The sequence below is a fragment of the Misgurnus anguillicaudatus genome, chromosome 21, assembly GCF_027580225.2.
Source record: "Misgurnus anguillicaudatus chromosome 21, ASM2758022v2, whole genome shotgun sequence".
Lineage (NCBI taxonomy): Eukaryota > Metazoa > Chordata > Actinopteri > Cypriniformes > Cobitidae > Misgurnus > Misgurnus anguillicaudatus.
Genome location: NC_073357.2, coordinates 14645510 through 14717598, shown reverse-complemented (window position 1 = coordinate 14717598; position 72089 = coordinate 14645510). Strand labels below are relative to the sequence as shown.

The window sequence follows — 72089 nt, the reverse complement described above, 5'->3', positions numbered from 1 at the left end:
AAAATGGCTGTTACCATAGGCCATATGGAAGCTTTTGATGAAAGTGTCGAACCATGGACCACCTATATTGAGAGATTTGAGCACTTTATAGAAGCTAACAGCATTGATGTCGACAAGAAAGTACCTGTGCTACTAAGTGTAGTCGGAGGGAAAACATATGGATTACTCCAAAGCCTGATTGCGCCAGAAAAGCCGAGAGAGAATAGTTTTAAGCACATCACAGACACGCTACAGCAACATTTTTCCCCGAAGCCCCTGATCATCGCGGAACGTTTTCGTTTCCACTGGCGGAATCAAGAGGAGGGTGAGTCGGTGACACAATATGTTGCAGTGCTTAGAGGACTTTCAGAACACTGTGAATTTGGGGGACATTTGGATGATGCACTTCGCGATAGATTTGTGTGTGGTTTAAAGAGTGAGGCTACACAAAAGCGCTTGTTGACTGAAACTACACTGACGTTACAAAGAGCGGTGGAGCTGGCGGTCTCCATGGAAACAGCATCACGCGAAGCACACCAACTTAGCGGATCACTGACGGTAAATGCATTGTCTTTATTAAAGAATAAGACCGCAAACAAATGTAAACGATGTGGTAAGGACAACCATAGTGATGATGACTGTTGGTTTAAGGACAAAAATTGTAATACATGTGGAAAAAAAGGCCACATCAGTCGTGTTTGCAGGAAGAGTAACTATGACAGAAAAACAAAGAGTGGGAACAGAGCAAAAGCTGCACGACAAATAAAAAAATCTGGACAGAAAGGCTATGTAAAGAAAGAAAGAAAGTGTGCACCACGTTGATGCTGAGGCAGCATCCAGTGATGATGAAACAGACTCTGAGTTAGCTCTGTATAAACTGTCACAGCCAGGAGAAAAGTCCAGTATCATTGTGAAACCAGAAGTTGAAGGAATACCACTTGAAATGGAACTGGACACAGGTGCAGCAGTGTCTTTGATTTCAACAGAGACTTATAACAAAATATTGAAACACCTGCCCTTATGCTCAACTGACATTGTTCTTCGAACATACACAGGACAAGCATTAAACCCTGAAGGTGTAATTGATGTTCATGTAAAAATGGGCAAACAGACAGCTGTACTTCCTTTGTATGTCGTGCATGGCGATTATCCACCTGGAAAGAACTGGAAAGAAATAAAAACAGTTAAATTGAAGACGCTAGGAGCTGTTCTGGAGAAACATGCAGCTGTTTTCTCTAAACAACTGGGAGAAATGAAGAGCATTAAAGCTAAAATAACATTGAAGCCTGAGCACAAACCCAAGTTTTGTCAGACCAGAGTTGTTCCATATGCTCTGCGTCCAAAAGTCGAAGAGGAGCTAAACCGTCTCACTGAAATAGGTGTATTGTCACCTGTACAGTACAGCGAATGGGCTACCCCAATAGTCCCTGTGGTGAAGAAAAACGGAGCAGTGCGCATATGTGGTAATTTTAAAGTGACGATAAACCCCGTCCTTCTCATTGAACACTATCCGTTACCACGTATCGAAGACCTGTTCGCTTCTTTGGCGGAGGACAATGTTTTAGCAAACTGGATTTGTCACATGCTTACCTCCAGATGAGGGTGGAGGAGGAGTCAATGAAGTTCCTTACAATTTCCACACAGAAAGGGCTATTCCAGTATAAACGCCTTCCGTTCGGAATTGCTTCGGCTCCAGCTATATTCCAGAGAGCTATGGACCAAGTATTACTAGGTCTTTCCAATGTCCATTGCTATCTCGATGACATTCTTGTTACTGGGAGGACTGAACACCTGGAAAACCTGGATGCAGTCCTTGGACGCCTGGAAGAGTTTGGTTTGCATGTTGAAAAAGGGAAATGTGACTTCTTCAAGGACTCATTGGAATACTTGGGTCACATAATTGATGCTGAAGGTTTGCACAAGTCACCTGAAAAAGTAAGTGCAATTGTTAATGCTCCAACCCCATCAAACATCACACAGCTGAGATCATTCCTTGGCCTGCTGAACTATTATGGGAGATTCATACCTAATTTGGCAACCATAGCGAGTCCATTGAACGCCCTGCTGTGTAAGGGGAAACGTTGGCAGTGGTCTTCAGAGTGTGAGGGTGCATTCAAAAAGGCAAAAGAACAATTAGTGTCACAAAACGTCTTGACACATTATGACCCACAGAACGCAATTCGGCTCGCGTGTGATGCATCGGCATTGGTGCCGTTATCTCCCATATGTTACCCAGCGGTGAAGAAAAGCCAATAGCTTTCGCATCACGCACACTTAGCAAGGCAGAACAGAATTATGCGCAGATCGAGCGTGAGGCTCTGGCAATCGTGTTCGGAGTCAGAAAATTCCATCAGTATCTCTATGGACGGAAATTCACGCTTTTCACAGATCACCGCCCCCTAACTATGATCTTTGGACCACAGAATGGAATCCCATCTATGGCGGCGGCACGGATGCAAAGGTGGGCATTGCTTTTATCTGCACACAACTACACCATTGAGTACAAAAGAGGTGAACATCATGCAAATGCTGATGGTCTTTCCCGTCTGCCATTACAAGTGGAACACAGAGAGAAAAAGGATGCTGTTGAGCTGTTCTACCTCAGACAGGTAGAGAAGCTACCTGTCAGTGCCACTGATATCCGACATGAAACTATGAGTGACACTATCTTGTCTACAGTAGTCGAGATGGTTCTAAAAGGGACTCAAGCTGTCAGCCTGACAGATAACAATGCACTTTCGCCTTTCATCTCCAAGTGCAATGAACTGTCTGTCCAACAAGGGTGCTTAATGCGGGGGTTGAGAGTCGTCATTCCTCACAAGCTGCGGAAAAGAGTGCTGGAGGAATTGCACACGGGCCACCCAGGAATTGTCAGAATGAAGTCCATCGCTCGCAGTTATGTGTGGTGGCCGGGTATTGATGCTGACATTGAACTGCAAGTGAAAATGTGTCAGTCATGTCAACAAATACAGAAAATGCCACCCCAAGCGCCCCTCCACCCATGGGAGTGGCCAAGCGAACCATGGGAGCGCATACATGTTGATTTCGCTAGGCCGTGTGAGGGCTACATGTACCTAGTCGTGGTTGACGCACATTCAAAGTGGCCTGAGGTGCGGTTGATGACATCCACGACAGCGGGAAAAACAATTGATGTTTTAAGGAACCTGTTTAGTCATTATGGTCTTCCTGAAGTCCTTGTGAGCGACAACGGACCACAATTTGTCTCTAAGGAATTTGCAAATTTCCTGAAGGCCAACCATGTGAAACATATCCGTTCGGCTCCTTATCACCCGGCAACTAACGGGCAGGCTGAGAGGTTTGTCCAGTCATTGAAACAAGCACTGAAGGCTTCTAAGGGCTCTTCTACTCTTCAGAAACGTCTGGAAACTTTCTTGCTGACGTATCGCAACACGCCACATCCAACGACAAAAGAGTCTCCTTCCTTGTTGTTTTTGGGACGCCATTTGCGCACACGTCTTGATGCCCTGCGACCTAGTGTGGCTGCTGCAGTGCGTTTCTCACAGACCTCTCAGGTTCTCTGCCGGGCTGGTTGTTCAAAGCAGAGGCAATTGGGAGTAGGTGATGTTGTGCTGGCTCGTGATTATAGGGGGAGAGAGAGATGGACACCTGGAGTGGTGACGGCTCAAAGTGGTCCAGTATCTTATACTGTGGATGTTGGTGCTTCTGAGGAATGGAGGCGTCACACTGATCAACTTTTGTCCATTCCAAACCAAACAGCTGAAACTCAGTTGAAAGTATTACCTGATAATACGAATGTGCCTGTTCCAGTGCAGACCTCTGTAAATGCCTCTTCGTCTACGCCTCTAACTAAGACCAGAGATGGTATCGGTGATACATCAACAGAGTCTCAGATGCAGCATGGAAAACTCGACATACCACCTGCACAGGTCAGGCGTTATCCAGCCAGAGTGATTAAACCACCCAACCGTCTGACATTATAGCATTATGAAACCTGCTGGATTGAACTGTAATTAGTTATCTTAGTGAGTCCAGACCTGCCAACCTTTACGCATTTTGCGTAACAGATACGCATTTAGACATCAAACTACGCTGCTACGATTTGTCACTTCAAAATACGCGAAAAGCCTTTGGTGGCTTTGAGTTTTAAACTGTCTGTGCATTTGCGCACTAGGCAACTCATCTATCTGTGTAACCGCATTGGGCAGCAACCTGTTGGGAAAAGACGACGTCGACCAATCATAGCGCTAGTTTTAAACTCTTCAAAGCGGAGAGCGGGGAGCCGTCGAAGCGAATAACGAAAATAACGAAATTGTTTTTCATCCCGGTCTATCTTCATACTGTGACTTGTTTTACAAGGGAGGATGGTTCTAAACACCGTTTTTAAAGGTAAATGGGCAGGGTATGGGAATTGTGAATTGGATCCATTGTAATAAGCCTGCCAACCAGGGGCGTCTAGACGCCTTTTACTGTTGTACGTGCCCCAGTGTAAATCTGTTGTTCCCAGTGTCCTATGTTGTGCCTCAAGTTTAAGTTTTTACTTTATTTGCCAGTATATTCATTTACATTGTTAATCGCGCCCAAAAAAACTGAGCTATATGAACCGTAATTCACGCTTGTAAACACGTTGCAGTCCCACAAGACAAACTGGCGCGAGCGCGCAGAAATCGATGTGTTTACTTTTTGTAGCACTCTGCCGCCGCTCACTCAGAAGAGCATGTGAGGCACGCGAGAAAACATGACAAAACAAAAGTACGCTTCTGAATTTAAATCAATCTTATTCTTACTCGATTGTTACTGGCTCCTGTCGATGTACATCAGATTTTTTGTGCAGAGCAGGGAAATAGAAGCAGAAAGTATAGATAATGAGGGAAGTAAAACGAACTATATGCTCAGCCAGTCAAAACCAAGTATAGAGGTTTGCATTATTGCTGAGAAAATCAATGTTTGTGTACTGTTCTGTATTGTCAGATGTGTTTTACACAGGGTGCGTGTGAAGCGTCTAGTGCAGTAGTATGGAGGTGCTTGTAGTTAGTGCATGTTGTATGCTGCTTTCTGCTTGCAACTTCTGCTTTTAGCTACTGCCGCTGGCTAGCCCCCTCACAGGTGGTGAAAAGAGGAGCCGAGGGTGTAAGTCTCCTCCGCCAGTACACAGCCTCTCCACCACCAAGACTTTTGCAGTGCCTCCTTGCGGCCACACATGGTAACTGGGTACCTTGCAGTCCCAGGCTAAACTGCAAGGGATCTCGGAGCAGCAGTGGGCCCTAGAGATGTGGTGTGCAGGCCCACCACATGGTGGATATGCCCTGACTCCCGTCAACCACTGCCCCAGCTATGGGTAAATAGCCCCATTGCCTTATGGGCAGTCTCTTTGAGCCAAGGCTAAGGGAGCACACCCCAACAGAAAAGCAATGCGCTGGCGGTGCGCAATAGACGGGCCTAAATAGAACTAGGTCCCGGCAGCCTCCTGCAGCCAGGATGGGGAGCTGGTCGTCCTGGGCCCACCCATGCCACCAGACCTACCTCATCATGGTGAAGATAGTGCGACTGGGGAGAGCGCACCCCCTATAGCACTTTAAAAATCCTTGCGCAGGTATCCACCTCTGACCACGGTGAACATTACCTGGATCTACATCTGGTTGAAGTCTGGCGGCGATGGGGTGTCTGACGACGGGGGCAGGTTTGAATAGACTGGGAGCTCTTAGTCAGAGCCCTGCACGTCAGCGGCACAGGGAATTGGTCGCTAACAGCTGGGGCTGAGTGGCAGCTGTTCTCGGCAGCACCTTGTGTGACTGAGCAGCCCTATTCAGGGACCGCACTGCTCACCTCAAGCTGAGGAAGGGCCTAGAAAAGGTGGCCTAAAAAAATGCCCACTCAACATATACCTGGACAGGATACCGCGCCTGTCGGGTTATTCCACTTCTGCGGTCGAAACAGAAGAAACTAATCCTGCAACCTTAAACTGGCAACATGGAACATGAGAACCCTCCTGGACTCCAATGTCAGGTCTGAAAGACCCCATAGAATGACAGCCCTGGTTGCAGCCGAGTTGAGCCGATATGATATCGACATTGCTGCCCTGAGTGAAACCAGACTTCTTGATGAGGGGTCTCTAACAGAGGAGGGCATGGGCTACACCTTCTACTGGAAAGGCTATCCCCCAGGTGGACAACATCTGCATGGTGTGGGACTAGCTATTAAGAACACACTATTATCAAGACTCACTGAAACACCTGTCGGCATCAGTGAAAGACTGATGACCCTCCGTATCCCCCTGGTGAAGAATCGCTATGCCACACTGCTAAGTGTGTATGCTCCAACTCTACCATCTTACAGTGAGTCTAAAGACTCTTTCTATCAGACACTGGATGAAGTTCTCCACCAGATCCCCAAAAATGATAAGATTCTTTTGCTTGGGGACTTCAATGCCCGCGTTGGAAAAAATAGTGAAATATGGTAAGGAGTACTTGGCAGGCATGGAGTTGGTCAGGTCAACTCAAATGGCATGAGGTTACTTACCCTCTGCTCTGAGCACAACCTGACTATAACCAACACCATCTTCCAGCAAAAGACCAAATACAAAACATCATGGATGCACCCACATTCTAAACATTGGCACCTGATTGATTATGTCATTGTGAGACGTGGTGACATCAGAGACGTTCTCAAAACCCAGGCCATGAGAGGTGCAGAATGCTGGACAGATCACCGCATGATCATGACCAAGGTCCAAATGAATGTGCGACCCCTCATGCGAAAACGGGGACCCAGTAGGAGGCGTTTAGACTGTGTCCGCCTGGTAGACACTACTACAAGGAATGAGTTCCGTCACTCCCTGGCTGAGAAACTAGGAGAGCTAGAACTCCCCCTGCGGGGTGGAAATACCACAGAACAGCAGTGGACCTCTATCACTGTAGCCCTTCATGAAGCAGCAGCCCAGACAATCGGCTATAAGAGCAGGAACCATCAAGATTGGTTTGATAACAACTCAGAGTTCATCCATAACTTGTTAAGCAACATGCACAAAGCACATCAGGAAACCTTAAAAAAACCTTTATCCAAGACTGTCAGACAGCAATGGCAAAAAGCTCGTCAAGAAGTGCAGAGAACTCTGAGGACCTTACAGAACAAATGGTGGCTGGAGAAGGCTCATGAAATTCAGACGTTTGCTGACAGAAATGACATGCATAATTTTTACAATGCAGTCAAATCCATCTACGGCCCAAAAAGTCACTGTATCACTCCCCTGAGAACAGCAGATGAGTCCAAAATCTTGAAAGACCAGAATAGCATCCTGGAAAGGTGGGCTGAACATTTCAATACCTTACTAAATCAGAACTCTGATGTTGATTACACCATCCTGGATGAACTGCCCGAATTTCCACTTATTGACAACCTTAGCCAACCTCCAACCTTTCTGGAGGTTCTGTCAGCTATCCGCTCCCTGAGGCACAACAAGACTCCTGGCTCTGATAATATTCCTGCAGAACTGCTAAAACAGGGTGGGTATCTCTGTACAAGAGCATTACACCATTACATCACCCAGGTTTGGGATAATGAAAACATCCCACAGCAATGGAGAGATGCCAGTATTGTTACCATTTATAAAAGTAAAGGGGATAGGGCCATCTGTGGAAACCATAGGGGCATATCACTTCTTTCTGTGGCAGGCAAGGTCCTGGCCAAGGTGATGCTACAGAGACTGATCAATGACATTACAGAGTCCATGCTACCGGAGTCACAGTGCGGGTTTAGAAAGAACAGGAGCACAGTCGACATGGTCTTTGCAACCCGGCAACTTCAGGAAAAGTGCAGGGAGCAACATAAAGACCTGTTTATGGCGTTTGTGGACCTTTCCAAGGCCTTCGACACTGTGCAGAGAGATCTCTTGTGGGAAGTCCTCCACCGGTTTGGATGCCCCACTAAGTTTGTCAACATCCTTCGTCAGTTTCATGATGGAATGACTGCTAGGGTGACAATTGGAGGGCAACAGTCAAGTCCTTTTCCTGTGCCCACAGGGGTAAGGCAGGGATGCGTATTGGCTCCAGTGCTTTTTAATATCTTCCTCATATGCGTCACCAAGCTTCTCCACAAGGATATTGAAGAAAATAGTGGGGTGACAGTAGTGTACAGACTGGATGGTAACCTCTTTAATATCAGGAGGCTGCAGGCAACCACGAAACTTCACAGAATGAGGATACTTGAGCTGCAGTATGCAGATGATTGCGCTCTCATATCTCACTCTCCACAAGACCTTCAGTCTGTCCTAGATGCAGCGGTGAGGGCATACAGCAGGATGGGGTTGACCATCAACACCGCCAAAACAGTGGTAATCTGCCAATGGAGTACCAACATCCCATCTGTGCCACCCATCTTCACTATTGCAGATGAAAAACTGTCAGTTGTCCCATCATTTAAATACCTGGGGAGCATTGTCTCTGAAGACAATAGTATTGACAATGAGGTCCAAAACAGAATCAAGCAAGCATCAGCTGCCTTTGGGAGACTCCGACGGCGGGTTTTTCAGAACAAGAACCTTCATCTCAACACAAAAATCTGCATTTACCAAGCGGTCTGTATCACCACCCTCCTCTACAGCTGTGAATCGTGGGTTACTTACAGCCGCCACATTAAGTCCTTGGAACACTTCCATATCTGCTGTCTCCAGCGCATTCTGGGAATTACTTGGCGGGACAGAATGCCTCATACTGAGATCCTCAGGAGAACAGGCTGCAAAAGTATTGAGGCCACTATCACCCAGCACCAACTCCGTTGGTTGGGGCATGTGATAAGGATGCCCTACAATCGTTTGCCCCGCAGAGTGCTATATGGTCAGTTACAACAAGGCCAGCGCTCTGCTGGAGGCCAGAAGAAACGCTGGAAAGATCAACTAAAGACAGCGCTTAAGAGGTGCAAAATCAAACCAGGGGACTTGGAGAGCATAGCTGCTGACCGCAACATCTGGCGGCAGTTATGTCTAGATGGAACACAAGCACTGGAGGAGGAAAGGACAGTCAGGAGACAACAAAAGAGGCTCAGGAGGAACACACCCATGACTTCCAGTAGCACCAATACCATGTTTACATGCCCCATCTGCAATAGAACTTGTGGATCCAAGATAGGACTATTTAGTCATCAGAGAACTCACCGTTAACAGACAGAAGTGGACGTCATCATCGGATTCGATGGACAACCACAAGCAAGCAAGCAAGCATTGTCAGATATGACATTACTGTTTAGTTCACTAGATCTACTTTAGGACACTACATAAACAGTTGGCATCACTGCTGAAAAAAAAGCAGTATACCAGCAAGACCAGCATATGTTTTGTTTTGTTGCTGGTTTGCTGGTGACCAGCATAGACCAGCTTAATTCTCATGATGATTTGGTGCTGGTTTAGCTGGTGGTTATCATCAGCATACCAGCACCACCAAGACCATGTTGTGTTTTGGTGCTGTATGCTGGTGTCCACCAGCTAAACCAGCATGGGAATCATGCTGGTTTATGCTGTTTTTTCAGCAGGTTTAAACACTATGCTGATAAAATACACAAAAGTTTTTTATTGTAGTAGCAGCTAAGTAATGTTATTGTAAATTTGTGTAAAAGACTCATTATCATCAGTACTGTAGAATGCACATTTGCTAACATGGCATTTATGCATTAAAACATATTAATACTGTTCATGTTAGGTATGTTAAAGTAAAAGTAGTGGTAGGCCTGCTGTGCCCCATTAGAGGTTCATGTCAACGTGCCTGCTGGAATATAAAGCAAGGATATAGCATGCTATTTGTTGATTCTTTTTTTATTTATAATGTCCCATGTATTTAAGACATATGCCATAAGCATATTGTTTAATAGGAATATTTTTGGAGGTTGCCTTTTCATTAAATGAGTCCTTCATATCCTACTTGTATGTTGAAAGACTAGATATGGTTGTGAGTAGGAACAATTTGCTTAGTAATAAGTTGTAGTAATAAGTCATAAGTAAGCATGTGAACTCAATCACTACTGATCAGCAAATGTGCCTGACCTCGCGCCGCGCCGCTGCGGTAAGTTGCTACTCAAAAAAAAATTCCAAGGTTGGCAGGTCTGGTGAGTCTGTTCTGATATGGGGCAGAATAATCCCCGAACTGGCTCGAGGCAAGAGGCAGTCTACCCTCTACCTCTAGAGTAGAATAAATAATTGTATTATGTTTGTTGTTTTTCAAATGTTTTGAAGTCCTTCTTCATCTAAGAGGGGAGGAGATGTTATGTATGTGACACTGTCATTCTCTATAGTGCCTACAGGTGGCACCACTTTAGTATTATTATGTTGTTGTGTTCTTTTAAAATAAAGCTATTCAAGGATTAAAGTGCCTCCGCATGTGTTATTTATTCACAGTGCATTTCAGAGTGTTTTATATATATATGTTATGATAGTAAAAACATAACATATATATATATATGTATGTATGTATGTATGTATGTATGTATGTGTATATATATATATATATATATATTTTTTTTTTTTTTTGCTTTTTCAAAGACCTTTTTTATTACCCTTAAAGGTGACAAAAAACACTAGGAACACATGTACTCTTACTGTTACTTGGTGACCCTGCCTATCTGTTGCTGAGTTGGCTCATGAAGCCTTATTCTGACATGGAAGCCTAATAAGGGAGCAGAAATACTTTAACCAGAGGCTGAGCAAGGCCAGAGTATCTGTTGAGTGTGCCCAGGCACGGATTTATGCGTGGCACGTGCCCACCCAGATTGACCGGTGGCCAACCCAATCAGATTAATAAAAACAATTAATTTTTTTATTTTAAAATTAACAAATTAATAAATAATTTCATTTTAATAGTTTCCTGAGAACATTTATGTACAGTAGCTACGAAAAAATAGTTACAAAATAAAAATATTATGTCGGCACATCATGTGTCAGTCCAGTGATGCTATCACGCAACACAGCGGGCACGTTTTGGACCGAAAGTTTTCTGCAGCAACCTAGGAGAGCTATGGCTAAAATGATTATATACTTCTGGACCATGTCATAACGTTACCAGAGGAGGAGGAGGATGGTCGTGAGACACTTAACCCAAACGTGGGGGTAAAACAGATAAATAAACACGGAAGGTAAACACCACACCTGCAAACTTGTCGCTTTTCGGCGACAATCGCCGTTTTCTTGGTCAATTGGGCCATTTACGTGAATCGCGTAGAACCGGAGAGTTTTTTTTATGGGGGGGGGGGGGGGTTAGGCAGACCCTTCATCTAGAATTGCGAAACATTATTGGATAATTCTTATAATTGACATTTCTCTGGGCCAATCGGAATCTTAGAACTTGATTTTCTCTGGGCCAATCGAAATCTCAGCACTTGCTTCAGAATCTTGAAGCACACAGCGCGCGCAATCTGAGCTGCTAGACACTGGATGAGACACCTCCGGCTACCGCGAGTCTGATGGAAACCCGACGTGACCTTAACGACGAGAAGGAATCTTATGCTAAATTCGAGGTAAGTCAAAAGCTTTTTGTAGCAAACATAACAGCTATTTGTTTGCTATTTGATTTTTTTTTAACCATTTTATAATCTATTCAGACGGTCTCCAAATCATTGAATCTGATTAACGTTAGACCATTAGCATCTCGCCAGCTAGCATCACGCTTAAAAGTGACTAAGATTTACTAACAGAAAATGAAACGCTTTTATATGCTGATTTGACATTTTGGTGGTATCGTTACTGACTGTCAGCAATAGAAAATATTACAAGTAGAGAGATTCTGAGTACATAAATCACCAAACGTAAGAAACTCAACAAAACGGAGAAAATACCTTTCCACGATAACTTCAACAAAGATGCCAGGGACCATTATTTCGATAAACTGTCATCCATTCAGAACAACGAGCTTACTAAGTTACATTAAGTCGAACTGCTGCCTCCAACCTCATATTTGGTTATAGTAAACAATGTTATTTATGGTAGTGAACAATTTAAACACTATAAACCTGCTGAAGCCAATGCTGGGTACAAGATTTATTTAGATTTCGATTTAACTGTTACTTTCTGTATATGTTTGCACTAGTTAGACAAGGCTAAAACTTGTTATTTGCTAATACTAACTTAAATTACAGTGTTTATTTACATGTACAGTATATAAAATGTACTGTACGGCTTACTTACATGATTGCAAGGATGGTCAAGCATTAAAAAGTATTAGCATAAGGCCTATTCTACATTAAATAAAATGTATAATAACAATAATAATCATTACAACAACAATAATGATAATAATATAGTAGTTGTAACAGGCCACCTTTCGTCAAACTTTTATGGCCCCCTCCCCCACCCCTTGACAGGTCGTGTTTTATGACCCCCCCTGACAGGGGGCGGGTCCACCAATCAAAAGCTGTACAATCTGTCAACTTTAGACAGTGAATGTTTAATCGTTTTATGACATGTCATTTAGTGGTTTTGTTTTCCTGCGTGTGTGTTTTATGTCAAGCCTATGCTGTCATGTTTAATGCTGTCAAAAATAAGTTTAGAGTTTTACGCTGTCCAGTTTCTGGCAGGTTTTATGACCGGAGTTTCTCCGTCCTGTGTGCTCTCCTCTCCCGGGCGCGCTTCTCGAACCCCACTGCGTGTCTCACAGCGGGGTTGGTGTTCAGCGGACCTGTGTGGTTCTTTAGACGAAAACCTGTTTATTATAAACTAAATAAAAATTTAACCGCATCACGAGGTCCGTGAGTGTGTTCATCACCCGCTCTCTATGTTCACGCGCATTAGATCTCGCTCACCGGTGCACGCGCCAGGTGTATGGTCATATCTGCAGTTTTAAAATAAACTTAATAAATGTAATGCTGTCCACTCTGACAAAAAGTAAAGGTTTATTTTAGATTTAGGGATTTCTTTAATCAAGTCTCTGATTAAAACATGTGAATGCGCGCACCGACGGCGACCTTACGCTGACTCGCACTTATATCTGACCTTAATAAACTCAGAGGCGTCATGCCCATTCAAACTAAGGGGGCACGTGCCCCCTTGGTTTTTTTGAGCCAATGGATTTTGCATCCAACCTCAAAATCAAATAAGCGTCCATTAATCTGTTATTTGACTTTTAATCTATTTAATATGCACACTTTTATGCATTCTGTGCTGCATCCTTGTCACTTTTCGGAGATTTTCGCCGTTTTGATAGTGTTTTGATCATGTTACATTACTTTTATTCTGGCGGCAGCTGGCTGCAGCCAACGCAGTCGCAGACGTCATCAGCGTCTGGGCGCGCTCACGAGCTCTCTGCTGTTGCTGGGTTGCTGCTGCATTTGGCTATCTGAGGAATTAAAACGTGTTAGAAACGCTCACAACATTTCCAAACCCCAGTACGGTAATGTGCAGTTAACCTCCTCTGTGTAGAAAATGTATGGTTTTAAATGTGACCGTCTCAACGTTATATTAGTAGAGATTCATCTTCTTGGCACAACGCCAAAGTTCGCCAGAGTTCACGCGGGCGCGGAATCTCACATGCTCACATATGAGGTAAAATTTAATGCAAAAATCCGTTCCTCTAATAATTTTATCTAAACAGATATTTTTTAAATCATTTTTGACCATTAAAATTAATCACGTGGCTATAGCTTATGTCATTTTCGTTGTTTATATACTTTATGGATTTAAAATTACATTAATTTTATATAATGCAGTTGTTGTGCAAAATGCATTTATGACACAATTAAACAAGCCATTAAGACTTAAATAAATAAAACATGCCGTTTCAGATGTAAATATGATGCAAATGTGTCATTATTCCGATTGAATAGTATTTGATATTAAAGTTAGTCATCACTTTTATTTTGGAGGTTTTTGCATTAAAGCAGGGGTTTTCAGATTGTTAGAAATGTAAGTGCCATGGAAAAGACTGAAAGCTCTATAATATTTGGTTTGATGTCTGTGTATGCACAAATTTCTGTGAGCTGTTGACACTCTGCCCCCTTAAAAAAAATTGGTGCATGACGCCCCTGAATAAACTTGTAAATGTTTTAAGACGTTTTCATCCCATCTTCAGGGTTTTTTTATTATTGACTTCTTAAAACCATGTATGTATATTATTATACAACGAATCTTATCATGTATGCTCTGACAAAAGTATGATTTTAGATATTATGTGGAGCGGACACACATTTATGCCAAATACTGTTGAATATAAACGTTTGTTTTTAGAGTTTTACGCTGTCCAGTTTCTGGCAGGTTTTATGACCGGAGTTTCTCCGTCCTGTGTGCTCTCCTCTCCCGGGCGTGCTTCTCGAACCCCACTGCGTGTCTCACAGCGGGGCGGTGTTCAGCGGACCTGTGTGGTTCTTTAGACGAAAACCTGTTTATTATAAACTAAATAAAAATTTAACCGCATCACGAGGTCCGTGAGTGTGTTCATCACCCGCTCTCTATGTTCACGCGCATTAAAACTCGCTCACCGGTGTACGCGCCGGGTGTATGGTCATATCTGCAGTTTTAAAATAAACTTAATAAATGTAATGCTGTCCACTCTGACAAAAAGTAAAGGTTTATTTTAGATTTAGGGATTTCTTTAATCAAGTCTCTGATTAAAACATGTGAATGCGCGCACCGACGGCGACCTTACGCTGACTCGCACTTATATCTGACCTTAATAAACTTTTAAATGTTTTAAGACGTTTTCATCCCATCTTCAGGGTTTTTTTATTATTGACTTCTTAAAACCATGTATGTATATTATTATACAACGAATCTTATCATGTATGCTCTGACAAAAGTATGATTTTAGATTTTAGGTGGAGCGGACACACATTTATGCCAAATACTGTTGAATATAAACGTTTGTTTTGTCAAAAGTTTCTTTAAAGTCAATAAGTAATCAAACATTTTAGATGTATCTGGTTAAACTTAAATCTGATATTTTCTATCAATCTATTTCTTTAGTTTTCTGATCAGTCAACGTTCACAAGCTGCTCTCATGGCCGTGTGTGTGTGTGTGTGTGTGTGTGTGTCCGTGAGATAATTCACAGCAGGGGTGGATTGTAAAGTAGTTAGAGTCTTTTAAAACCATGGTGGTAATAATGTAATACTGTCCACTTTTGGCAAACTCTTAAAATTAGTGCTAGATGATTAAAACAACAACGCAAAGTATGTTTTAGATTTACTTACTAAATCTTTCACAACGAAACAACGATGATAGCATTATGTCTGAATCTGTAAACTTGTAACACCACCAATAGCTATTATTTTGCAGTCTTCGTTATGTACATCGAGCTATTGGTGGTGTTACAAGTTTACAGATTCAGACATAATGCTATCATCGTTGTTTCGTTGTGAAAGATTTAGTAAGTAAATCTAAAACATACTTTGCGTTGTTGTTTTAATCATCTAGCACTAATTTTAAGAGTTTGCCAAAATGTTGCATAAACTATATAAATGAAACAATCTGTATTCACAAAAACAATCACAGATATATGATGTCGCTTACAAAGAAAGCAAGACGCTTGATGAAAGCAAAACACTGTCTGAGCAGACAGAACCAAGAACAAGTCCGAAGACCGCCCAAGCCCGAAAAGCAAAAGTCCAAGAAAAACACACAACCGTGCACATGAGTTCACAAAAAAATCCCAAACAGGACCTGACACCAGCGAAGAAAAAACCCCGAACAAACGTATGAAGAGACAAAAGTCCGAAGACTGTCCAAGTCCGAAAAGCAAAAGTCCGTTCAAGAAAAACACACAAGTATGCACATGAGCCCACAAAATCCCAGACACGGGTTGACACTAGCGAAGAAAAACTTTGAACAAATGTATGAAGAGACAAAAGTCTGAAGACTGACTAAGTTTGAAAAGCAAAAGTTTAAGAAAAATACACAAGCGTGTACATGAGTTTACAAAAAAAAATCTCGAACACAATTTGACACTGGCGAGGAAAAACTTTGAACAAATGTATGCATAAGTATGAAGACTGACTAAGTTTGAAAAGCAAAAGTTTAAGAAAAATACACAAGCGTGTACATGAGCCTACAAAATCTCAAACAGGACTTGACACCAGCGAAGAAAAACCCCGAACAAATGCGTGAAGAGACAAAAGTCTGAAGACTGACCAAGTTCGAAAAGCAAAAGCCCAAGAAAAATACGCAAGCGTGTACATGAGCCCACAAAAAAAAATCTCAAACAGGACTTGGCCCTAGCGAAGAAAAACTCCGAACAAATGCGCGAAGAGACAAAAGTCTGAAGACCGACCAAGCCCGAAAAGCAAAAGTTCAAGAAAAACACACAAGCGTGTACATGAGCCCACAAAATCCCAAACAGGATTTGACACTAACGAAGAAAAACTTTGAACAAATGTATGAAGAGACAAAAGTATGAAGACTGACTAAGTTTGAAAAGCAAAAGTTTAAGAAAAATACACAAGCGTGTACATGAGTTTATAAAATCTCAGACACGGGTTGACACTAGCGATGAAAAACTTTGAACAAATGTGTGAAGAGACAAAAGTCTGAAGACTGTCTAGGTTTGAAAAGCGGAAGTTTGTTTGGGAAAAATATGCAAGTGTGTACATGAGTTTGCAAAAAAAAAATCTCGAACGGGAATTGACACTAGCGAAGAAAAACTTTGAACAATGTGTGAAGAGACAAAAGTCTGAAGACTGACTAAGTTTGAAAAGCAAAAGTTTAAGAAAAATACAAAAGCGTGTACATGAGTTTACAAAATCTCAGACACGGGTTGACACTAGCGATGAAAAACTTTGAACAAATGTGTGAAGAGACAAAAGTCCGAAGACCGACCAAGCCCGAAAAGCAAAAGTTCAAGAAAAATACACAAGTATGTACATCCGACGAGTCCACAAAAAATCTCAAACACGAATTGACGCCAGCGAAGAAAAACTATGAACAAATGTATGAAAAGACAAAAGTCTGAAGTCTGGCTAAGTTTGAAAAGCAAAAGTTTGTTTAAGAAAAACACACAAAACCAGGAACATCAGCAACAATGCACAGGTATAATATAATTTCATGTTTGCTTATTATGCGTTGATAGATGTTAACCTAAGTTGTATCTAACCCCACAGGCTGACCTAGGGCCTGTCCGTCACATAAAAATCCAGCCATTGATCATTTGGGACCCCCACCACGTGATAACCACACACACACACACACACACACACACACACACACACACACACACACACACACACACACCCTCACAGTCTCTCACACCCCCGCCCTCTAGGATCGCATAACACACACATACATAAACTGACACGGACACGCACACAGACACGAACGCGACACAGTATGCCTCATATGACATTAGATATAAGTTTACTCAGACACCTCTAAAATGTTTGATTTTTTTCAAATGTTTAAATTTCTTAAACTTTAAAAACCTTATTTTTAATACCACAGATATGTGTGTGCATGTGCCTATTGCCCTAAGCAAATGTAACTTGTTTTAATCAGAGACTTGGTTAAAGAAATGGCTAAATCTAAAATAAACTTTTATTTTGCCAGAGCGGACAGAATTACATTTATTAAGTTTATATGAACACACACCCGGTTCGTTCTCTGGTCATCACCGGTGATTGACCTTTAATGCGCGTGAACAATAGATTGCGGTGCATGAACAGTTTCACGGCGTTCGTGATGCAAATAAAATTTTATTTAGGTTAAAATAAATACCCTTTAGTCTAAAGAAAAGAGTATTGACGACCCGTCCAGGGATTATGGACTCGGGGGCATTGCTTATACATGTACTGTATATTTCATTAAACAAATTCTTGGTGTTACAAACTTTTGGAACCTGAAGTGTTTGCCATAAAGACGCTGGTGGACCACCTTAAATCTAAAATAAACCTTTTACTTTTTGTCAATGCACTTATTACACTTATTTTACCAACACGGAGTTTTAGGAACAATACGGGCCGCTGAACACCACCGGTGTTCAGACACACTGGGGGCTACTGGGTGGGTGATAACGGGTGTTGAGGATGAGAGACCGATGGTAAAAACCATCCGTCCAGAAACTGAACGTCTAAGACATCAAACTTTTTTCACATCAATAAATATGACGAGCACTCGCGAGACAAAAAACACGCACGTGCCCCCTTGGTTTTTTTGAGCCAATGGATTTTGCATCCAACCTCAAAATCAAATAAGCGTCCATTAATCTGTTATTTGACTTTTAATCTATTTAATATGCACACTTTTATGCATTCTGTGCTGCATCCTTGTCACTTTTCGGAGATTTTCGCCGTTTTGATAGTGTTTTGATCATGTTACATTACTTTTATTCTGGCTGCCCCCTTAGTTTGAATGGGCATGACGCCTCTGAGTTTATTAAGGTCAGATATAAGTGCGAGTCAGCGTAAGGTCGCCGTCGGTGCGCGCATTCACATGTTTTAATCAGAGACTTGATTAAAGAAATCCCTAAATCTAAAATAAACCTTTACTTTTTGTCAGAGTGGACAGCATTACATTTATTAAGTTTATTTTAAAACTGCAGATATGACCATACACCCGGCGCGTACACCGGTGAGCGAGTTTTAATGCGCGTGAACATAGAGAGCAGGTGATGAACACACTCACGGACCTCGTGATGCGGTTAAATTTTTATTTAGTTTATAATAAACAGGTTTTCGTCTAAAGAACCACACAGGTCCGCTGAACACCGCCCCGCTGTGAGACACGCAGTGGGGTTCGAGAAGCACGCCCGGGAGAGGAGAGCACACAGGACGGAGAAACTCCGGTCATAAAACCTGCCAGAAACTGGACAGCGTAAAACTCTAAAAACAAACGTTTATATTCAACAGTATTTGGCATAAATGTGTGTCTGCTCCACATAATATCTAAAATCATACTTTTGTCAGAGCATACATGATAAGATTCGTTGTATAATAATATACATACATGGTTTTAAGAAGTCAATAATAAAAAAACCCTGAAGATGGGATGAAAACGTCTTAAAACATTTACAAGTTTATTCAGGGGCGTCATGCACCAATTTTTTTTAAGGGGGCAGAGTGTCAACAGCTCACAGAAATTTGTGCATACACAGACATCAAACGAAATATTATAGAGCTTTCAGTCTTTTCCATGGCACTTACATTTCTAACAATCTGAAAACCCCTGCTTTAATGCAAAAACCTCCAAAATAAAAGTGATGACTAACTTTAATATCAAATACTATTCAATCGGAATAATGACACATTTGCATCATATTTACGTCTGAAACGGCATGTTTTATTTATTTAAGTCTTAATGGCTTGTTTAATTGTGTCATTAATGCATTTTGCACAACAACTGCATTATATAAAATTAATGTAATTTTAAACCCATAAAGTATATAAACAACGAAAATGACATAAGCTATAGCCACGTGATTAATTTTAATGGTCAAAAATGATTTAAAAAATATCTGTTTAGATAAAATTATTAGAGGAACGGATTTTTGCATTAAATTTTACCTCATATGTGAGCATGTGAGATTCCGCGCCCGCGTGAACTCTGGCGAACTTTGGCGTTGTGCCAAGAAGATGAATCTCTACTAATATAACGTTGAGACGGTCACATTTAAAACCATACATTTTCTACACAGAGGAGGTTAACTGCACATTACCGTACTGGGGTTTGGAAATGTTGTGAGCGTTTCTAACACGTTTTAATTCCTCAGATAGCCAAATGCAGCAGCAACCCAGCAACAGCAGAGAGCTCGTGAGCGCGCCCAGACGCTGATGACGTCTGCGACTGCGCTGGCTGCAGCCAGCTGCCGCCAGAATAAAAGTAATGTAACATGATCAAAACACTATCAAAACGGCGAAAATCTCCGAAAAGTGACAAGGATGCAGCACAGAATGCATAAAAGTGTGCATATTAAATAGATTAAAAGTCAAATAACAGATTAATGGACGCTTATTTGATTTTGAGGTTGGATGCAAAATCCATTGGCTCAAAAAAACCAAGGGGGCACGTGCCCCCTTAGTTTGAATGGGCATGACGCCTCTGAGTTTATTAAGGTCAGATATAAGTGCGAGTCAGCGTAAGGTCGCCGTCGGTGCGCGCATTCACATGTTTTAATCAGAGACTTGATTAAAGAAATCCCTAAATCTAAAATAAACCTTTACTTTTTGTCAGAGTGGACAGCATTACATTTATTAAGTTTATTTTAAAACTGCAGATATGACCATACACCCGGCGCGTGCACCGGTGAGCGAGTTCTAATGCGCGTGAACATAGAGAGCGGGTGATGAACACACTCACGGACCTCGTGATGCGGTTAAATTTTTATTTAGTTTATAATAAACAGGTTTTCGTCTAAAGAACCACACAGGTCCGCTGAACACCGACCCCGCTGTGAGACACGCAGTGGGGTTCGAGAAGCGCGCCCGGGAGAGGAGAGCACACAGGACGGAGAAACTCCGGTCATAAAACCTGCCAGAAACTGGACAGCGTAAAACTCTAAACTTATTTTTGACAGCATTAAACATGACAGCATAGGCTTGACATAAAACACACACGCAGGAAAACAAAACCACTAAATGACATGTCATAAAACGATTAAACATTCACTGTCTAAAGTTGACAGATTGTACAGCTTTTGATTGATTGACCCGCCCCCTGTCAAAGGGGGTCATAAAACACGACCTGTCAAGGGGTGGGGGAGGGGGCCATAAAAGTTTGACGAAAGGTGGCCCGTTACAACTACTTAATATTAATAAATGTATTAAATAAATATAAAACGTAACTACACTCCAATCCTGATATTGGTCAGCTCCAACCCCACTTCAATACACTTCAAGCACACCAGAGAAACCTAAAAAATCATTCTATGTGGTAAGGTTTGCAACCTCTTCTATTATGAGACTTAAATTTGGCATATTTCTCGAAACACTGATCAGTCCTTGTACCAATGAGATTGGCTATTTTATGCTGTGATTTTTTTCCATTTCAGAATGAGGGAGCTTAATGAGGAGGACTCATTATATATAGCACAGCTAGACTCAACAGGGAGGTGCAAGTGGAGCTGGGCATGGCTCAAGGTGGAAGTGAAGCAGGAAGTGAAGGGAGTTGCGCATACACTACCACTTTCATTGTGTTTCAAAAAAGTAGATAAGGCAGGACATGCCAAATGTACCCTATGTACAAAAGAGATCAACTATGCCAAGAAGGGGGTGCATGCCCTAACATCCCACTGTGACACAGCCAAACACAAAGAGAAAGTGTTCAGCGTTTTGACAAACAGGGCTATTTGTAGTCCCGCTGAAAATGCCGTTCCTGAGACTCAGGGACCAGAAGCAATAAGAGAGAGGGAGAGAGGGAAATTGCCTGTGTCCATGTTTCAGCGTATTGCAAATGCAGAGGTTTAGTACCTAGCTACTATTTATACAGAAAATTGAATGAATTGTTTATTTTAATTTACATTATGAACACTAGCACTTTGAGATTGTTTTTTCAATGTAAAGAGCACTACATATATAATGCATTATTATTATTATTATTATTATTATTATTATTATTATTATTGAATAGAAATGTATTTTGATATTCATTGCATATCAGCCATACAATATGGAGACACACTGTTTTATCATAGTAGAACTATGTAGGATAGTTTGCAAGGTTACATTGTAATGATTTTAATTTTCTTTGCTTTGAGGCAATGGTTCTGGGCACTTTGGCAGAGCACTCACTGCCATTCACAATGGCTCCTGTCATCGTCGAGCTTGCGCAGACGCTGGCCAAGGACAAAGTTGCACTTAGTGGTATGAAGCTGTCCCGAACATCAGCAAAGTACAAAATGGTTCATGGCCTGGGGAAGACATTCTCTGACCGCATCCTTAGCAACACTGGGAAGTTACCATTCTCCCTCAATCTTGATGAGGCCACCTCAAGTAGTGACAAAAAGGTAATAATATTAATAATAAGTCAAAGTATTTATACAGTGCTTTTGACATTTAAAACAAATAAAGGAGAACGTTGTCCGTTTTTAACCCACCTGAGTGCTGTCATTAGGGAAAATAACGAAACATTTGGCCACAATATTTACAGAGTATAGAATGGCAGCTAAAGTGAACCTATAGGGACAGACATAAAGGGAAACTGTAAGGGAAACTTAAGGATGTCTGTCCGTCCCCATAGGTTTGCTTTAGCTGTCATCCTGATGTTCTGTAAATATTGTTAAAAAATTCTCATCATTTTTCCTACTGACAGCACTCGGTAACCTCGATCAACAGAAATATGAGTTAAAAAACGGCAGACGTTCTCCTTTAACAATGGTCTTTTCATTTATACAGGTGCTTTCTATTTTGGTGAGCTATTATAACCCAGAGAGGAAGGCTGTTGATGTGGAGCACCTTGGGTCCTTTGAAATAGTTAAGGTCACTGCAGCAATCTTGGAGAATGTCCTGGACAAGTTTTTCACAGACAATGATATCCCGTGGTCCAACTTGGTGAGCATAATGATGGATTCCTGTGCAGTTATGCGAGGCAGCAAGACGGGCCTGGAAACCAGAGTGCGACACAACCACTGCCCACAGCTTCTAGATATTGACGGGGACTCGTGCCATCACATTCATAATGCGTCAAAAAGATTTTACAGTCCTTTCAACGGTCACCTTGAACAGCTCTTCAGTGACCTTCATGTTGATCACAAGTGGGCTTCTGACCAGGTAAATTCATACAGGAGTGTTAGAGCACTTGTATAGCTCTTTTCCACCTTGACAGCACTCAATGGCCTCTTATTTACCAATTCACTCCCACTCACACACCAATGGCAGCAGCCATATATAATTTGGGGTTTCAGTCTCTTGCCCAAGGACATTTGACATGTGGGCAGGAGGAGACAGGATTTGAACTGCTGACACTTTGGTAATTTGATGGCCATTAGATGGCCTTATTATTGTCTTCTGATTCATGAATATTATATGGGACTGAATCATAACTTGAGACATGTGTTCTTTCTGTTTTTCAGCGGGCTTACCTTCAAGAGATCTGTGAATACATGAGCATTCCTGGATCAACTCCAAAAAGATTCATAGAGCATCGTTGGCTGTCATGTTATGATGTTGGACTCAGCACTCAGACCATGCTTCCCGCTTACAAGGTCCTGTACTTTGGATTCATGGATGAAGAAGACAAGGCTCTATACAAAGAACCCTTGGAACAACTCTATGCTGCTCACCATCTGAATGAAAAGGCCAAGAGGCGCATTCAGTCTTTTCACAAGGACCTCAGCGGGAAAGGTAAATCAATCCATTGGGGTTGTAGATTGGCTGGATAATGTGGTCAAATTAATGGGAATATCTATGGTGTGTCAACATTGGCCTGCATGTTCACTATCTGACATTTGCTTTGGTAAATCAACAAGCAAGAGCTTTGATATATTCTCTTCCAGGAATGACACTGCAGGGCAGAGACCGAAAGCAGCGGGTGGTCAAGAAACTGTGGCATGAAGACACCAAAACAGAGCTCCATCTCAGTGTCTACACAGGTGTCCTGGCTATTCTGAAAGAGTACGTCATGGTGTTCCAGGTATGTTGAAATACTGTTTCACAACCATGTTGTATCATAAAGCTTGGAAAGTTTTAAATGCCACTCCAGAGGTATTTTAACTTATTTTATGTCTTACTCTGCTTGTATGGTGGAAATTCATATCCATCTGTCTCTTGCACAATATTACTACCTCCTCAGAGTCGTGACACCCTTGTGCACAAGTTGCATGACAAGCAGCTGCAGGTTTTCACCAACTTTCTTGCATGCTTTGTGAAGCCAGAACACCTGCCACCAATCCCTAGGACCCTGGCAGGTCTCAAACTCAAGGGAGACAAACTGCTGCCTGCAAGAGACATGTATGTGGGTCGAGTGGCAGATAGATTCAGACGGGAGCATCCTCAACACCATGTGAGTGTTTTAAAATTAGTTGCCAAACTTTTGGACCAAAGCAATTTTATTGCCAATGATAAAGGGGCACATCTATATCACTGTGTTATTTTCAATATTTATACAGCTGCTGAAGCCCTTCCTGGACCAAGTACTCCAGGGATACATCGCATGTGGGGAATACCTGCAGAGCAAGCTGCCACTGGAGAGCATGACCCTGCAGTGCCTGTCTGCTGTTGACCCTATTGCAAGGGGGCACTCCAAGACTGGATGTCTGCTGAGGCAACTTGCTGAGATGTTAAACCAGTTTCTCCCTGCTGATGTGGATGTTCAGCAAGAGGTGAGCTGGTTTATGCAATTTCCTAATGTTAGTATAAAATGCTTGCTTGCTTGTTTGTGTGTGGATGCTTTTGATATTGTTGGCGTTTATTTTTTTAACCCTATATTTTAATGCTGTGGAGGTTAACTGTCCCTGGTGGGATAATTAAATGGTCATCTTATCCTAGGTTCTCCAGTATGGCGTAGACCAGAGTCTGCCAACTTTCAGAGAAGGAGATGATGCTGTCAGCTGGTGGGCAGCTGTCTTTGAAAAGGGAAGGTACCCAGGTCTCAGCATGGCAGTAAAGGCAGCATTGTCGGTGTTCCATGGGCCACTGGTGGAGTCTTCATTCAGTCTTATGTCTGAAATCATTGACTCGAGAAGTAGCAGCATGAACATTTCCACTCTGAGTGCCATCCAAACTGTGAAACACACTTTGCTGACCCGGAAGCAGACTGCATTGCAGATGTTTAAAAGAGAAAACCTGAAGTATGGGCCAGTGGACCAAAGGATGTGCCACAACATCATGTCGGCCGGAACCAAGGACAAAGCTCTGAGGAAGCAGGCAACCCTAAATGCGATGGAACGAAGGAGGGAGTTTGACTGCCAGCCATCCTCAAGTGCTGCTGCAGCAAGAAGAGCTAAGGCAGAAGAGGAGGCTCTGGCCAGAAGGCGGCATGCAGCCAAACAACGCAAGAGAGCTTGTGAAACAATCGTCCAAGCTAAGAAACAAAAAAAATAAATGTTTTTCATGTCTTGTCTGACTCTTGTTATTTTTTATTTCAGTGTCATGCGTCACAACACTTACTTGAGTTCCAGGCCTTTCCGTGTTATAAAAAAATCAATGTCAAAACATCCTTGAGGCTTAAAGAGAATGACACATTTAATATTTTAATATTTTTTAAATATTTTTGATTTTTTTACAAAACATGCAGAAATGTGTCATTTGCAGATTAAAATCCCAAAAAACAAGCTGGGGGGCATGCCCCCCTCATCCCCCACCCCCCGCAACACTGTCACCTTTTTTACTCTGAGGAGTTTGCAGGTCTGAAACACGAAACAGGAACAAAACACTAAAACCAAATAAACATGGAATCAGGAGTCAGAAACACGGACGACATGGAACTCTGACTGCAGACAACTGTAGACAATGAACGCGCACACGACAGACAACCAAAGGGCATTATAAAGACACGACATCAATGGGGAACAGGTGAACATAATTAATTACGTAAGACACGAGTACATAAGGGAGTAGGGTGAAAGTGACAAGACACTGGGAACACGTGTTACACATACATGATGTGAAAACACACGTATTCCCACATAAACACAATGCTGCCATGATCTTGCTCTCTAACACAGACCTGAACCTATACTAAGGTCTGGCAAGATCATGACAGCCACAAGACACCGGGAACATGTGGAAACCACACACACAATGTGATTCCACATGTCCCCACACAGAACATAATACTATCACGGTCCTGCCAGATGCACTCAGACCTACATCTAACACAGATGTCTGACAGGACCGTGACAGGCTTATTTTCATCAAGTAATGCTAGCGTTAATGTTAGCATGAAGGCTGACCCTGCACACTGCCACCACAGACCGATACCCGGATCCAAAGAGACAACCGCTATGTCATTGGATCTATAGGCATTGGAGGAACCTGCCACTCAGCCAAAGCTGTCAACATTTCTGTCTTCTGTCATAAGTTGAACACCACGCTCATTCAACAGCAACTGGTATGAGAAATTCAAATAGATTGAATACAGCAAAGAACGGGATTCAGTGTTTTGCAAGCCGGGTAAACATTTTCCGAAGATGCACACAGAGTTTGCTTTGATTAAAGATGGCTACAAAAATAGAAACGTCTGAGAGAAGCATGCGACAAACATGAAGCAGGCAAGCCCCATGCTATTGCATTAACTAAGCAAAAATCGTACATGGTCAGTCATGCACCGCAAAGCCGCGGGACAATTTTGAACCAGCTGCCAGTGACACCCCGTCATTTGTGGATCGAAACAGGGAGCATATTAAAGTTGTGTTGGACATTGACACGTTATGTGCCAAGCTGGAAATACCACTCAGAGGCCACAGAGAAACCAAGGATGCATCTAATAAAGGTAATTTCTTAGAGCTCTTCAAGTTCATGTCAAAATATGCTCCAGAAATTGAAAGCTTCCCCGAAACGCCACATTCATGAGCCACCACATCCAGGATGAGCTGCTTGAAGCTGCATCAATCCTACTCTGTAAAATAAAGACTGAACTGTATAAGCAATATTTTGCCATACTTGCAGATGAGTATAAGGATTTAGCTAAACGTGAGCTGGTTGCAGTGTGTGTGTGATTCATACATGGAGGAAATATCAAAGAGCGGGCGCATGTCGGGGCACAAGGGAGAGGTACAGTTTATTTTAAAATTAACATTTCCTAAAGCCATCCATGTGCATTGCAATTCTCATCAGCTAAGCTTAGTGCTTTGCACCACTGCTAAAGCGTCCGGACATGTGAGTACTTTTTTTGACACTGTGAATCAAATACATAGCTTCTTTACCAGAGCCCATCGGCCTTCTTATTTGATGGAGGTACAAAAGCAGATGCATCCCAACCGCCAGGTTATGGAGCTGGAGCGTTCGTGTGATACCAGATGGAGCGCAAAATCACGGTCAGTGCATAATATTTTGCAGTTGCTTGATGTACTGCTGGAGACTGGCTGGATTTTCTGAAACTAGTGGACAAAGTAAAATCGAAGCAGACCAGGGGCCTCATTTATAAAAGGTTTTTTACGCACAGATTTGATCTAAGACCGTGCGTACGCTCAAATCTACTCTAACGCTCAGATTTATAAAACTCGTCTTTGACGTGGAAAAGTACTTACCTCCACGTCAGGTTCCGACTTGACGTACGCACGTTTCCTTGTGGTAAAATTGCATTATTGCAGGTAGACATATTCTGAACTTTTACAACGTCAACAAGTCGTTTCCACGTCGTCATCTGTATTAATAATATGCCTTTTTGAGATATTCGATTTCTATTTCTTTTACCATATCAACATAATTAGAGAATCAAAAAATGTGCATATGTTAAACAATATTTTTAAGCACAATGCACTTACAAAAATAAAAATAAAATGTAAATGTTTAAGTTTTATTAGAATTTAACTTTTAAAAAAATCCCAGATAGCAAAGTTTCTGGCACAAATCTGGCTTACATTGGGCATTTATGGCTGGATTTAGGCTCTCTTTTGTTCACACCTTTGTGTGAAACAGCTTTCGGGGGAGTTGTGGGGTGAGGCTAGCCAGCCAAAAGCAAAAGGTACATTTTTGGCTGAGTCCTGGCTTAAGTGTGGTCTGCCAGAAAATAGTCAATATATGACAGAGTTCTGGCTAAGGTTTGGTTGGCCAAAGAGTAAAAAAACACCAAATAAAATCATTTACAATTGATAAAAACATCAAAGTTAATATTTAAGGCAATAATAAATATGTTTATCCTTATTAAAAGACGAAATGTAGAAAATGTTATTTTGGGCAGTTAATCCAAAGGTGTCAATGTGCAATATACAAACAATGCAATAAACAGATAAATTCAGTCTGCACTAATATACATCAAACAAAAGTATTTTAAGTATGTGTGCTTGTTTAAGTCTTTTTAGTTTTGTATTTTATTTTTTATAAACAAATAAGACTTTACATTAAATTGTGTTTACAATTTAAAAATACGACTAACTAATACTAATATTTATTGGTGCACTTTCGTTTCTAAAACAAAGACATATATTGCAATGCATCTTGGAAATAGTAGTCATTTAACCTCCACAGCATTCAATACGCCGTGGAAAATGGACTACCTTTCCCTTAATGCAACTGGTCATGATCAGGAACTTCCGCGAAATTCAAACCCCCACTGTGTACTGGACGAAGGACACGCGATCTTTTGTCTTGTGGAGTTTTATATAACACAGTAAGGTAAGTTATTAAGATACTTTTCTTTTAAATCTACGTAGATTGCACTTATTGTTCTACAGCGCGATATCCAGTTGGTTTTCCTTTTTGTTTGTTATTCTTTTCTGTGATGTATTTTCGTGTAAGTGCAAGTATTTTATCATCAGTCGCCATTTAACGTAGATAACGTTAAACATGCATGTTTTTACAGTAAGAGACGCAACATGCATGACGGGGATGATAAAATAATCAATAAGAAGTTTGAATCTTTAAATGAATGCTGAACCCCAAAGAAGCCAAACGAAGATTAGATGTTTTCTGTACTAAACCACAAATCAGCATTTGCTGGTAATCATAACAGTTACAAAGTGACTCATTCATTCCAACTATTTATATCTTAGTAAAACAATGTTTTTGATATTCTAGAAAGGCATGTATTCAAGTTTTAGCTTAATAAAAATGGTTTACTATGATCTCTTATTCTCTTCAGTCCTGGTCAGTGCAGTTTACAAGACTGTGTTGTTAAAAGGCCAGATTTATTTGCTTTATTTTATGGTGTAACATAACCAACCCCACTTGAAGAATAACCACATGCTTTTGTAAAGAATTTAATATGCAAGAGTCATGCATTTTGTATGTGTTTGTTTTAATCTTTTATTTTACAGTATAAAGTTTAATTATATTTGCATTTTGTTTGCAGAAGCAGGGTTCCCACTCTTTTCTTGAAAATATTTTCCAGGACGTTTCCAGGACATTTTCAGCTGCTACAGTGTGAGTCAAGTTATCACAACTAAGGCTGGGTAGTAGTGATAGTATCATATCATCATTGCTGATATCAGTTTAAAAATCCAAACTCTCACAGTCAAGCTGTATTCGCAATCAGTCACTAACGTTAGAAAATATTAACTATTATCGGACTTCTAAATTAATTGCATCTGCTCGCACCAAGGCACATTACGCATCTGGTATAGCATAAACTGATGAGTTATGTGTTTTTGACTCTAAATTATTTCGATTTATCCTATCTTTGTAACTGTTTTGTCAATTATATTGCTGAAATGGATAGACCTTTTGTAAAGCTAAATGTGTTTAAATGCAAAATCCATTTAGCCTACTGGTGTATGAAATGGATCTGAAGTATATCATATATCCCAAGCTTTGGAGAAGCTTTGCTATTTTCTACAATTGTACCGTATATTTTGTACATTTAACCAGATTGCTTAAAATGTTTATTCATCTCAGTCTGTCTCTCTTGTACTTTCTCAACAAAATATTTTATGTTCAATAAATCACCAAAACAATTTCCTTTACTTTATCTGTTTACTGTTTACTTACAGTTGACTTAGTGCATCTGACACCTGCATTCTTCAAGTAAAAATGAAAATCACTGCAAAAATAAATCAAAACTATAAATATCAAACTCAAATCCTATACTGCGGTGCAAAAAGGTCAATATAAAACAAAGCAATGTCATTTCAATTAAAATGTTCCTCTAAAATAAATCTTTTATTGTAGCTTCTTGACGCTCTCCTGCAGGTCTTCCAGTGTTTTTGCTAGGGCTTGCAGCTCTTCCTTTTTCTCGGCCACACTTTTGCGATAAGCATTGGATTTGGACAGTAATGTGAAGTCCTGTTTTTTTTCTGCTCTCATTGCCATTTCGTCTGCCTCTTTCTGCATCATCTCACTGCTTTTCATTATTCTTCTCTGTTTTGCTTTGACATTTTCTATGTCTTGGTGGAGCTCCTTTCTTTTCTTTTCATTTGCAGTTTGTTCTTTATTCTTTTTTTCATCCTCAAGGTATTGCATATACCTCATTCTTGCTCCTTTGCAGTGTTGGATTAGGTCTTTGGCAGGGCTTCATCAACTGCATGCTTAGCCATTGCATCCTGGACCAGGCGCAATGCTATCAGACTCCTCTCCTTCAAGTTTTCCACTAGCATGTCCTTGTTCACGGAGTACCCTCGCTCCACTGCTGCTTGTCCATGAGACAGAGTTAGGAGACATTTCATCATGTCCCACAGTGCTGCATACTCTGCTCTTCCATGGATAAATCTCCCAAAAAATTCTTCAAGCCTGCAACTGTGTGAAAAATCTTGGAATTCTGCCTTGAGGTTTGCACTTGCATGCACTGAGAATATTTTATACTGAGCTAGGATTTTGTCGCACTCTGAGGCAGTGCACCATCCTGCATTGAGGATAATCTGTAGGAGTTTCTCAAACATTGCTATTGCATGCTCAGTCTCTGTCACCATGATCACAGGGTCGAGGGAGCTCATGTGCCGCACTGCTGGGTACATAAGAGGACTTCTCTCCATAATTTTTTTGCAGGTCACAGCAAGGAATGAGACACATTCCTTCTTGAAAACCTGTATGTTCACTGGATTTTCCTGGAGCTTTTTAGATGCTTTCTCCAAAGCTTGTTTTGTAGCAAATCCGGTGTCCAATTGTTTGAGTGGCACATGGATTGACTTGTCTTGGACATCAAGTTTCAGCAGCTGGACAGATGTTTTCATCTTCTCTAATTCTTCTCTCTTAATAAAGCATGACAGCAAGCATCTCAGGATGGACTCGAGCTCTTTTGCAAGGAAAGGCACCATTGGTGCATCTGTTTGGAACTTCTCCAAAAAAGACTTCAGCTGTCTAGCAACAAATGCAAAAAACTGGAGCTTAGCCTGAAAAAGAGGGTCAGCTGTGGCACCTTTTACTGTACAGTAGGATGCAGATGATGGTACTTTGCTTTTTGGGAGTTTCTGGTGGCTGCTGATGTACTGTTGCACAGCTGGCCAAACTTCCAATGCCCGCTCTGCGACTGCCAAGTCTTCAACCCATCGATGGGCACAGAACTTCAGAGGAAATTTTGTTGTTTTGGTCACCTCAATGAAGTCAGCTCGTCTTGCTGGTGAGTCATGGAACATCTGCCAAAGTGCTCTGAGCACATCTCCCACCTTCCAACCGGCTTCTCTCGCTCCATCTTGAAAACTTCCATGAAGAACATGCAAACCACAACTTCCCAAATTTATCATCTTTGGTGCATCTGGGTCCTCTTGGCTTTTGTCCTCTTGGAATATCCTCAGGAGCTTCCAGTTGACAGCAGGGCCATCCATTGAAATCTGTAACAGCTTATTGGGATTAAGCGGTGACAGGGCTCTCTTGATCCTTTCCAGAAGTTTCTCTGCTTGAGTGTGTCCCAAAAACTCTGAATCAAAATAATGCACCACAACCTTTCCTTCATGTTCACTCCAGTGCCTCACTACAACATCCAACTGTTCTGTCTGTGTCACTTTATTCAGGCATTCATCAAAGGAAACTACATAGCATGGTGCTTTTCTTATATCTTTGATCAGGTGCTCTTTGAAATAAGGACCCAAGCCAAAACATATAAGGTAAGCTGCTTTTGTTGCACCACATGCAAACTTCTTGGCAATCTCACTGTCTGGGAACATCTGACCAAAAATGGCTGAGATATCAGAGCTGGAGTTGAACGAGTAGTGTGACATCACCATCTTAATTACCCAGCGAATCTCTGCTTCAAACACAGCTTTGCTTGAAAAGAATGCTAAGCTCCCCTGTGTTTCTGATCTTTTTCTCTGTTCACTTGTACTAGGCAATTGTAATGCTGTACTTTCATTACTGGCACTTTCCTCATGTACACTGGCTGTTGGTAGCTCTCTATTTGTTGAACAGCTACTTCCCTCTCCTGTGTCTGATGAAGTCTTCCTCATGAAATCTGTCATTCTTCTTTCACTGTTTAACTGTCCAGAAATCTTAACATGGCCTTGTCCCCGTGCATGACTCCTGACTGCTGAGACTCCCATGTTACCAATATCAAAAGATTTCCTGCAGAGCTTGCAATATGCCCTATGCACATCTCCAGACACTTTTTCTAGCCATTCCCTGAACTGGGGGTTTTCCTTCCACTCAGTTTTGAATTTGCTCTGTCTTCCTGACATCGTCACTAACTCCTGCCTATAAAGGACAACAGAAATTTGAAAGTCTAAAACTACTTATATTGACTGATTACTGAAATTAGGCCTACTTTTCATACCTTAGCATTTTCATATCTTTCATATTCTATTAGGGGTGTGACGAGGCACTTAATCCACGAGACGAGACACGAGATTGGGTTCACGAAAACGAGACGAGATTTTTACTTTATTTTTAAGAAATTCTCAATGATAAAATAAATGAATGGGAAACTGAAATCACATTATTTTGAAATGTTTTAACTAATCTAGGACTGTCCCTAACAATTATTTTGCTAATTGATAATGAAGTAATTTGATATTTTTGGTAATAAAATAATAACCTTTTACATTACATAATAATGACAATGCAATAATAATTTGTCCAAATAAAGTATCAAAACTAGTAAACACATTTATATAGCCTAAAAAAACAGAATTATGTACTATAACAAATGCCTACAGGGGGCGGTAAATGACCCACTTCAGTTACTTTAATTTTAAATGGATGCTTTTAGCCAAACAACGTTTAAATCCATTTAAATCTTTAATATTAGTCCAATTCTTTACAGTAGAAATTATACAGTCACTGTTATTATGGAGCAAGATTTAAAAAGCAAACGCAGTAAAAGACAGAATATAATGCATTTAATTTATGACGTATGCAGTCTACAAATGCAACCTCTGGATGCAGCATTTTGTATAAGAAACGGCCAGCATTTGACCTCCCCGAGAAATCTCGTGACATAATTAATTTCGCGATACATATTTAATCGCACGAGATCTCGTCACACCCCTATATTTTATGTATTATACTTACTGTACACAACACATTATTTTTTCACTTAGACTTCGACTCGAATGCTTTCACAGTGAATCCTTACGTGTAACGGTTCACATTTACCAAAAGCTGGCAGGTACACACACACACACACACACACACACACACACACACACACACACACACACACACACACACACACACATACTGGTACGGGGGGTTTATCAGGACTTTTTTTCCAAACAAGTTTTATACTGATTTATGGGGACCCACATTTCCCTTTGTCATATAGATTAATAAGACATATCAAACTGCTCCATATGGCGAGGGGGGTTAATCTGGCTACTCAGAATTAAATTCTAGAAAAACAGTCTGAAAATATTAAGATCTGACATTCTACAACAATATGAGGACGGGGCGGGAATGGGCGTTTCCTGATTCAGTTGTGACTTATGAGGACTCTTATAGTTTATATGAAAAAAATATTATTTGAAAAGAGAATATAGTCTCAATATGATTTCTCCTGGTTAAATAAAGAAATAACGGATATCACCTACTAGCACACAAATCATTATCCATTAACTTTAACCAAGAGAGTACAAGATTACTTAATATTGTTTCAATATCAACATATAGACCTGGCTTTATCATGCAAGACATTAGTGTAAAGTGAGTTGAGAATTTTAAGAGAGATGAGGAGAGATTTTTTAAATGTAGTTAAATTTAAAAGCAAAAATTTGACATTTAATGGTTTCCCTGTAAAAATATCAAAACAGAGTATTATTGTTCAAGACTAGGTATCTAAAAGAGTACTGTTGAACTTTTGGTTTTAACTGGACATTGCTCATAAAACATAAGAAGAATCTAGATTCTCCTCATGTGTAAGTCACTTATGCTAAATTAATAAATGTAAATTTATATTGTTTAATCCCAAGTAAAAAAAAAATGTTTTTACATAAGTAAATAAAATAAAATGAAGAATATAACATACATTCCCGAGTCAGACACTCAAACTTTTGAATTCCTTTTATTAACATTTGGGTTAACAAAATTTATTTTATAACATGTATATATGGTATTTCAAGAAAATAGTGTTGTACTCTCACACCTAACTAACCCTTCATGGGAATAAATCTGGGGTCAATGGGACATCATTCACATACACAAACACACAATTAAGTGTTACTGAGTTGTGAGGACAATTTGGATTTACCTGGACATGAATCACATACACAAACACACACCTCAGTAACACTTAATTGTGAGGACAATTTGGGTTTACCTGGACATCAATCACATACACACACACAACACTCATTAACACTTAATTGTGAGGACAATTCGGGTTTACATGGACAATCACATACACACACACACACACCTTAGTAACACTTAATTGTGAGGACAATTTGAGTTTACCTGGACATCATTCACATACACACACACAACTCAGTAACACTTAATTGTGAGGACAATTTGGGTTTACCTGGACATCATTCACATACACACACACACACAACTCAATAACAATTAATTGTGAGGACAATTCGGGTTTACCTGGACATCATTCACATACACACACACAACTCAATAACACTTAATTGTGAGGACAATTCGGGTTTACCTGGACATCATTCACATACACACACACAACTCATTAACACTTAATTGTGAGGACAATTCGGGTTTACCTGGACATCATTCACATACACACACACACAACTCATTAACACTTAATTGTGAGGACAATTCGGGTTTACATGGACAATCACATACACACACACACACCTTAGTAACACTTAATTGTGAGGACAATTTGGGTTTAACTGGACATCAATCACGTACATACACACACACCTAAGTAATATCTGATTATGAGGACAATTTTGGTTAACATGGACAGGAATTAAGTGTTTCCGAGGTGCGTGTATGTGAATGATATCCAGCCAAACCCAAATCGTCCTCCCAATCGGGTGCTAGTTAGGTGTGTGTATGTAAATGACGACCTAGTATTGTAAGAACGATCTGGGTTTAACTATGGAAGTGAGAGATTTTAAAGTTTTAACAAGAGAACAATAGTTAGCCAGTCATTTAACTTGTAAACTTAAAGTAACAAAAAGACACAAACCTTAAAAGAAGGTGACCATAATCTGTCTAAGAACTATTTTTTTTCAACAACATCAAACCTCGGTTCCTCACGAAATCCCTGATGTTTTGTACAGTTCTTTCTGCTAGCACAGGGTCCTCTGCAGCCTTGCACTGCTCACACTCTGCCTTTGTTGCGAGATGTCCCTTTGAAATATGGACTTTAAAATGTTTCATAACGGCATTCACTTCATTGGCAGTCCATGGCCTTTTAACGATTCTCCTTGATTTGGCCTCTGCGAAAAACAAACACAGACACACACATTTTATACATACACACACATATACATATGTATACATATGTTAACTTCACACGGGTGCAAGTGTTAATGCTTGACGGATAGCACGTCTGAAGCATGGCCAACTACCAATCACAATGGCTGCATGGCCTTGCATAAATGTAATTTAAAAGCTCTGCACTACACTGTAAAAAATCCAACTTTAAAATGTTCATTCAACAAAGAAAATTAAGTAACTTGAACAAGGATTTCTTTGTTGAAGGGCGTCAATTGATTATTTTGTGTTCACTGAATGAAAAGAGCATAATCATTCAGCTAACAAATATTATTTTGTTGACTGGACTTAGATATATAAGTTTATGTCCAATTCGTTCACCCAACTTACCCAACTGAGTAATCTGAACAAACAATTAAAAAAAAACAATGGTCGGAATGGTTCCCAGCATGCATTGCGACATGTTCACTTCTTTGGTTAATATTTATTAAAAAAGATGACTGTTTTAATGTTTTCTGGATTTATTCATGTTGTTATGTTGTTAATGTTAGTTATATGTTGTAGTTAGAGTTATTTTAAAAGAATAATGTTTGTTCATTGTTACCATGATTGAGAAGTGTGTGTTCAGTGTAGAGGGCAGCACAGTGGGTTAGCGCGCATCATTGTTGCCTCACAGCAAAAAGGTCTCTGGTTCAATGCACTGTCAGATCTTGTTTTGGTAGTGGTTTTGTTTTGCATAACAGGCAAGTTCATATGGATTTAAATAAATTATATTTATCAGAGCATAGTGTGTAACTTATCTGACATTTTTTTTCTTTTTGGCCAACAAGAAAATTTAATTAATACATTTTATTTCAATTTGGCCCAACAAGCTATGTTTAATCAAGAAACAATATTTAATTGACAGAACACTCTATTTTAAGTTCAGTCTAAATGCTGGGGTAGTCAGCAAAACACACAAAAAGTTTGTTTCCCCAACTTAAATTGGGCCAACTAACAATTTGAGGTGCAACGGGTCACTAGAAATTTTTATGTTGGAGAGGCATATTTTTTTTACAGTGTAGGTTATTTCCATAAGGCGATCTAAATGGCTGACAGACGCTGGCGCTTGAAACACTGAGAAATGTTTAGCTTTTGCCGGAAGCAATAGCAGTGATGCAACGTTGACAGATCCACAATTCAGTTCGGCAATGCATGACGTCACCCATTAAAAGTAAATGAGAAGCATTAATGTCTGCACCCAGTGTGAATGTACCATAAGTGTCCCAGATAAGGCAGTGTCCCACTTTAGGGCAATTCACCCTATTTAATGTAATCTGGAAAAACCTTTTGGATCTCGCACTGGAAAGTTTTCAGGAAAAACAAAAAGTAGAAATAGAATGCGTGTCAAAATTGTGTTTTCTTTAAATTATTATTCAATAACATCTAGGGTATCATCTCTAAACATATCTTTGCAAAATTCACTTGTGTGCAGAAAAATAGTTATTTAGTGACAAGCTGAAAAGACTGAAAAGCTTCCACTCTTAACACTACGAAGACAGGTCACCTTTTAAAATATACCAAATACCATGTAGAATTAAGGTGTATCAATATACACTTTCGTTGTTGTAGAACTCGTGACTATTGTTGCATCCAAAACCACCTACTTCCATACTATATAGTACAGGGGTGCAAACTCCTCAGGGGTGAAAAAGGTGACAAAGATACAATTGCTAATTATATATATATATATATATATATATATATATATATATATATATATATATATATATATATATATATATATATATATATATATATATATATATATATATATATATATATATATATATATATATATATATATAATTTGTATTTTCATTTTAATAGTTTTATTAATTATTTATTCATTGTAAATCTTATTAATTTGAGCATTTACTAATAATTTTTTTTTAAAATCAAATTTGAAACTGTTAACCACAAACTAACATCAATTACTGTAATGACATAAACAAGAATTAATAAATGCTTACAATTTATTGTTCATCGTTCGATCATAATGCATTTACTAATGTGAACAAATACAAAGTGTTTAGTGTTACAGAAACGTATTTTTTTTAAAAAACGTAGTATTTCCTATTATTCAGTAGGCCTACACATAAAGAAACAATTCAGGGTTTGTTCTGTTCACAGTAGGGCTGTCGCGGTAACCGCATTACAGCATGACCGCGCTACTGACAAGCCCAACCGCATGGAAAAAAGCAACCGCGCCTTTCACGTTAAATTTATGAAACTATATGCCGCCTTGTTTTTCACGTCATACAGTACATGTACACTGTAAAAAAAATCCGTAGAAATTACAATGTTATTGCAGCTGGGTTGCCGGAAATTTACCGTAGATTTACGTTTATGTTATTTACTAGCAAGAGTTTGTTCAAAGTTAAATTAATTTTAAATATTAACAAGTCTTTATCTTTACAGAATAAAACTAAACAATAACAGCCTCATGCAAAGCATTCTGGGAACAAGAAATCATAATCAACCTTTTTCTGTTTTTGCTTCAGATTTTGTTTTCCAAAATGTTTTGCTCGATGCTGTTTTTTTAGTCTTACTCTGTAAAGACAAAGACCTGCAAATGTTTAATGTTCACTCAACTTTGAACAAACTCCCGCCAGCAAACAACACAAATGGAAATCCACGGCAAATTACCGGCAACCCAGCTGCAATTTCCACGGAATTTTTTTACAGTGTATAAAAAAGGCCAAATAGATTGTCAAGAGTTAAGAGAGTAGGCCAATTTGTTTTTCGTGAATTTCAATAAAAAATTTAATACTTCATATTTCGTTAAATCATACAGTGAATGTGTGAAAAAGTAAAACTGAGATGACAGAATAACTGTGGGTACGTCGTCTGCCTCTAGATGCAGTTTTAAAGATTAAAATAACTTTAATATAACTGATAAACACAAATAACGCCAAAATATAACTGGTTGCTTACCAGCATTAAAACCTCATAAAAAGACCTTTATTTGTGCATCTGCAGCGTCCGCTCCGTGGATGCAGCCAATAACGCTGCGGTTGCTTTTGTGAACTGAATGCACACTTGACTTTCACCTAGACATTTAGATATGCAAGTTTTTCATCAACAGTATCTGCGTGAAAGATTTTAAACATTGATGATTATCTGCCGACTCGACTGTTTCATCCCAGCATCCTCTATACACGGAGAGTTTGCTTTATTAACGGTTTTTCGTTCGCTCCGCGTGAGCTAAACGTTTCCGCTTTTTACTTTTTTAATCGCATATATTTCTACATATTTTCGACAAAGGAAGACACAAGATATAATGTAAGTTATTATAGATAGCATTTAAGCTTGTTCTGAAATGATGACAAAAAATGACCTCTCCAGCTTAATTTAGCCAAAATAATGATACATTCGTTTTCATACTTTATATATAAACGTTAATTTATCTACTAATGTATTATTAAAAATACCCTAAATTATTATGCACTGCCTTCTGTATTGCATTCGTTTTGTACATTTACAGGTGCACAAATACTGGCTAATTTAAATTTCTTTAAGACACTGCTGTGTTCTGTATTGACCGATGCGCTGTTCATTTGCGCTTAAGAAGCCTAAATGATGTTCTTCAATTTATTTTTGTTTTCTCAAAAATATATTTAGCTGTAGTATAGCTTGTGTTCATCTTTTCATAAGGGGAAATACATGTAGCCTACCCTTCTACATTAGTTGACCTCATTGTTCTGGATTTAAAAAAATAATTTTATTTTAGTAGGCTAAATGAAGGTGGTAACCGCGACAGCCTTAGTTCACAGTCATAGCTATATTAATACAGTATGAATATGAACCCTGAACGAGCAACTCGAATTCAATTCCTATACAATTCGATATACAAATATTACAGGTATTAAAGGTAGAAAAGTGATTTAGTTAAGAGCAGTGATAGATTTTCTCTCAATGCCGTTTTATTAATACGACAGGAGCAAAATTAGGTAACTTCCCCTAAAGTCCGGATCTAATACTCTTACACATGCATTTTCTCTTTCAGCTGTTTACTTTCTCTTACCTAAATAGTCGTGTTTATAAGGATACTTGCAAAGACGGGAATTTAGACGCATGTGTGTAACTTATTTGAGGCTAATACAGCGGCAAAATACTCACAAGCTCAATGAGAGGCGGATGCGCGACTTGCACGCTCCTTTCAAACTGAAACAGCTATATAGCATATTGTTTTTGTTTCAACGGCTTAAAATCAATTGTTTTAAAACTGCGGTGCTTAAATACCTGTACAAATGTTAAGTTTTGGTGACCACGCGAACAGCAATGTGATGTGGGCGCGTAACCTTGATTAGAAAATACTACGAGTTAAGTGTGTGCGCTCATTCTGCACAGACTGTTTAAACTTCGGCAGCAAATAAGGTGACTATAAAACATAACCCGCCAAACTGGCTAGTGATTTGACATCATTACCACAATATCTGGAAATGATTTTCATATTTTTATTAATTGCGACCCTGTCACAGACCCCCCTCACCCCTCATTTTCAAAAACTCATCGGATCTAGACGAATCACAAGAATGACCTATTTTGGATTAAAAACGGCGAATTTCGCCGAAAGGTGACAAGTTTGCACCCCTGATAGTAGGCGAAAAGCCAAAAACACCCGGATGACCTACTACTTCCGGTTAGATTTTGAAGTGTGCATACAACGGACACTTTACTATCCCATGATGCCCCGGGAGAAAAGTTATCCAACGAAAAAGAGGCCTCGTCATGTTCGGAAATGGGGGAACGCGGCAATGTGGCTGTATTCGCGCTGGTATAACATGATGTATCAACAACGCAGATGTAGTAGGTCCAAATCTCATTCAGTGGGTGGTCACAAAAGTTGGGCTTATTTAATGTGATTAATGAGTGATGATCATGATGTTTGCGAGACACAGAATGAGCAGAAAGCCGTGCCCGTGTGATTAAATAATTTATCAGGTCTAGAAAAGGATTTTATTATTTTCATTTAAAATAAATCAAAATGTCCTCATCATTAGTAAATATTATGCAAAAACAGAAAATTGAACAAACATATTGGCCATAATACGGAAGTGGAAAGACAATCATTTGCCTTTTTGCACCGCCCTTTCTTGTGTTCAATACTTTTCCCTGTGTCATTTCATATTATTAACTTAATTTCTGAATTTATTTGTTTTGGTTTCTTTCTATATATGGATTACTTTGATGAACTTTTTTGATCCACTTCAAATGTTGACTAGTATACACAAAATCCTTCACAAAGTTGGACTAAGACAAGAACTGGTATTGGGTATTGGTTTAAGACCACTTTTATAAAATGTTTGATCCACTTCAAATGTTGACCAGTGTATATTTCTTTCATGTGCAATCAATGTCTGATGTGTTATGTTGCACTGTGCCCTGATTTTACAAGAGAGCAGAAGAATTTCCAAGATTCTAGTTTTTGAAGATTACTGAAGACAAACCGACTATGTTTGTGGACTTTGCTTGTGGAAAAACATCTTTAAATAACTTTGTCTTAAAATCTTTATTTGGTGAGTGAAACTTATCAGCTCTCTTAAAGTACTACTTAAAAAATTAAGTAGACCAATGTATATAGTGTAGCATTGTTAATCATTTTAAGCTTGGTCCTTTTTCTGGAGTTTGTAGAAATTGTTAAACAATTTAGTCAGTTCATCTAGAGCTTGTAGAAGTAGAAGCTTTGGCCTTTCTCTAAATGTCTGAAGAAAATGTTGCACAATAATTTGTTCCATTCGTCCAGAAACTGTAGAAGTCACAGAAATAGTTTTGGACTGATATTGCTGCTATAGAGTTGCTATAGATTTTAGAATTGTTGACTGGGTGCTAATCAGTAGCCACTATTTGGTTAAAAATAAGAAATAGCTTGGGACTGACATTGCTGCAAGATTTTAAGACTCTTGACTGGGTGCCAAAGATGGTCTATAACCAGTCAATTTGCTTTCCATTGAAAGATATATAGAAAGTTTTGACTGACAAATAGAAAACTGTAACTGAGCATTCTGAAGTAGGATTCAGAAAGTACTTAACAGTTTAAACTGTGAAGGTTAATGTTTATTGGTGTGCAAACAGTAGATGCATTTTATTGCTTTCTTAATTGTAGTATTAAGAACTAAACAATATGTTAGCACAAACTAATTTTTGTTATTAAAGGCAGGATAGGCAGGAATTATCCAAAAAAACTCCTTTACAAATTTGCTCAAACTGGCCCTACATACCAATACACAAGCAAAATGTAAGTACTCTGAAAAAGAGAGTATATAAATCGAGTGTCTGTAGACCTCTCACCACTGCCCCAAACACAGCTCATCCTTTCCATTCACTCCACCCCCTCCCTTCTGGGTTTCTTCTAAAGCCACGGTCCCAAAACACATGAACACGCAACACCGACAGCTTTGCTGGGAGAAGGATTTACCTCAGACAAGCGGAGAGGAAGGAACGCGGTGCATGTAGTAACATCATGTCACAATCACATGTAATAATACACCTAACTTTATCACTAGGAATATAAACAGATAGGATGCCTTCTAGTACTCACTATTAAGCCAGTGTTTTGCATGGAAGAGTTTCCGTGATGAAAGCATTGTTGACTCTGATGAGGACTACACTCACACGCAGACAATACCGCTACGTCGCATCGTCGACTCGAGGAAAAGCCACGTGATATTTACTCTCGTTTGATTGCTTCGTTTGCCTTGATATGCAGGTACTGTGAGTACTGAATCCACTTTCTGAGAGTTTTGAATGCACTTTCTCTGCCATGCTTGTGCTCTTTCTAGAGTGCCTCGTGCACGTTCAAATCAATCGGGTGTGCGCATGTCTGGGCAGATCCCATAGCAACGGGTGGTGCCATGGTCGCAAGAGAGAGTGATATTTGCGCAAGCTAATCATTTGTTTCGTCCCGAATGGAAATAATTAGCTGTGTTCAAAACAATCGTGAAAGGTCTACAGACACTTGAGTTTTATACTCTCTTTTTCAGAGTACTTACATTTTAATTATGTATTTGTATATAAAGACAGTTTAAACAAATTTGTAAAAAAGTTTTTTAGATAATTCCTGCCTACCCTGCCTTTAAGGGTACATTTTAGAATTGTATGTTTGAGTGGATTTGTCTGTATGTACCAATTGTTTAGTCTGAATAAGGACCTTAAACAGATCCAACACATTTAGTTTTGTTTTCACACCTCTGAGGGCACTTCTCCTGTACTGGTCATTGCTGAATCTATGAAAACAATGGTTGTGGATCTAACCTGAGACCCACTACAGAACGGCATGAAACAGAACCTCCAAATGTAACCATTGATCCGATGATGGAAAATGTGAATGCATATTTGGACAAAAGACTGGAGATAAGGACATGCTGTCTTTATATACCAATACATAAGTAAAATGTAAGTACTCTGAAAAAGAGAGTATAAAAATCGAGTGTCTCCATACATCTCACGAATTAAACTCAGCTAATTATTATTTACATTCACTTCACCCCCTCCCTTCTGGGCTTCTTCCAAAGCCATGCCCCAAAACACATGAACGCACCGACCACTCTGCTGGGAGAAGCATTTACCTGAGATGAGTGGAGAGGAAGGAGCGCGGTTCACGTAGTAACATCATGTCACAATCACATGTAATAATACACCTAACTTTATCACTATGAATATAAACAAATAGGGTGGTTTTAGTACTCACTATCAAGCTAGCATATCGATACTGGTAAAGTTTAAAATATATTTAATTTGATTCGGTAACATTTATAAGACAAAGCTAAAAACAGGTTGCATTGATGCACGTTTTTCCGTTAGATTTGTGGTTTTTGTCTGATTTTTAAACTGTTTTCACGCGAGGGTTTGGCATAAATGTCATTTTAAGCATCGGTTTATATGTTTATTTGTCAGAATTTTAAACTGTTTTCACTTGGAGTTGGGGTGAGGATGTAATTTTATGTAACAGAAAGTTGTTCTAACCCCAATCCCAAGTAACCAATACATGAAACTGGCACGTCACTTAAACCCTCAAAACATTTCGAGCTGAATTTAAATATAGTCACATTCCTATCTTACCATATCTGCGCTACTTACCTGACCAACGGTGAGCTCAACCTGCCAGAAGCTGGCGGAAGGCTCGCCAGTGTTGGCTGAAACACCCGGGGCACGGGGAGTGCCTTCCAGGTAGCGCTGCCTTGAAGGCTTCGTTGAGGGCTTAAAACACCAACGAGCGCGCATGTGTGGGCAGATCCAGTAGCAACAGGGGTGGTAGCCATGGTCGCACGAGAGAGTGATTGTCGCGCAAGCCAATAATTAGTTTCGTCCCGAATGGAAAAATTTTGCTGCGTTTAAAACGTGAGAGGTCTACAAACACTTGATTTTTATACTCTCTTTTTCAGAGTACTTACATTTTACTTATGTATTGGTATATAAAGACAGTTTAAACTAATTTGGAAAAAAGTTTTTTACACAAGTCCTGCCTATTATAGCTTTAAGGACAAACACCAAGAAAGATTTATGGTCTGTGATTTTGCTCAAACAAATTCGGCAGCACCTGCAGAAGTGTGAGATGGACAAACTACAATGTCAGATTGAAGCTGAAAAGGTTAAGGTTCGAGCATTAGCTGAACGACTGCAAAATGAAGAGAGAGATAAAGAGCAACTGTTAAACCAGAATGATTTCCAAACAAATTGAAACAAAAGACGGTTTCATAGCGAGGACATTAACTAAAGAACCTAGCAGCTGCAACAAGCAAGTGACTGAACAACAAGTTACTGAAAATCAACAACTAATGGCTCTGCTGAGAGAGCTACCACATCACTGTGAAAGTGGTGATTTAGATATAGAGGCTGAATCACCTATTCACAGTCACACCTTTGTTTCAAAGATCAGATCTACAGTCAGGCTCGCTTCTGTGATTGGCAAAAACAGAAGGACTGAAGTTTACAACGAGGAGGAGAATGGAGAGAGACGAACTCACACTGTGACAAAAGTGATGAAGAAATACATGTCACATAGAACATACCAGCCAGCAACACCTGAGCAGATTGACAAATGGTCAAGGGAACTACCAGATGTATACAAGAATCCACGAAAGACTTGGCAAGTTTTACAGCGACTGCACAAAATCTACACACTACACCCATTAGATGAAGCATTCGTTCTCAATGTCAATTTGAGGGCCAGTGACCAAAACAAGCTAACTGAAAGCGTCAACATCAAAGCTGGTGCGTTTCAAGACGAGTCGGTGAGTTTCAAGAAAACATTGAAGCTGGATGGGAAGCTGTAAAGACATTCCTATTTTAATTATAAAAAAATTTAACAAGGACACTGGTATGCCTGAAGATCCAGAGATCTCTTAAAAAAATGTTTCATTCTAAGGTAATAACCACATAACATAATAACCATCTTGACATTGCTGTCAAGAAATCCTTCTAAAATTACACACTGCACCTTTAAGATTGCAGCCTTAGATTAAAAACCAAAATTTTGTGAGGGCCACCTGGATAGAAGGTTTCAGCAGCTGACAGTAGAACAAAAACCAACTCTACTAAAAGCTGTTGCGTTTCAGGGAAACTAAAGACCCCCTCTCTACAGCACCAGCTAGTTGCATTTCATCCAAGACCTAATGGAGTTTTTGAACCAGAAGCAGACAAAAGAAAACTCAACAATAGAAGTAGAAGGTGATGCCCTAGCAGATGATGCTGTTAATCAAGTCGTGAAGGAGAGGGGTGCACAAGCGGCATTAAGGAATCCCAAACAAGAAAGACACTTGACTAAAGACATTAAGCAAGTTCCTAATGGAACCTCCAGAGAACAAATGTGGTTGATGATAGATTCAGCAAAACAGAGGGACGTCCATTTATAAAATGTCACAGGCAGGCCCATGCACGAACGACTCAGCCTGGCAGTACAGGGCCCCGAAGAGCAAGTTCTAAATGTATGCCATTGTGAGTCAATTAGTCTGCCTAGAAATGAGGGATAGATGGGAGTAGTGTTTATAAGAGTCCATATATTGCGGGACTAGAGTTTTTAGGCTCTAGCATGTCATCATGTTTGATACCTTCACCACATTGCACCTACCACCAAGCTGAAACATGGGAAGATCCACAGAGCACATCCACGTCCACTATTTTCACATTACTCTAACTTGCAAATAACCTGCAGGACTCAGCAGTGTGCAAAAAGAACAAAACACAAAAACACCTCTGCTAAGTCCACATGATCACAACCTTAAAATTAAAGTTTATAAAGGGCTCAAGCATTCTTACAAAAAATGCAGCCTTTTTAAAATTGAAACATTTTTCATGGATCACAAGAACAACCCTAACATTGGGTTGTTACAAAGTAAAAACAATAAACACACACATACCTGTGGAGCTGACAGGGTCATTTGGGGGCATTTTTCGTTTTCCTATAGAAAAAATTAATGTTAAAAACTGTATCACACATTACACAACATTGGAAAAGTGAAATACAACAATAAACACACACATACCTGTGGAGCTGACAGGCTCATTTGGGGGCATTTTTCGTTTTCCTATAGAAAAAAAACAAGTCATGTTAAAAACTGTAACACGCATTAAATAAAATTGGTAAAGTGAAAAACAACAATAAACATACACATACCCGTGGAGCTGACTGGTTCATTGGGGGACATTTTTCGTTTTCCTATGGCAAAAAGCAAAATTCTCCTAATCTTTTATTCTACAAAATGAGTTGCAACCATCTTCAACTGAATATAAATATAATCCAAAAAATACCGTTGGAACTTTCAGTCTCCTCATCCTGGGTCGACTTTACATGGTCCACCCTCTTTCTGTTTCCTAAATTTAAAAACACAAAATGCATAGTTAAACTAGACAACCCAAATACTTTGTTTCTGTATATGCAAGCAGGATTACTTTACCACTGCCCCACTATTGGCATCACTTAAGTCATCCCCTCTGACCATAACCCCTTTCATATCTCACTCTGCATTGCACTGCACTGCAGAAGCTTTAAATTTATGCTTTGTTACTGAATGCAAATATGGCAGCATTAAAATTAACAGTGACATAAAAAATGCTTATAGAATACACTTTAACAGGCATAAATGTGTTTAAAAATAGGAAAACTTCTATTTGTAAAAAAATAAGACAAAAATAATTCATAATTATTAGGTCCCTCTACATGTTTAAAAACTACAAAAGAAAGTACCAAAACACCTCACATTGTTAATCAGACACATTCCTATTTAGGCTAATTTGCTATTTTTTATAAACCATAAAGACTAGAAAGAGAACACTTGCAAGTCTGCATGAAGACTGAAGATAGACATGTAGTGAATACACTACATTACTGATGCACACATGAATAAAATTTATTACATACCATTTACTCCATGGAGAGAATCCGATTCTTCGCCGCCTTCATCACTTTCTTCTTCGTCGTCTAATTCAGGATCAATTTCATCTACAAAAAAGCACACATGATAAACACACACGCTTTACATACAAGTTCTGATTCCAATTAGTTACTTTCCTAGCATTTTAGTCAGCAATGAAACTAATTAAAATTACCCAATAATATCAGTCTAAAAAAGCAATCTTTTTAAGCACCAATAAAAATTTTACAACTCTTATTTTGAAACATGTTTGGAATTTACATATTTTATTTACATGGTTTTTGTTTTCTCTTGTTTTACAATGATCACGTTTACATGCACCCTCATTATGCGATTATAATGGGATTTCAGCAATATTGCAAGTATACTCAACCTCATTTAAACACAATACTTCAATAAAAATAATGTGATTAAGCTCATATTCGTATCAAGCATAATCGTATTAAAACATGTGTCATACGTAGTTTTTAATCGCAGTATTTGTCCATGCCAACACTTCAATGACATCTATACCTCACTAACTGAAATGCATGTGGGTTTTTGTATATTTCTTCAAATGCATAATCAATGTCTAATGTGTTACATTGCAGCTGTGCCCTGATGTAATCAACATATGTGCCTGCAGTTTTATGGCCTATAGAAACTGATCAGTGTGAATAACTAAGAAACACCATTCCTCAGGGTAGACTGCTTGAAAGTCCAACCTCCTGTAGGAGGTCCTAACAGGTTTCTATTGTTTGTAGGCCTTTTGTTATCATGTGTAAACTTTAGGTAAAAAATGTAGAAGGTTGACATGACAACATCACTACTGAAGAACTATGCTACATAAGAACCTTCATTAAATCTCTTTTCCCCATAACCACTTGGTGATGCTTACTTATTTTTAGGGATGCACCGAATCCAGGATTCGGATTCGGCCGAATACTGGGCTTTTTGACGGGGTTCGGGTTCGGCCGAATCCTAGATTTTTTTCCCACCGAACCGAACCCTAGGCTTGCGCTATGCTGGTTGACGTCACGCGGCCGTTGATTACACACATCGGGTGCTGACGTGGAGATGAGCCTTTTCTTTCTGTGAAGTTTGGGGGCTGGACACACCAAAACTTTTAAACACGGCTGAAAACGCCTTGAGGACGCCAAATGCCAGCTGTTTTTCAGCCGAGCGCTTGATAGCTGTGATGCTTCAGCTGTGAGCCGGTTGGTTGCTGTGGTAATGTCCCGCTCCTCCTCCACTGTAATTGGACGGCCGTGTGAAAACTGACATTGACGAGCGGAGCTTCTCACTCAAAGTTAAATATAGTTTTCAGCGCAGAGATGCTTGCTTATTGGAAAAACGAGCGTGTCGCAACGCATCGCTTTCATTATGCATAGGCTTATGGTTATTGTCAAAATAGTTTTTCCAACTTGTCATCCTGGCATAATGTACAGTTAAAATTAAATAAAATGAAAAATACACTGCTGTGGACGTTGTTTACTTCATTAATGTGTTTTACTGTGTTGGAATAAGGATGCGAGTAGGATTCGGTATTCGGTTTCGGCCGAATCTTAAACGGTGGATTCGGGATTCGGCCGAACCTAAAAAATCTGGATTCGGTGCATCCCTACTTATTTTACATATTAGATGCCATCTAATGTGTTGGCGTTTAACGCAAGGCAATTAAAACAGTGGACAATATATATGAGTTTGTCATTTGTGCTCTGCATTGGGCTATGTGTGAATAATCAGAAAATAAAAACTGCACGTAAACAGGAGGGAACAGGTTAACTCTAGGTCATGTAATCAACTTACTGTCATTAAGTCCTTACTCTGATTATTGGAAATAATCGCATTATTGGTGTACATGTAAACCTAATCAATGACTGCATGTATGCTATTGCTAAATTAATGATATTCCTGTAAGGTACTTTGTAAGATTAATTATCCAAATATATATAAAATTATGCACATACCTTCAATCTCAATTTCACTAAGAGACTTTCCTTGGAAACTTGCAAGGGTTCCTTTCTCCATTGCCAGAAGCAGCTTTGAGATTTTTGCAATTTCTATAGTTGCATCTGGCAACCGATAATAGTCTCTATGGACCCGAATGTCATGGCCCAAAAAGTTGGCAAGCTGATCCAGCTCATTATCCTTAAGATTAAGAATCTGGGACATTGTTGCAACCTGCTTACGGAGTTGTGTAGATCTGAGATATTCAGGGTTCTGGGCACCACACTGATTTGCAAAAAGCCTGATGCAGTCTTGTCCCCTGAAGAAACTAGTGGCTGAACACTTTGGTCTTGCAAATAGAAAGGGGTTGTCCCCATCTACTTCACATGAATGTCTCTTGTCCACAAGAAGTTGTATTGCTCCAACAAGATCAGGGCTTAGCAGAACAGCAACTTTTCTCCCTTTTTTTGCCCATTATTTCTACTCTGCTGAAATGCTTGGACATTTTTTGCTCAAACGGAGACAGACCAAGAGCTATGTCCTCATGGAGCTCAGTTTGGTCTCTTTTCATAAAACACTCAAGTGTCATTTTTGAAACTTCTCCTGCACGACGTCGGTTAAAGATGATTACTTGTGCCAGTGTCACTTTGGCGAGTTCTGCGTATGCCTGTGAAGACTCGTGGTTTTTCAGGTTTTCAAAAGCATCAGCTGATTTCTTCTCTAGGCACTGGTGGAGAAGCTGCACATCATGTGTGAATGGTATGGTAGATGGTTTGTTGAACTTTGATTTGCTTAAAGTAGCAAGAGCAGCATGGGAGACATGTTCTGCCCATTCACTTGAGCAGAGTCTTTTGAATCGCTCTGCTGCTTTCGTCAGAGCATCATCCTCTCCTGCGATGGCCCTGCAGAGAATGATGTCAGCAATTTTGTTAAGTGAATGTCCTAACTTTAGTGCAAGACTTGGTGTCTTATATGAGTGGCTCTTTTCTTCATAACCAGCAACATCTTTCACGGCCTCAATGACTTTGTAAAAATTGTTTGGCTTCAAAGCATCTTCAAAGCTAAGTATGGCGAATTTTTTTTTCATGCTTAGCAAGAGTCTGCCCACTTCCCGTACCTTCTGTCTGATGTATTCAAATTTTGTTGGATCACTTCCGTGTTTGTTGTAAAGACTCTGACTCAACTGCAGTATGAGAAAATCATTTCGAACAACAGATGAAATGTCATCATTCTTCATATTTCCCAAGATTTTCCACACTTCAGGAGAGATTGCTTGAGAGAATGTTGACTCTGCAATATCAGCCAAAACTAGAACTTTGGCCTTACCAGTTGCTTCAGATTCGGAACAAATCTTTGAAGGACATCTCCGTGTATGGCGCCACAACTCCTTGCGAACAAACAGGCCTTTACAGTATATGCAGTGCACATATGTTTTGGTACTCAATTCGATCTCGGATCTTACTGGTCGTCTTCTAACCTTCAGTGGTCCACTCTTATTCGCCATAACCTCTTGATTATGTTCATAGTTGCCTCTGTTTCGAAGCTTCTCAAGTAACCTTTTTCTGTCCTTGGAGTGTTTAGGAAGCAGAAATGCAGCCGCAATTTCCGTTTCACTGTCTTCATGCTTTTTAAAGTGACGGGCAATTTTAGACTGAGGTTTCTTGCACACATAACAGTAATTTTTGTGGGTGGAAAAGGTGTCTTTGAGGTTTGACTGTTTATCACAAGACTCTTTTGGTGTTTTCTTAAAACTCTGAAGCATCTCCGTATTCCTTGTGGTAGTGTCGTGATCATTACATACGAGATCTTGAGCAGAGCTGGATTTGTCACTAACCATATCTTGCTCAGTGGATGAACAGTGAGTGGGTTGAGACACACTCTTTGCCTTCTTAGACTCTGAAAACAGTTGAGTGGTCTTACAATATGGTGGATTCCTTGTATTGATAGGTAGACTATCACCACTGTCGCTGTTTTGTCTTGAATCTGGGATAAATTCATCAGAGGATTCATCAATGCTGTTTTCAGCATGAGGAGTATACTCTTCATCAGAACTGCTTTCTTCAGAACTGGAAAGTGTAACATCCATCTAAAAAAAGAGCCAATAATACGTTTTTTATTATTATTTCAAAATGCTTAAGCATTTCAAACTTTACTCAAGCACAGGTTTGATATAACAGAGTTTAAAATGTTTACAATGTGAGATTAAAGAAATGAATATACCAATTTCTCATTCTTCATGAAGCAGGTTTTGTGCCATGATCTTGAACACACTGAAAAAATGAAAGTAGAAATATTCAGGTGCTGGTCATATAATTAGAGTATCATGAAAAAGTTGATTTATTTCACTAATTCCATTCAGAAAGTGAAACTTGTATATTATGTTCATTTATTACACACAGACTGATATATTTCAAATGTATATTTCTTTCATTTGATGATTATAACTGACACCTAAGAAAAATCCCCAATTCCTTATATTAGAACAGTGGTTCTCAAACTCCGTTCCTGGAGGCCCACTGCTCTGCACATTTTCTATAGCCATTTCTCAATATGCGTTCTTGTCTGTACTTGCGTTCTTGTGGACTTGTGAAACGCCATCAGTCACGGCCCAAGTACTGTTCCAATTCAAAGTTCGCATCAAGCCCAAGTTCACATAAAATCCCCGGATGTGTCCTTGATCCGCCCATTTTATCGAGGATGCATCAGAGGAGACTTGTGTGGACTTATGCATACATATCTATGGACTTATGAGAGCGAAGTTTCCCATAATGCATTTCGCGTCAGGAGTTCGTTCTTCCGAGTCTGAACTTGCAAGTTCGAACTACGAAGGACACAAGTCCGAGTTTAGCGTACTTGGTATTGAGAAACGGCTTATGTCTCTTTCATCTGACAAAATCAGTTCAGTTCATAGAGTTCTCTACTAATGAGCTGATGATTTGAATCAGGTGTGTTAAATAAGGGAGACATACAAAATGTGCAGATCAGTGGGCCTCCAGGAATAATGTTGAGAACCACTGTATTAGAAAATTAGAATATTACTTAAGAGCAATACAAAGAAAGGATTTTTAGAATCTTGGCCAACTGAAAAGTATAAACATGAAAGTATGAGCATGTACAGCACTCAATACTTAGTTGGGGCTCCTTTTGCCTGAATTACTGCAGCAATGCGGTGTGGAATGGAGTCGATCAGTCTGTGGCACTGCTCAGGTGTTATAAAAGCCCAGGTTGCTCTGATAGTGGCATTCATCTATTCTGTATTGTTGGGTGTGGCATATCACATCTTCTTTTCTATGGGGTTAAGGTAAGGCGAGATTGCTGGCCAATTAAGAACGGGGATACCATGGTCCTTAAACCAGGTACTGGTAACTTTGGCACTGTGGGCAGGTCAATGAAATCTGCATCTCCATAAAGTTGGTCCTTGTGTCAAGCCACTCTTGAACAACAGACAGCGTCAGAACCATCTTGCCTGGGCTAAACCCTGCTGAAAAAAACAGCATCAAAGCAGAATGGACCAGCATGGGAATTATGCTGGTCTATGCTGGTTTAGCTGGTGGTCACCAGCATACCAGCACCAAAACACAACATATGCTGGTATGACCAGCATGGGATGCTGGTGCTAATGCTGGTTTAGCTGGTGCTAATGCTGGTTTGATGCTGGTTTAGCTGGTGCTGGTTTAGCTGGTGTTTTTTCAGCAGGGAAGACAAAAAGGACTGGACTGCTGCTGAGTGGTCCAAAGTTATGTTCTTAGATAGAAGTAAATTTTGCATTTCCTTTGGAAATCAGGGTACCAGAATCTGGAGGAAGATAGGAGAGGCGCATAATCCACATTGCTTGAGGTCCAGTAAAAAGTTTCTACAGTCAGTGATGGTTTGGGGTGCCATGTCATCTGCTGGTGTTTGTCCACTGTGTTTTCTGAGGTCCTGGGTCAGAAAGTTTTAGAGCCCTTCATGCTTTCTGCTGCTGACCAACTTTATGGAGATGCAGATTTCATTGTCCAACAGGACTTGGCACCTGCACACAGTGCCAAAACTACCAGTACCTGGTTTAAGGACTATGGTATCCCTGTTCTTAATTGGCCAGCAAATTCACCTGACCTTAACCCCATAGATTTTTGTGAGGAGGAAGATGTGAGATGCCAGACCCATTAATGTAAAAGAGCTGAAGGTCACTATCAGCGCAACCTGGGCTCTCATAACACCCAAGCAGTGCCAGACTGATCGACCCCATGCCACGCTGCATTGCTGCAGTAATTCAGGCAAAAGGAGCCCCAAAAAAGTATTGAGTGCTGTACATGCTCATACTTTTCATGTTCTTACTTTCCAGTTGGCCCAGATTTTTAAAAAATCTTAGATTTCTAAAACTTACATCTAAATACTTACATTTGCATGTTAAGCCAAGCCATTTTCGACTAGAAACGGGTCCACTGCAATTTACACAAGAATCCAAACTGGATATTACTGCACAATGAAGTTCATGATGGCACTATAAAGAAATAAAGAAGAAAGAAGTAATGTATTTTTAAATCAACTTTACATTGATAGACAAATCACAACTTCTATTCCTAACTTTTGTCACAAAAGCTTACAATTGCTTTGTCCATTTTTAGATGCCCTGTAACAAACCAATGTCAGTGGCCAAAAAGGAGTTTTAGCTTTTAATGAAAATGATATGGTAATTTGCACTTTATTATGTAACAGGCATGTTTCTGGGTATCAAGGGCATCTAAAAAAAATGGACAAAGCAATTGTAAGGTGTTGTCTTAAAATACTTTCAAAGCATTACATTTATTAAATTACAGTTAATTCAAATTCTTTAGTTTGATCCTTTAAGCTTCCCCCAATATATATTACTTAAAATTCAGATATTACAGAAGAAAATCTTTCTCAGTGCAAACTCCTCATCAAAAGCTGAAGACAAGACAAATTTGAACAACTAACCGTATACTTCTCTTTAACAGACAGATATTTACTAGAGCTAGTGTCAAATTTAAAACAATATTGGGCAGAAATGTGCATAATGACTAGGGTTGTTGCGGTGATAGAATTTTCCCACCGTGGGAGGGGCTTATAAATGCACATACAGACGTGCGCATTTTACTTTCACTTTTGAATTCGATGCAACTGTTGTTTAAACCCAAGCGCTTGCGTACGCTGCGTTAAATCGCGTAACAGCTGGTTTAAGTGCTTGAGTCAATGTGCACAGGTACTTCTGACAGAAACCCGCCAGTCCCAATCAGAGCAACCGGCTATTCCTCCATAAAACGCTGCTTGAATGATGGGTTTATTATTATTCTTAATGAAAAACACAACAACAAAACGATTTCGCTTATATTTAACATCATATGTGTATATTATAACAAAAACGAGTAAGCACGCGGCTTCTGCCATCATCTGGTCGGTCAGCTCGCCGCAGTCTGACAGGAATAAATGAAATCTGACACCCGCAGCCGCTGCTCTGTGATGGCGCGCGTTCAGCTCAGCTGAATTCAGGCAGCAGACACATTCAGTTCTTAGTGTTTGCTCTCTCTAACGAAACTAAATGATTTAATTACAAGAAAATATCAAAACGACGCTGAAAGACGGTGTCGCGGTGGGCAAGTGATCTAACCGGTGAAAGGCTGAAGCACCGGTAATCACCGTTTCACTGACTATCGCAACAAGCCTAATAATGACTCTACATCTTATCTATGAACCTGACACATAACCAAACCAACAACATTTCATCGAATATGTAAAAACTTGACGGTCCTCATAGAGGAACACTGTCCTTATATTTCAGGTTGGTGTTGTGCCCATCCCCCCCCAAACACACGCAACATATGAAAATCTATGGACATCATAGAGAAAGAAAATATGGTCACTTACTTTCTCTTTTCTTGATGAGGAAGGACCCTCAATGGATTCATCCACGGCCACAGATATCTCATCACACAATTCCTATAAATATGAGAAAGACAAGAACAACATTCAGTAACAATGTTTGCCAAGTGATCACCATAAAAATTTCCTACAAGAACAACCAAAGTCTAAAAATGGATCAAATATTTAAAAACTTGACAGTCCTCATAGAGGAACACTGTCCTTATATTTCAGGTTGGTGTCGTGCCCATCCCCCCCAAACACACACAACATATGAAAATCAAATAGACATCATACGGTGTGTGACCGTCCTCATAGAGAAACACTGTCCTTATATTTCAGGTTGGTGTCGTGCCCATCCCCCCCAAACACACGCAACATATGAAAATCAAATGGACATCATACGGTGTGTGACCGTCCTCATAGAGGAACACTGTCCTTATATTTCAGGTTGGTGTCGTGCCCATCCCCCCCAAACACACACAACATATGAAAATCAATGGACATCATAGAGAAAGAAAATATGGTCACTTACTTTCTCTTTTCTTGATGAGGAAGGACCCTCAATGGATTCATCCACGGCCACAGATATCTCATCACACAATTCCTATAAATATGAGAAAGACAAGAACAACATTCAGTAACAATGTTTGCCAAGTGATCACCATAAAAATTTCCTACAAGAATAACCAAAGTCTAAAAATGGATCAAATATTTAAAAACTTGACGGTCCTCATAGAGAAACACTGTCCTTATATTTCAGGTTGGTGTCGTGCCCATCCCCCCCAAACACACGCAACATATGAAAATCAACTGGACATCATACGGTGTGTGACCGTCCTCATAGAGAAACACTGTCCTTATATTTCAGGTTGGTGTCGTGCCCATCCCCCCCAAACACACACAACATATGAAAATCAAATGGACATCATACGGTGTGTGACCGTCCTCATAGAGGAACACTGTCCTTATATTTCAGGTTGGTGTCGTGCCCATCCCCCCCAAACACACGCAACATATGAAAATCAAATGGACATCATACGGTGTGTGACCGTCCTCATAGAGGAACACTGTCCTTATATTTCAGGTTGGTGTCGTGCCCATCCCCCCCAAACACACGCAACATATGAAAATCTATGGACATCATAGAGAAAGAAAATATGGTCACTTACTTTCTCTTTTCTTGATGAGGAAGGACCCTCAATGGATTCATCCACGGCCACAGATATCTCATCACACAATTCCTATAAATATGAGAAAGACAAGAACAACATTCAGTAACAATGTTTGCCAAGTGATCACCATAAAAATTTCCTACAAGAATAACCAAAGTCTAAAAATGGATCAAATATTTAAAAACTTGACGGTCCTCATAGAGAAACACTGTCCTTATATTTCAGGTTGTGTTGTGCCCATCCCCCCCAAACACACACAACATATGAAAATCAAATGGACATCATACGGTGTGTGACCGTCCTCATAGAGGAACACTGTCCTTATATTTCAGGTTGGTGTCGTGCCCATCCCCCCCAAACACACGCAACATATGAAAATCAACTGGACATCATACGGTGTGTGACCGTCCTCATAGAGAAACACTGTCCTTATATTTCAGGTTGGTGTCGTGCCCATCCCCCCCCCCCCCAAACACACACAACATATGAAAATCAACTGGACATCATACGGTGTGTGACCGTCCTCATAGAGAAACACTGTCCTTATATTTCAGGTTGGTGTCGTGCCCATCCCCCCCCCCAAACACACACAACATATGAAAATCAACTGGACATCATACGGTGTGTGACCGTCCTCATAGAGGAACACTGTCCTTATATTTCAGGTTGGTGTTGTGCCCATCCCCCCCCAAACACACGCAACATATGAAAATCAAATGGACATCATACGGTGTGTGACCGTCCTCATAGAGAAACACTGTCCTTATATTTCAGGTTGGTGTCGTGCCCATCCCCCCCAAACACACGCAACATATGAAAATCAACTGGACATCATACGGTGTGTGACCGTCCTCATAGAGAAACACTGTCCTTATATTTCAGGTTGGTGTCGTGCCCATCCCCCCCCCCCCAAACACACACAACATATGAAAATCAACTGGACATCATACGGTGTGTGACCGTCCTCATAGAGGAACACTGTCCTTATATTTCAGGTTGGTGTCGTGCCCATCCCCCCCCCCCCAAACACACACAACATATGAAAATCAACTGGACATCATACGGTGTGTGACCGTCCTCATAGAGGAACACTGTCCTTATATTTCAGGTTGGTGTTGTGCCCATCCCCCCCCAAACACACGCAACATATGAAAATCAAATGGACATCATACGGTGTGTGACCGTCCTCATAGAGAAACACTGTCCTTATATTTCAGGTTGGTGTCGTGCCCATCCCCCCCAAACACACGCAACATATGAAAATCAAATGGACATCATACGGTGTGTGACCGTCCTCATAGAGGAACACTGTCCTTATATTTCAGGTTGGTGTCGTGCCCATCCCCCCCAAACACACGCAACATATGAAAATCTATGGACATCATAGAGAAAGAAAATATGGTCACTTACTTTCTCTTTTCTTGATGAGGAAGGACCCTCAATGGATTCATCCACGGCCACAGATATCTCATCACACAATTCCTATAAATATGAGAAAGACAAGAACAACATTCAGTAACAATGTTTGCCAAGTGATCACCATAAAAATTTCCTACAAGAACAACCAAAGTCTAAAAATGGATCAAATATTTAAAAACTTGACGGTCCTCATAGAGAAACACTGTCCTTATATTTCAGGTTGGTGTCGTGCCCATCCCCCCCAAACACACGCAACATATGAAAATCAAATAGACATCATACAGTGTGTGACCGTCCTCATAGAGAAACACTGTCCTTATATTTCAGGTTGGTGTTGTGCCCATCCCCCCCCAAACACACGCAACATATGAAAATCAAATGGACATCATACGGTGTGTGACCGTCCTCATAGAGAAACACTGTCCTTATATTTCAGGTTGGTGTCGTGCCCATCCCCCCCAAACACACGCAACATATGAAAATCAAATGGACATCATACGGTGTGTGACCGTCCTCATAGAGGAACACTGTCCTTATATTTCAGGTTGGTGTCGTGCCCATCCCCCCCAAACACACACAACATATGAAAATCAAATGGACATCATACGGTGTGTGACCGTCCTCATAGAGGAACACTGTCCTTATATTTCAGGTTGGTGTCGTGCCCATCCCCCCCAAACACACACAACATATGAAAATCAATGGACATCATAGAGAAAGAAAATATGGTCACTTACTTTCTCTTTTCTTGATGAGGAAGGACCCTCAATGGATTCATCTACGGCCACAGATATCTCATCACACAATTCCTATAAATATGAGAAAGACAAGAACAACATTCAGTAACAATGTTTGCCAAGTGATCACCATAAAAATTTCCTACAAGAATAACCAAAGTCTAAAAATGGATCAAATATTTAAAAACTTGACGGTCCTCATAGAGAAACACTGTCCTTATATTTCAGGTTGGTGTCGTGCCCATCCCCCCCAAACACACGCAACATATGAAAATCAAATAGACATCATACGGTGTGTGACCGTCCTCATAGAGAAACACTGTCCTTATATTTCAGGTTGGTGTCGTGCCCATCCCCCCCAAACACACGCAACATATGAAAATATATGGACATCATAGAGAAAGAAAATATGGTCACTTACTTTCTCTTTTCTTGATGAGGAAGGACCCTCAATGGATTCATCCACAGCCACAGATATCTCATCACACAATTCCTATAAATATGAGAAAGACAAGAACAACATTCAGTAACAATGTTTGCCAAGTGATTACCATGATAACTCTTAAAGACGATTTCTTTCTTTTTTTCTTTTAAATGCCATGCCAGATTCTAAAAGGCTGTATACATGGTGAGAAATATGACAATTTCTGCAGCAACAACAAAGGCTTTTGTGGCCAGACCGATAAACAAACAAAGACAGGAACGCAATGCATATGCGTCCAATGAAAAGGTCTATACACAAACAAACAGTTTAAATATCTGTAGCATTTTCACTTCTACCATGCTGTGTACACACTAGATGTGGAAAAACACATTTATTAATTCATTATAATATTTTCTTCAATAAAAACCAAAGAAATAATAAAAAATCTGGAAACACTGCACAACATGTTTGCTATTTTAGTTCAAGAGAAAGAAACTTACTACTGAACGCCAGGGCCAAGAGGAATCCCCATAATTGTAAGTAATTTCTTCATCTGGACAAATGTCTCTTAGACTAAAAAGACACAGGTGTGGCTTTCCCTCAACAACAACCGTCTTGACTTTGCAGTTTGGATTTTTGTGATCATCGTTCACCAGTCGTCCTAGCGATCCATCCTCTTTTGAAGCATCTATGCTATAAAAAAATGCAAAAAACTATTACTATGAGTTTAATAGAACAAAAGATTAGGCTAAGTCTAGTCTATTACACCTATTGTCAAATAGGCACGGTGACAGTTGTCTTTGTTAAACAACAGTACCTTTCTAAGTAAAGCTAGAATTGTCTATTCAAAGTTGAAAAATAATAACCTCCCTTAGTAGCCATTCACATTTCATATTTAAGTCCACAGGGAAAACTCGAACATGCCACAGTCTCCCTTTTATCCAAAGTGCTCGGGCTCTTGCAGTTCTGTAGCGTCTGCTGTTGTCAAGCAACCATGATCAGCATAGAGGCTGTTTCTCAATTTCAAGAACGCGAGGATCTGACTTGCGTTTGAGAATTGAGATGTGTGCGATCTACCTGTTGGTCACCTGACCTCTTCAGATTCAACTTTACAACATTCATAAAGTGACAAACATACCATTCTCTGCATTATTATATACATTATTTTTATTGTGTCATTTTGTAATGGCAAATACATATATATTTTAGATACCTTGTTAGGAAATAATAATATAATCTAAAATAAGATACTCATTTAAGAGTAATTGTTCTATGCCAATTAAACATACTTTTAAATACCAAATTTGCACTTTATGTTTTTAATACTTTAAAACTTTATAAATGTTTACAAACAAATGTTTATTTTAACCAGCATCTCACTCTCGTGCGCTGTGCATAGCACTTCCTTCCTCAGCCATTGTTTTGCCAGAATGACTTCTGGGGCGTACAGCGATTTCAGTGCACAAGTCTGCACTGGATGCATCCTCGATATCAAGAACACATCTGGGTATTTTCATGCATCCTCTGTACTTGTGCTCTTGAGAATTGCAATTGAACTTCAATGGCTAATAATGACGTAGAGCGAGAACACGAGGACGCAAGATCGCTGAAGAACGCATATTGAGAAACAGCCTCAGTGATGTGACTTCATGCATTGTGTCTATTTTTGTCACAATAATATCCGCTTGACAGATCATACAGCTCTGGGTATCGCTGTACAGCTGATATACATACTCAGCTGAGTATACATGGAATAATACACTTACATTAAACAATGTTTATAAGTAAAAGGTTAAGTTGATTGGTTAGTTAGTTGTTGTCACCTGAACTGTGATGCAGACACGTCCTTCTGAAAAATGTAAATATTGCAAAAAGCTGATAATACTGCAAGGCCAACATGTCTCAAATAAAGAAAACATCACAGGTCGCTTCCTATTTGAGCAGGAATGCCACGTGCTACATGTAAAATAACTTAAAAATAAATTACATGAAATGTGAACGGCCCCTTAGTGATCACCGTCATGAACCGATGTTCCTAATATCAAAATCCCTGGCAAAGCTTCTGTCCTTCTAGACCTCACAATGGCATGGTAGCTTGGTATTTGGAGGAAAAGCTGAACTTTGTTGTAATAATAAAAAATAAACTATTACTGTTGTCGTTACTGCTGCTGCTGGCATGTCGATTATTTGCTTTTTATACCACGGGTCTGTTGAATGCTGCATTCTGATTGGCTGAGAAATGTTCTATGGGTGTTGATTATTTTTCTGTAAACCGCACACCTAATTTTTCAAATGTCTTAAAAATAGGCACCAGAGCAATGTTTATGGTAACCGTGGTATAAGCGGAATAATTGACTCCGGTCCTTTGAATTATTTGAAAATAATGCACACCTGCGTCGTGCCGCATTACCACCTTGGTGTGCATTATTTTCTTATAATTCAATGGCCCGTCGTCAATTATTCCTTACGAATTTGATTAATAAAAGCTAACTTACCAATAATGTGCTCCATTCCATGTGAAATCGAACAAGTAGTTGCCTTTAACGTCATCAACATATTTACTTTGGCACAGTATTCCACGATATTCTACAACAAATGTGGATGATTCAATGTGTTTAAGTGCAAACACACCTCTCCCTATAAGATCAAAATAAAAACATTAACAATTTTGTTATGCAAAAACACACTCATGGCTTTATACTTTGAAAGACATAAATACTGTAAAAAATGTGAAATGTAATTTAAGGTGAAGTAGCAAAAAAAAAAATGTACAGAGGATTTACAACAACAATATACAAGAGGCAGGTTGCACCAGCTGGGCCTACACCTAATATAAGGGACTCAAATACGTTCCAGATACTCAAAGTCTACTATTTCTTTTGAAAGGCAATAACCTGAGTTACGGTTAACTTTCAGCTTTTGCAGACTGTTTACATTCACTTACAACCACAACACATTTCATGAAAGGTTATTTGTTTTGTTTTAATTTAGAACTGTTAAAATTAATCAGAAATGATTCTTTTTTATGCAAATGGGAAAGTTTTGCTCAGTTAGGGCTCAGTCACACCAAAAGCGCTTTAAACGCTTGCAAACGCAAGGCGCGACGCACTGCCTTTTTTAAAAAAGAGCAGTGCAGCGCGGCTTTTCATATTGCTAAGCAACCACCGAGTCAGCTGTCTTGTCAATCAAATATTGAAGCGTGAGCGCTCTTTTGCTGTTAACTGTCATATTAGCAGAAACTTTAAAAAGAGGGCGCTTGCTCTGACCTTGTTTGAGGATAAGAGGAGCACAAACACGCAGGAGAGAGTGAGCGAGTGGAGTCCGGTTCTTCAAAGCAACTGTAAACTTCCCTCGCCACAACGTAAGGCCCGCCTCTCCCCTCATTCGATTGGACAATGGAAGACGCGAATGACGTCAGGCGCTCCTCCGCTCTCAGCGCTCCTTCAAAAACGCGTGCGCGGCTGGCGGCAGAAAACCGCAAGGCGCTCGGCGCGCATAAACAGCGCGCAAACACGCCCTGCCCATAGAATATCATTCAAAAAAGGCGCCTGCAACTGCCATAAACGCTTTTGGTGTGACTGAGCCCTTACTGTGCAGATTGTGTTTGATGGTATGGGTCTGCACCCCTACTGAAAAGACCAGCTAAAGACTAGTAAGCCTAAGCTGGTTGGCTGGCTTTTCTAGTCTCCCAGCCATGTTTTATCTGGTTAAGGTGGAGTAGCAGGTTGGTTTTAGAGGAGTTTAGGAACTTTTTAAGATGGTCATGCTTATAGCTTTACCAACCTAAAAGACCAGCCACCAGCTTAGCCAAGCTGGTGAGTCAGCTGGTCACACAGCCTGACCAGCTAAGACCTGCTCAAAAGTGCCCAAAAACCTTTAAACCAAACCTAACCAGCCTGCTCCACCAGCTAAAACCAGTCAGGGTGTCTACTTTTCAGTAGAGACATGATGCACGCATCTTCAGGGAGAGTACACTGTCAAAGATGTAAGAGAAAGGAACAGCTCTCATTTGTCATCTATTAGCTGAGGGAATGTAAATGTAAATTTGTAACCATAGTAATGCAAATGGCATCTTAAATATCAATGCGGTTAAGCATACACAGGAAAGTGCATGGTCTATGCCAGTGTTTCCCAACCTTTTTTCTGCCACGGCACAGTTTTGATAAGTAAAGAATTCATACGGCACACCACTTTTACACTAAGCATTAACAGATCTGCACAAACCTGTATTGCAATGCTCAAATGACTAGTTAAACTGGAATATTATACTGTATTAAACGTAGTATTCACATTAATGTGAAACTTGATCATGTTTTGATAAACACAGATGATATCCTGGCTGGAATTGATGACAGTGAAACACGCAGCTGTGACCAACTCAGGAACCTGTTAGCTAGCTTCGAACGCTTTGCCAAACAGTTATTTTTCCACAGCACACCAAACAAGTGGTCACGGCATACTAGTGTGCCGCAACACAGTGATTGGTAAACACTGGTCTATGCTGAGTGTAGCCATTAGGGTGACAAAAGCAAGCAGGTGCTCGTGAAGAGCGAAGCCGGGAGAAGCGCGTGCAGAGGGTCGGGCACATATCAGATGTGCACATTAAAGGATGGGTTTATTTATGCTTTCACTTCACTTCCTGACAGTTTCACTTGTTACGTGAGGATAATGACTGACAAGAGGACGCAGAAATACATGCAATATAATTATTACCTAACTAAATCTGAGACCAAGCAAAAACATTAAAATATATTTTCCTCCCCAAGATAGCCCGACGGGCAGGGCGGAGATTTTGCAAGTCCTGCTTAGTTTTAGATTGTCGAACAGGCATACATTTTTTTCACAAAGCCAGACATAGCAAAGCCCGACGTAGTACTTACGCCTAACTTTTTTACGTCCAGCTAGAGCAACCGGCCCTAGTAGACTTTGGTTACATTATAACTGTACTATTTAGAAAAAAAATGTCTAATTAACCTGTGCTTAAAATTATAAATGGAGAAACATTGTGTGTGATGCACAACATACCTTTATATGCGTTGATGTATCGTTTCTCAATGAAGGCTTTGTCTTTGCCTGACAACACATGCTCTTTGGCATCCTGTTCAGGTTTAATTCTTTTCTTTCTCAACATGTTGACTAGAAACAAAGAACACATTGAGTATATGGTCCTAATAAATATTACTTGGATTATACTTCATTAGTACAATTTTGTCAGATGCATCTCTAAATAAACAATAGGCCTTATGGTATAATGTTTGAATATTTTTGTAAGGTGAAAATCTGCTACGTTAGATTAAACAAATGCTAAAATGTAAATGGATTGTTTATATGTATGAGAAGTGTAAATAATTAACACAACAATATAAAACAATAACACGTTATATGGCCTAAACCATCAACAGAAGAAACAAGTAAAGTAGTATCACGTTGGTGTTTTATGACCTAAAACAATAAAAAATATTGAGTTAAGATTAAAGTTACATAAAATATATTCCTGAATAAAACTAAAACCATAAAACGTACAGCTGAAACGACGCGTGGCGTCGCATGCTCAATTACGTCTATATGTCCTAAACAGCCAAATTACGGTGACGAAAAACAGCAAATTGCAACTTATAGTACATTATAACTTTTCAAACAACACTAGAATCACTACAGGGTATATTTCAAGCGGTTGTTTACAGTATTATGTTTTTAAGAGCTGCGACGTGCATGACTAAAACCGTGACCACGCCATATGCGACGTGACGATTTAATTACATTCGCTTCTGTTTTCATTTTCACATATTTCTGTATAATATAAAAACTGGGGAAAAAACATCCACTTAATTTAACAATTTTACTACCCACCATGATGATATAGTAAATGAATGCGATCTCATTCGCCTTATTAACAATCGCATTCGCCTTATTAATCTATCTTACTACATTATGCATACAAACATTAAAGTTACAAATTCTAAACCTAAATATAAAATTAACTTATCATATATCATAATCATATATTAAACTTACCTTCAACTTGCACATGTGACAGTATCGACACGATGTAAACTTTGATGGAGTTTAGGTGATTAAAAATTCACTGCGTCACGCCTGCAGACACTCAGAAGCGCCTCAAGTTTGACGGACATCAGGTGCAGCCAATCGCTGAGCAGGAAAGCCTTCAACCAATGTAACGCGTCCATTGAAGGCTGAAATGTGTGTGGGGCTGCAGTACCACCGAATTTTCAATAGAGGGAGATTATACACTCTGAGGATACACTGGCATACACTGGAAATCGGGTGAAACGTACATATTAGGACATTTTGAGAAAAAGCGGGAGGTGGTTTGTGAGACCCTTATACGTCGTTCTACGCTGCTAGACTTATGAGGACATTAGCCCTGTCCTTATTGTTACGGTATGTCCTCACAGAGTCGGTATGTATTCAGGCAAAATGTCCCTATAATCCGGCCGCACCAACGCACACACACACACACACACACACACACACACACACACACTACCTTTTTAAGCCCAACTGCAGCAAATGGGGAACGGGGTATAGAGAGTGAGGCAGAGCAGTGCCATTGAGTAGAGCGGTGCTGAGGCAGAGTGGAGGAGGAGAGGGACGGGAATGTTACGTTGTAGGTTCAGTAGACTTGTTATTCTCTGCTTTTCTACAATGATTAGCTGAAACTGCTTCACCACGCTGCTGCATCGTGTTGTCAGACCGGAGTACCGCACGTGCATATTTGCCACAGAACTCACATGTCCGTAGTTTAGAGAGGCAAGTCCTACCAGCGTACTATGTCGTCAAATTGCGCACTTGCTACGCAAATGCGTACATTGGCAGGTTTGTGTCACGTGGGGCGGTGTGCTGGCTACATGCGGAAATGAAAGCAGACAAGCGCTCCAGCCCAATATTACACGTTAAAGGCAGGTCAAAACAGACATTCGTGCATAACATTTTTAACCCGTTTGCGTTCATCCTACCAGGAGGGAAAATAATTTTCCAGGACAACGCAAGCATTTCCAGGACATTTGACGTTTCCCCCCATTTTTTATGTGTTTTCCAGTACTGGAAAATTGGTCTTTCATTTTCCAGGTTTTCCAGGTTTTCCAGGACGCGTGGGAACCCTGAGAAGTCATGTACCACACTTTGTCAACAATAAATGTTGTTTCTGCAATCTGGATAAAGAATAATGTGAGTAAAGAATAATAATGAGGTTAATAAACCTAACCGTTTAAATAATAAACAAATGTGTATGTGTTAAGATGTTTGTGTTTGACTCCTCTATTTAATAGATATTACTGCCTCTTGGGAAAACAGCAGACTGTACTCCAGACAGAGACAAAGACATGAGGACATCCATTGCTTTTGTAAAGGAATTTTATACCTAAGAGTTATAAATGTTGTCTTTATTGCTTGTCTTAATCTTTTATTTTACCTTTTTACAATATAAAGTTTACTTATACTTGTTTTTTGTTTGCAGAAGTCCTATACCAGACTATGTTGTTCCAGCTGTCTGGGTAAAGACTGATGTGAGTTTAACTTCGTTAAAAAATGTATCAGTTTAAAAGAGTAAACCAATGTGTGTGATTTGATTTTTGACTTCTGTATTTGATAGACATTACTGCCTCTTGGAGAACAGCAAACCATTCTCCAGACAGAGACAAAGACATGGACATCAAAACAGAAAATTAAGTAAGATGATGTATATTATGTTCATTATTTATCTTTGTGCAGTTTGATTTGATGAATTACATTATTGTCTATATCTAATTTGTTAAGTCTCTTATTAGGGTAATTTGTCTTATATTCATATAAGTTACAAAAGCACAAGTTTTGTCTTAAAAGTGACACCATGTTTTAAAAATATTCCAGGTACTTGATCTTGGATTGTTTGGAGTGAACGCTGGAAAATAATGAAGCAGGAAATTGACTAAAACAATTTTTGTACTTGGTAAGTGCTTTATTTAATTGGTAATTTAGAAATCCTTCTGGAACTCTGAAATCTGCAAACATATTTTTTCCCATGTCTTGAATTGAATGTTAAAAGTATCAGTTCTTGGACTGGCAGTGTGTACTATATCATTTTTGTCCTTACTCTTATTCATTTTATGTACATTTATTTTCTAACTGTATTTTATGATTTTTCTGTAGGCTGTAAGAAGTCCTTTGTGTGCACAGACATGACTGGAGATTAAAGTTACTAAATGTTGCGCTTTTTCTAGCTGGTGACATAACATGGTATTATTTTCAAATGTATTTATCTAATACACATTTGCACATCTGTAAACATTCATTTTATATAGGATGTTTTTTATATTTAACCAGTTGTTGTATATTGCTTTCTGTTATTACATCTGTTTTTTTTTTTGCCTGTTTATTGTTTAAAACAATTAAGTTAATGTTTCTTAGTTAGCTTTTATGTTACTTTGGCTATTTCTTTGCTTTTATTTGATCCTTCTACTGTTATTTGTTTATTTGGCAGAACATTTGACATTTCATTTATTTTGCTGTTATCTGAAATTATCCTTGTCACCATCAATAAAACTCTATATTTGCTTTATATCTGTGTTTTTCAATTACACATTTTACGGGATATAAATATATTTTGGTCACTTTATGGCTATTTTCTGGGGCATCTGGATAAGTTGTGGGTGGGTTCTGGGTTAAATATGGTAATTTTGGTTATTTTCTGGGTTACATTTGGGGTTTCTGGAAAAGTTGTGGGTAAGTTTGGGGGTAATTGTGGTAATCTGGGCTCTTTTCTGGTTGTTATCTGGAGATTCCGGGAGAGCTGTGGCTGATTTCTCGAGGTGTGAAAGGGTTGCGGCTAAGTTATGGTCTGCTTTCGGCTAGATTCTGGATTACTTAAGGCAAGCAGCTCTGGGACCAATCAAGGACCGTAAGCCGTGGCGGCATGTGTGCCAAAAGAACAGCCTGAACTCAGCCATTTCTGGCCCTGAAAAATTTTGCTATCTGGGATCTTACTTTAAAAAAATTAATTTACTTACCTCAAAAATTATAATGTAGCCTAATCAGTTTCTGCAAAAGTTTTGAGTACTATGAATTGGGGTTTACAGTGTAGTAATGGTATTGTAAGTGTTATTATTATTGTTATCATTATGATTAGTACTAGTACTAGTACTATTACTCTTTTAGGTGTATTGCTAGACGGACCACATTTTGGTTTGCACAATCAAGTTATTAATCAATTAAGTTTACGTCAGCACAAACCCGCATTCCCAAAAAACATTCATATAATTGATCATTGAAGGAAATTAATGTAGCTAATAGGTCCACACGTGTAAAACATTTTGGTCCATCTATATGCTATAAAAGGATCAATAGGGATGTGGTTTGCGAGAGGAACTATGGCAGCATTGGCATTGTTAGAAGATATTGCCAACCGCGCAATAAGGCGAGAGAGAATTTTTGGCGACCGAGCCGACTTCTTTGGCACATAACGATGAATGGCTGATGAGCAGGTACCGCTTACCAAGAGCCACTTTGTTGGACCTCTGTGCCCAAATAGGGCCGCACTTACAGAGGCGCACAAAACACAACCAGGCCATACCTGCTTAGGTGCAAATATGCACAGTTCTTGGTTTCCTGGCTACAGGAACGTTCCAACGAGAAATGGGAGACCTGTCAGGTATTTCCCAGTCATCGTTCAGCAGGATTTTGCCTGATATTCTTCAAGGACTCATTCGTTTGTCTCCTCGGTTCATCAAGTTTCCTTATACTGTCGAAGAACAGCGAGATGTGAGTGAAGATTTCCTGCACATTACGGGATTCCTAGACGTCATTGGTGCAATAGATTGCACTCTCGTTGCCATACGAGCACCCCATGTGAATGATTATGCCTATGTTAATAGAAAGAACTTCCACTCAATTAACGTCCAGCTCATTTGCAATGCTCGTATGGCAATTGTGAATGCGGTTGCACAATGGCCAGGGTCAACCCACGACTCATTCATATTAAACAATTCGCGTGTGGGGAACCGCCTAGAGGCTGGAGCAGGCAGAGAATGTTGGCTTCTAGGTAAACAATTTTTATATTTTACTTTCCCGTTTCTTGCTTTAAAACGCATAAGATATAACAAATTACCTCTACACCATTAGGTGACAGAGGTTATCTTCTAAAGCCATGGCTTCTCACCCCCGTGGCGCACCCACAGACACCTGAAGAAGCCCACTTCAACACCGCCCATGCCGGTGCGCGGTTGGTAATGGAACGCACTTAAGGGAATCGGTATGCTTAAGGGAAGGTGGCGGTGTTTGGATGCATCTGGAGGGAAGCTGCTATATGAGCCCAAAAAGGTGTGCAAGATTATCTTGGCCTGTGGTGTGCTGCACAACATATCTCTAAGCTATGGTATTGAGATGCGACAGGAGGACATGCACATGGACCTCGAAGGAGAGGATCACCCACCGCTACCTGCTTAATTGAACACCCATGCCACTACTCTAATAAGATGATGGGAGTTGATTCACCGTCTAAACCAATAGGTAAATGTTTCTGTTAAATTATAAGAATGACAGATGTGATACACTGTGATATTTTTGTCTTTTTTCAGTAAAAATATCTAAAGATTTTTAAATTAAGATTTAGTTTCTTGATGAGCAAAATGACCTAGGAAAATAAGTGTAGTTGTAGACAAAAAATTAAGCAAATTTCTGCTTCAAACAAGTAAAATAAAATCTGCCAATGGAATAAGAAAATAAATTCTTAAATTAAGTGTTTATGAAAAAACGTATTTCAAGAAAATTGATCTTATTTCATTGGCAGATTTTTTGGCTTGTTTTAAGCCCTAATTTACTTAAAGTTTATATTTTTGTCTAAAACCTGGACTTATTTTCCTCTGTCATTTAGCTCATATAGAAAATACATCTTAATTTAAGAGTTTAAAGATTTTTTATTAATACAAGACAAAGTGCTAAGTAAGACTCATTTTTGCAGTGTGATAAGAATGAAGACTACACATTTTTTATTTTCCACAACAAAAACATTTATTTGCGCATGCACTCTACCAGAGCGGACAGCGTTTGGTTCATGTTAGCCAGAACCTGTCGTACCAGCCGAAGTTCGGCAACGACCTCCCCAACAGAATTATTTAAAGGAATAGTCTACTCATTTTCAATATTAAACTATGTTATAACCTTAACTAAGAATTGTTGATACATCCCTCTGTCATCTGTGTGCGTGCACGTACGCGCTGGAGCGCGCTGCAACACTTCGATAGCATTTAGCTTAGCCCCATTCATTCAATGGTATCAAACAGAGATAAAGTTAGAAGTGACCAAACACATCAACGTTTTTCCTATTTAAGATGAGTAGTTATACGAGCAAGTTCTGTGGTACAAAATAAACCGTAGCGCTTTTCTAAGCGGATTTAAAAGAGGAGCTATATTGTATGGCGTAATAGCACTTATGGGAGTACTTCGACTCGGCGCAGTAACACCCTCCCTCTCCCATTATGAGAGGGAGATGGGGAGCGGACTTTTCAGGCGAGTCGAAGTACTCCCAAAAGTGCTATTACGCCATACAATATAGTTCCTCTTTTAAATCCGCTTAGAAAAGCGCTACGTTTTATTTTGTACCACCAAACTTGCTCGTATAACTACTCGTCTTAAATAGGAAAAACGTTGATGTGTTTGGTCACTTCTAACTTTATCTCTGTTTGATACCATTGAATGAATGGGGCTAAGCTAAATGCTATCGACGTGTCGCAGCGCGCTCCAGCGCTTACATGCACGCACACAGATGACAGAGGGATGTATCAACAATTCTTAGTTAAGGTAATAACATAGTTTAATATTGAAAATGAGTAAACTATTCCTTTAAGTCTCTTTGTGACTGTAGGACGGCATCCGATAGTACCCGTGCAGAGAAAACCGAAGATGCTGCTGAAGGCTGGGGAGGTCCGGGAGTGTGACCCTGCGGTGCTGATAGTACCCGTGTGGAGAAACCTGAAGATGATGCTGCTGAAGGCTGGGGAGGTCTGGGAGTGTGACCATGCGATGCTGCTGCTATTTTTCTTTTAAGCGGTTGTTCATCTGTATTAAATAAACAATTACGACAATATTGTAATGTTTTAATTTTTTTATTGTAAAAAATAAAATGGCTTTATTTATAACACATGCACATACGTACCATCTGAATCTGCAGCAGACAAAAGATCCGTGTCACCCTCTGCATACACGCCCATCACAGCACTCTCTCCAATTATTGAGCCGATCCGGTCATCCTCTGGAGTGAGGCTTGTGTTGCCCCTTCCACCTCCCGTGGTCTGCACACTGGCCTTGGGTTGTGCAAGACGTTTTTTAGATTTTAATTTTAAATCGGCCCACTTCTTCTTTACCTCCTTCAGGGACCTTTGCTGCCCCCCGACCTCATTCACAGCCTGGCAAACACATTGCCAAGCCAAATATTAAGATTTGTTGGAAATGCCACTGGAGAGGTTTCCAAACAGTACTCCTGCCCCCATCTGCACCTCGACGAGGAGAACTTCTATTTCTGCGTCGCTGAATTTTTTTTTACCAATTGCCATTGTAGCCATCGAAAAATTTGGCCTTTGATAATTGATTATTTATATGCTAATGTATTAAATTAGGGGCGTTTACAAGGCGGAGTAAGAGCATTCAGCTGCACACAATTTCAAGATCTTTGTGATTTAGAAACCGCACATCTGGAAAAGAGGCGTACGCTTTCTTTTTTGTGCGTACGTTCCTTTTCTCTGAATCACAGGTACGATCATTTCAGAAATGGTCTTAGATGAAATGTAGGATAGTTCCTACGTCACACTTTTATAAATGAGGCCCCAGGTGCAAACGAAAAAGTTTGTTTTCATGATTTTTACACTTTGCAAACTGTTTGAAAACAGCGATTTGCCACCAAGGGACTGCAGAGTTCAACGCTATGTGTGACTGACTGTATTTCACTCATTGAAACACTTAAAAGTTACAAATGCAACTTTCCGAGAGGATTCGAAGGGTGACTTTGTTGAAGTGCTCAGACTGACATAATAGCTGATGAAAAAGCATGAAATAGTTAACTGGGACATGGTTGCTTCTTGTGAACGCAAGCTGCCTTCAAAGCTTTATGACTCTGTTGTCATTACAACGCTGGGAAAGACCTCGGCTGTCAGAAGCAATGAGGATTTATGGACCTTGTGGAACTGCATCATTGATCGACAGATAACCAAGTTAAACTGCAGGTTTAAAGACGACACCTGTGGTGTAATGAGAGCCTCTTTTTTTTACACCTGGATCTGACACTTTTGGAGTGAAAAACATTTTAAATGATCCGTGTGCTTTACATGGCATTGACATTCCTGATGCTGAACATGCTGTGTTCATCCAGCACATCAGATGAAAAATGGATAAGGAGAACTTCCCCACATTAATGGAAATACTGGATATCTTCCCTGCCGCCATTTTCCCCAATATCACTGGTTTGTTGAGGGCCATCATAATACTGCTTTTAACATCCTGCAGCGTAGAGCGACTTTTCTCTGCAACAAACAGGATCCAAACACGCCTGATGTCAACTTGGCAATTCTGTCCTTTGAAAGAGAACTTATTGACAGTTCGGATTATGATGACATAATCAACGTTTTCAACTCAAAGCCCAGAAGACTCTGCCTGGTTTAGAGCTCAGGTAGCGCTGTGTGTTTTTTATGCTTGGGGGAATCCCAAGCTTGCCAGCATAAATCGGGCACGCCGTGTAACGGAAGGTGGATCTGCCTCCACACATGACCTGACGCCAGCAGAGGACATCGCTGCGTCCACCCTCACCGCTGAAAGGGTTTGGGGGCTTTGAAATCAGACCCAAGAAACGCAAGCAAGGTCCAACCACAAAGTACACTTATATATCAAGTTCATATACATTAAGGTTTCTTATAGTGATGTTACGTTCGTGAA

At 39.8% G+C, this 72089-nt stretch overlaps 3 protein-coding genes and 1 long non-coding RNA gene across 10 annotated transcripts; 2 read left to right on the top strand and 2 right to left on the bottom strand.

The window, feature by feature from the left end:
• Window positions 1-20669: 20669 nt before the first annotated feature.
• On the top strand, window positions 20670-24883 carry LOC129420799 (uncharacterized). The gene is made up of 7 exons (XM_055175879.2): window positions 20670-21849; window positions 22238-22612; window positions 22915-23185; window positions 23338-23474; window positions 23634-23843; window positions 23950-24162; window positions 24329-24883. Exons 1-7 carry the CDS (start codon window positions 21604-21606, stop codon window positions 24881-24883), a joined length of 2007 nt encoding a protein of 668 aa, XP_055031854.2. The 5' UTR covers window positions 20670-21603.
• A 3106-nt stretch (window positions 24884-27989) lies between these two features.
• On the top strand, window positions 27990-66842 carry LOC129434263 (uncharacterized). Of its 3 annotated transcripts, XR_012360242.1 has the most exons (8): window positions 27990-28117; window positions 28305-28441; window positions 65299-65360; window positions 65462-65536; window positions 65650-65698; window positions 65785-65861; window positions 66042-66120; window positions 66321-66842. It is a non-coding gene; the product is annotated as an uncharacterized lncRNA (long non-coding RNA). The 3 variants fall into 3 exon arrangements; XR_012360243.1 differs by lacking the exon at window positions 28305-28441 and having other exon boundaries at window positions 28033-28117; window positions 66321-66841; XR_012360241.1 differs by lacking the exon at window positions 27990-28117 and having other exon boundaries at window positions 28187-28441; window positions 66321-66841.
• On the bottom strand, window positions 33848-48783 carry LOC129420647 (uncharacterized). Of its 3 annotated transcripts, none has more exons than XR_012360239.1 (8): window positions 48579-48783; window positions 46617-46697; window positions 46007-46069; window positions 45873-45914; window positions 45742-45783; window positions 45616-45657; window positions 34256-35217; window positions 33848-34118 (listed from the first exon to the last, which is right to left on the bottom strand). XR_012360239.1 is itself a non-coding variant. In XM_073859708.1 (7 exons), exons 1-7 carry the CDS (start codon window positions 48781-48783, stop codon window positions 34991-34993), a joined length of 702 nt encoding a protein of 233 aa, XP_073715809.1. In that variant the 3' UTR covers window positions 33848-34990. The 3 variants fall into 3 exon arrangements, 1 of the variants encoding a protein (XP_073715809.1); XR_012360240.1 differs by having other exon boundaries at window positions 33848-34527; window positions 34597-35217; XM_073859708.1 differs by having other exon boundaries at window positions 33848-35217.
• Window positions 48988-64233, bottom strand: LOC141353225 (uncharacterized). 3 transcript variants are annotated; one of them, XM_073859703.1, is made up of 9 exons: window positions 64188-64233; window positions 63198-63308; window positions 60668-60809; window positions 58673-58865; window positions 58170-58241; window positions 54424-54495; window positions 52939-53041; window positions 50779-50828; window positions 48988-50644 (listed from the first exon to the last, which is right to left on the bottom strand). In XM_073859703.1, the coding sequence occupies exons 2-9, from the start codon at window positions 63301-63303 to the stop codon at window positions 48989-48991; spliced, it is 2394 nt and encodes a 797-aa protein (XP_073715804.1). In that variant the 5' UTR covers window positions 63304-63308; window positions 64188-64233; the 3' UTR covers window position 48988. The 3 variants fall into 3 exon arrangements, with proteins under 3 accessions (XP_073715804.1, XP_073715803.1, XP_073715802.1); XM_073859702.1 differs by lacking the exons at window positions 54424-54495; window positions 64188-64233 and adding an exon at window positions 55590-55661 and having other exon boundaries at window positions 63198-63342; XM_073859701.1 differs by lacking the exon at window positions 64188-64233 and having other exon boundaries at window positions 63198-63342.
• Window positions 66843-72089: the final 5247 nt, after the last annotated feature.

Excerpts from the sequence above, each read along its gene's own strand:
- LOC141353225 (XM_073859702.1), bottom strand. The coding sequence starts at position 63,327 with ATGTGTTCTTTGTTTCTAGTCAACATGTTGAGAAAGAAAAGAATTAAA. Across the intron at positions 55,662-58,169 it reads CCTCATCAAGAAAAGAGAAA|GAATTGTGTGATGAGATATC; the intron begins GTAAGTGACCAT and ends TCATATTTATAG. Across the intron at positions 50,829-52,938 it reads GCTTGGCTTAACATGCAAAT|TGTGTTCAAGATCATGGCAC; the intron begins GTAAGTATTTAG and ends TCATTTTTTCAG.
- LOC129420799 (XM_055175879.2), top strand. The coding sequence starts at position 21,604 with ATGGTTCTGGGCACTTTGGCAGAGCACTCACTGCCATTCACAATGGCT. Across the intron at positions 23,475-23,633 it reads AGTACGTCATGGTGTTCCAG|AGTCGTGACACCCTTGTGCA; the intron begins GTATGTTGAAAT and ends CTACCTCCTCAG. Across the intron at positions 24,163-24,328 it reads ATGTGGATGTTCAGCAAGAG|GTTCTCCAGTATGGCGTAGA; the intron begins GTGAGCTGGTTT and ends ATCTTATCCTAG.
- LOC129420647 (XM_073859708.1), bottom strand. The coding sequence starts at position 48,783 with ATGTCCCAGATTCTTAATCTTAAGGATAATGAGCTGGATCAGCTTGCC. Across the intron at positions 46,698-48,578 it reads TAGTGAAATTGAGATTGAAG|ATGAAATTGATCCTGAATTA; the intron begins GTATGTGCATAA and ends GCTTTTTTGTAG. Across the intron at positions 45,784-45,872 it reads TGAACCAGTCAGCTCCACGG|GAAAACGAAAAATGCCCCCA; the intron begins GTATGTGTATGT and ends TTTTTTCTATAG.